Raw genomic sequence first — 59,361 nt, 5'->3', positions numbered from 1 at the left:
TCCTTTCTTGCTGTTGAAGCCCCTTGGCTTTGTTCCGGAAATGTAGGAAACGGTTCCAAAGCCAAGTAAACATCATATGTCTAAAGTTGCAAATGAAAAGCATTAAAGCTAGGCATTAGAAGGCGTGTTTACTGCTTTGGTAAAGCTTACCTTTAAATATTGGATCAGCTGTTTTGCTTGATGCTTCATCATGAAGCATCTTATAGCACCAAGAAATGCTTTCATAGCATCTATTTTTTAGTGAATTAAATACTTTATCAGGGTTAATAAATAGATGTTATTGGAATAATTAAGTTTTATCAGATGTAATCTAAGATTTCAAAGTTCGTACTAATTTCATAATTCCCTATTAGAGAAATGTTTAAGTGTCGAGTAAATTTATATTTTGGAAAGAGTAATGATAGAATCACAAATTCTTGTACAAATTTATTTTGTACAAACTGACGTGGTATTAATTCATTAGTTGAATTAAATATCACTTAGCCCACATGATTTATTTTTATTATTTTATATTTTTATTCAACCAATGAATTAATACCACGTCAGTTTGTACAAGATAAATTTATATAAAAGTTTGTGGTTGTATCATCACTCTTTTAGAAAAGATATCATCCAATTAATTTAATCAATAGTTTAGGCATCCCACACTATTAGTTGGGTGGTATTGGTAAATTTACTTAACTTCACATAGGTAAGAAGAGGTTTGAATTTTCGCATGTTTAATGAGAAATTTTTCTTTTAAATATTTAATAGTAGAACCAACCGGTTTTATTAAACTTATATATTTGAGTTGCGTCATAATAGAATTGATGCATGAGGAAGATTTTTAATTACTGAAATGGGATAAGCCACCACCAACAAATTTAAGAAAACATGTGGAGTTTTCATCATACGCTGAAGCAGAATTTGGAGCGTAAGGATTAGTGCAAAACAGAAAATTTGAACACTTGGTGGCGACGGAATGACAAAGAAAAGAGAAAGTAAATGAAGACTACAACATTTTTGTATTTTCAAATGATTGAGAAGTAAGTGGCTTCAAACGACCACGAATTTATAGATTCTCTAATCTCTATATACGAAAAGGATAGTACAATTCTCTTTCCCCTGTCATTCACACCTTACAAATAAAGGCACATCCATGGCATAGATTATACGACCCATTTTTTCTTGTGGGCCTCACACCACCGTTTCGAATCTATCCAATTGAAATTTTGATATATTGATCAATTTAAACCACTCAATTTGTTTGCTTATCTCCTCTTAACTATTGCGCCACATTTGCGGATTGACATTAGTTTTGTAGTACAGTCTTTTTAAGTTTAATGTAAAGAAATCAATCATGATCATTTGAATATTATATATATAACTTATAATCTTAAGGGCATCTTTTTATTGTTTGTGAAGACTTTTTATCATCGAAAATTGTTTCAATACGTTCGATGCAAATATTTTCAACCCGATTTGATTATATTTTTTCTAAGATGGTCGATATTAAAACTCTTTCTGAATTTATGTATTCTTCTAGATTGACAAATCAAAATAGAATTTAAAATCAAGAACGAAAGAAGAAAAGGGCAGCTCATAGTTGTAGCATTGGATTAGATGTGACATATAAGGATAATGGTGAGGTCTATATCTTATCAAAAGAAACCATTCGGTTAGAGATTCTGGCTTTATTGGAGCTAAACCATTGGTGGATTTGGCTCCCATATAATGTGGTGGAACTGGCCTTCTTCTTCTTCTTCTTTTCCTTTTTCTTTTTTTCAAGATTGCAAGTCAATTCACGGAGATATATCATTACAATGTAGATAGAAAATGACATGATAGTTTTAGGGTGTACAAATAAGCTTTATGATTCATTGTTCACTCAATAACCTTTTCAAATTATTATGCATTGTTATCGTTGGTGATGCAAATTGGAGTGTAAAAATGACTAGGTTTTAAGTGGGTTTTGGAACTCAAATAATGTGTTGACAACTCTTGAAAGTGAGACAAATTATTCAAAAGATTTAATAGTGATGTGATACAGCACTTAAAAAAGCACGTATATAGATGCTTAGGTAATGTTAAGAAGATAATGATTTGCTATCCCTGATAAATTTTAAATTATGTTAAGTAGGAGTTTTCAATTATAATTTAGGGAACTAGCTATCTAGTAGTTGGATAAAAAAATCATTTTTTTTTCCTCATCATCGGTGAGTGAGAGTTTGAGTTTTTCTCATCTGCATAAGTAACGTTGATTTTCTTTTATATATTAAAAATAGATTCGACTAATTTTGGGTTTAGATATCCATACTACGCTACCATAGGATACAAGTTGATGATTGTATTACAACTGAATGAAAGAAATTATTTTGATAAATGACATTATTAAGATGTTCTGGGATTTTATTATTTTAGATTTTTTGATACTTTTTACTTTAATTAGAGTCAATAATGTTATTTGTTTAAGTCTTTTGTTTTCAGAATAATTGTAAATTGGTTTCTCTATTTAGGTTAACTTGGAGAAATTAGTTTACCTTATTATTAAATTGGGCAGTCTTGTCATTATTTTCATTAGCCATTTTTTATTAATAAAATTCCCTTTTATTTTGTTCTCTTATATATTCTTTATCTTTATCCTTAACTTCACAATGTTGAGTGATGTTGTAAAAATCTCACGTTGTTGAATTGTTTGGATTAGAATGATATCTAGTCCATCATGAAATCAAATTCGTTCAATAGAGTGATTCACTATCACCACATCAAATTCTCTCTCTCTCTCTCTCTCTATACACACACACTTATATGTTTGTGGCTAAAGTTTTGATTTTGTTTTCTTTTTGAATATGCAGCTTGGCTAGTCTTGAATGCATTTGGAATCCAAGGTTATTTGAATTCGAATAATAATATTAAGGAATAAATGTTGTTATTTTGTGCGTAGAATTTCCCATTCCATTTGAACCGATTTTATTTTAAATATCTTAATATAATGTATTGATTAAATTAGATCACTGATCAATTTAATTGTATTGCATTAGATTTTCAATTATTTTGAGAAAGAAAGAAAGAAGGAGAGAAAGAAAGAAAAGCTCCAATGCTGAAGTTGTTGTGTTACCTAATGGCAAAAGGGATCCCCACTTGCCTTTTTGTCATTGTAATTAAGACATTAATTTCGCATAACCAGACTGTTGGCTAATCACCATCCAGGGACCCAAATCTCATTATTAAAAAGAAAATGATAAGTGATAACAACTAATAAATAAAATAAATTTGAGCACTCAAAGCTACATACATGCAATCGAATATTGACGGGAATCACTGGAACTTGTTGCGTTGATTGAAGCTTACCTTGCCATTCAAAATGGGCTAAACGAAACTTTTGAAAAAGATGGGAGTTGGAGGCTAAAATGATTAAAAGGAAAGATAGATCCAAGCTTATCTCTTATGGGAAACAATAAGTCTTTAAATAAAATAAAACATACAAAGAAGCAAGATCGTTTTTCCATTCAAGCTTTGAATTCATGTGATTTTGGGTATGATATTTCAACAGCTAGCTTTGATAGAGGGGTCCCCTTTGTCTCCATGATGGGAAGCAATATGTGACTAGCAATGCAATCACCAACACGCACATAGCAATTCCCACCATTATTATCACCACGCAACAAAAAGAAATTAATTGGTCTTCTACCCATCAAAGCAAAGCTATAATTAATTTTTTTTGTCAAAAAGAAAAAAGAAGGGGGAAAAATTACCACAATATCATTCCCTTGTGTGATTCATGCCTAAACCCTAAAGTTGTTTGGCAATCAATAAAGTTGATAAAATGATAAAGGTAAAGGGAGAAGTTTACACAAATGCATATAAGAGAATGAAATCTTACCGTGCTAAGATTCAAAAAACCAAAGGAGGATTTATTTGGGATTGAAACATGTGAATTGAAATCATTATACATTCGTTATAAATTTAGAATTTATTTTTAAGATATATAATTTTTGTCAACCCCTTTATTTATCCTACAATGGTAAGTACAAACAAACAAGAAATTAATGTTTTTTTTTTAATATTTATTTCTTTTTAAAGTAGAGTAATTGATAAAGTGTAAATCAATTTTTAACTCCCACTCTTTTTCAAAATACAAATTCGAGTGTGAAACAAATAAAACTATTTTTAAAATCACTCAACCAAACTTAAGTAGACAATTTTTGTGTCCATTTTTTGTATTGATTGCATGAGTGTCTCGATCATGGGAGTGATTTTCGCCGGAATGTCTACTTAAAATTAGTTTCTTCTCGATCCAATCCTTTAGTCTTTGGATTCAATTAATTGTAGTTTAAATAGTGAAAAAGAAAAGATAATAATCACAACCAACCTGCCAACTTTTGAATTTATTGAAAAATTAAAGTTGCTTTGTACCATTATGGCAACTTAATTCATCTTTATAGATTGGTTTCCAAATGATAAAAATAAATAGTTCTCGTGTACAAGAAGCTTGTTTTGTATCAACGCGATAGAATTCACATATTTCAAATTCACAAATATTTACTCCAAGAAATCACTATTAATTTAATCTAATGGTAGGTCACTTGGGTTCAACTCTTAATGGGCAAATTTTCTAAATCCAAAAGTAGACCCCGCATATCTTAAACTAATTTAAATCCTCAGGTTGTAATATAACCTACTTGATTAAAATGTCCATAGTACAACCAACAAGCGCGTAAATAAGTTGGTATGAATTTTTTTTAACTTAATCAAGATCTTTAGTTCGAGATTTGAGAGCGCAACTCCGTTAAATATTTGTTGAGAGAGTTTTGCCGTCCTAATGGTCCTATCGGCTCGAATCTATATTAGTGAGGGTTCAATATAATTTTTAAATAATAAATAATTTAATATAAAAAAAATGTCCCCAGTTCATGAAAATGTAAAAATGAAGTAGCAATTATGAAAAGCGAAAAACTTGAAGTACGAAAGGGAGTGAATCTTGTTGAATTAATATGGCTTAATTACTTGTTCCGTTGGGATTTGAATTTCGGGGACCAAACGTCTACGAATTTGAAGCCCTTCAATTATGCATGGTGGAAGCACACAAAATAGAAAAAAACAAATATATATACATACATGCATATATATATATATATATATATATATATATATAATACAATGGCATAAAGAGTACACATCACACACACTCATACACCTACCTTATCAATTATTATTCTATCTTGTTTGAGATAACTACATTTAATATATATTATCATGTGATAAACAGGAGAACGGGACATAAGAAATCGTTTTCAATGCATAATTTTAAAATGTGGTACTGTGCATAAAATTGAGATCATTGTCAGGGAAGAAATTAAGAGCACTTGATGTCATTTTCCTGAGCTGTTTACTTTTATCCAATCAAAACGAATGGGGCTTCATTTCTTTTGACAAGTGTACATTTCTGATCATTTCTTCAGCATTAGCACATTATTTTTTTTAAAAAAAAATTTCCCCTTATTTTATAGGAATGATTTCTGTGTTTATGTATATTTATGTTTCCTCAGACTCTCTTTGAGGTTTTTATGTTGTTAGATGTAATAACGTCCTAACCAGAATTGTTAATTAGGTTCTCCGTAATTTATGCATCCGTAATCTACTATTAATCTACAAAATTAATTTTTTTTCATACAATTTGTTTGTCAAATAATTAAGAGATGAAAATTACTTTTAGATCGTATTTGATTTTGATGTGACCTATAATTTAATATTGATCGATTTAAGCCTATTAATGAAATTTACTAACATCTTTTGTATTTTAAATCCTCAATTGGAAGAGTGGAATCCGATGATAAATAGTGTTATGCAAGTATTAAAAGGAGGTATTTTTGGTTTACCTCTAATTTATTTGAGATGCGTACATCATCTAACAACTATTAATCCAAGTATTTTCTATGAATGCAACATTTTTTTTTCTGGATGTTTGTAGGATTGAATGGCATGACCGATTGTTTAACCTAACATATTATCCATACTCCATAGAGAATTAGCTAATTTAGCAACATATATAAATGAATAGGGCAAAACCACGGGATGTCAAATTTTATCAACACATTGCACCAAGTTTCTCTTATAATTTAAGATATGTAATAAAAATAGTTGAGAATAAATTAAACCAATCACTTAAAATATATGATGAAAAACTTGGTGCGATGTATTAATAAAACCGAAGCGTTAGAGTATGCAACTCACATGGATAATTTCGGAAGAATTGATTATCAAGTTAAAAATGGGATGTTTTAAGTTTTATAAAGTGTCAGAACTAAGAAACTTTCGACTTCAATTCAAGTCCTGAGGGGTCTACTTAGAAACTATTTGCAACTCTCTGTAAATGTAACGTAATTGAATCCCCTCCACTCTTCAACATGCAAATGCTATGTAACTGAGTGGACGTTCTTACTCGTCCGGTCCATTTCTCTGGCTGCTGAAACCCCCCCATGATGAAATTTCATTTTTAATAATATCTGCTAAGAGTGGGTTTGAAGGAACCCCAATAGCCATTCTTAGTGTGCCAAGTGGCTAAACGTCAAGCATCCACGTGTACCATTGAGTCTCTTCCAAGATATTGCATCATTGATTGGTTCTGCTATAATAGCATGCAGCTGCTGATGATTTGTTATAATTGCATTCGACTAGCGAGATCAGAAAAGGTCATTCTTGTAAGAGATAACTACGGAGAAAGATCAAAGGGTACAATATGAATTTGACATCAAAATTTAGTTTGGACTTTTATAAAGCTTTAAACTTGCAAGATTGAGATTGGTTTCATTTAAGAGGTGTTCTTCGCATGTACGGGAGAAGGACACTTTTATTCCTAAGATTTAAAGAAATAGTTATGTAAACCTTAAGTTTTAATAAAGTATATTTAAGACTTTTATTTTGTTATAACATTATTATGTTTGACTCTATTAATTCAGAAGAATTTGAATATAATATTTTATAATAAATAGAAAATAATATTAAAATAAATGTCACAATATATATATTTTAAAATAATTTCAATATTTGAAAATATTGTAATACTTTACAATCTTATAGTATATCAAACTAAATTTTATAATAAATAGAAACATAATATTAAAGTTTAAATTATTTTCAATATTATATAAAATAATTTTAATATTATAATACACGATATATATTTTATTAAATGTAAAAATCTATTTAACCCAAAGATTTATTTAAAATTTTTATAACAATTACAAATATATTGTTATAATAAATATAATAGTTTTCATTTTAAAAATTATTAGTTTAATAGACAAATTAAACTATTTAAATTATATTTGTGTCTATTAACAAATGTTATTAAGATCATTTTTTTTATTACTGTATACCAAGGGTATTGAGAGTCATGTGCCTTTCATTTAAAACTTAGGGGTCTCTATATATGTATACATTCTCTCCGTTGGATCATTATAAAATGAATCTCCCAATAAAATCATGTAAAAGTAAATAAGTGTGACCAAAATCTAATGGATAATAAGAGTTCATACTATAAAACCTCAAGATTTTTGTCAATTTAATACACTCTTTATCCCATACTAGATCAATTAATGTCAGTTATTTTGATGGATATTTAGTTAATGTGATCAATGATTTAAACAATCTATTTGAAAGATGAAATTGAAGTACTTGCAACTTTGAGAAAAATGTTGAGGAATCAAAACGCAAAGAGTTTATATGTTATTAAATTTATGTGTGCACCTGTTGGGATGAAAATTGGCAGCTAAAGTACTTCGCATATAAAATTACTAAGCATATAAAAAATGATAGTCAAAAGTCAAAACAAATCTACAGATAAAGGTAAAGTAAAATGGGAAGTACAATAAATGCCTGAACAGAGAAAGTGAAGAAAGACACAGAAACAGAATTGTGTGTGTATAGTGTAATGAAAGCAAGTAAACACCAAAGTTAAAAAAAAAAAAAAAAAAAAGACATATGGGTACAATTGGGAAATCAACAATATTATTATAATGATGTGTGTTTGTGTCTCATTCCTTGCCAAAAACAGTGAAAAACTCATGAAAGTCTAGGACTTTTCAGCCCACCCTTCCTTCTTCAATCAGAGCAAATTAGTACCCACCCACCTTTATCTGAAATTTTTATTTTCTTATTTTTGCTCACTCCCAAAAACCTACCTGTTCATGGATCCCAAGGCCTCAAAGCAACCCTCACAACAAGAAGTAGCCAACTTCTTGAACATACCACAACAACAACAGCAGCAACAGCCACAGCAGCTACAACAAGTGAATATGGGCGAGAACAAGCCAGCGGAGATCAAAGATTTTCAGATTGTGATAGCTGATAAAGAGGAACAAACCAAGAAACAGTTGGCACCCAAAAGAAGCTCAAACAAAGATAGGCACACAAAAGTTGAAGGCAGAGGGAGGAGAATTAGGATGCCTGCTTTATGCGCCGCAAGAATCTTTCAGTTAACAAGGGAATTGGGTCACAAATCTGATGGTGAAACAATTCAATGGTTGCTGCAACAAGCCGAGCCATCTATAATTGCAGCCACTGGGACTGGGACAATACCAGCATCAGCTTTGGCAGCTGCTGGTGGCTCTGTTTCTCAACAAGGTGCCTCTTTGACTGCTGGTTTGCATCAAAAGATTGATGATTTAGGGTCCAGTAGGACCAGCTGGGGGGGTTTAGTTGGTGGCAATTTAGTAGGAAGGTCTCATCAAATGCCAGCAGCAGGGTTATGGCCCCAACCTGTAAGTGGGTTTGGGTTTCAGTCATCATCATCTTCTGGTCCATCAACAGGGAATTTAGGGACCGAAAATTCTAATTATTTGCAAAAGATGGGGTTCCCTGGGTTTGACCTGCCAGGTACAGGAACTGCTACTACTAACATGGGTCCTATGAGTTTTACTTCTATTTTGGGTAGTGCTAGTAATCAGCAGTTACCTGGTTTGGAGCTTGGGTTGTCGCAAGATGGTCATATTGGGGTTTTGAATCCACAAACTTTGACTCAAATTTATCAGCAGATGGGTCATGCTAGGGTGCATCAGCAACAGCAGCAGCAGCAACATCCGCAACAGCAGCAGCAAGCAGCTCCTGTTAATAAGGATGATTCACAAGGGTCAGGGCAGTAGAGTGAAGGAGTAGCATTGTTTGAGAGCCTGAGGTGTTTTCTTTTTTTCATGGTTTAAACTATTGTATAATTGGGATAAAAAGGAAAAAAAAAATGCTACTTGAGAGAGAGAATTCAGTAGGGACTGGATTTGGTTTGCCCCTTCTTCTGATCTTCTCCACTACATGATTGATCAGCCTAAGTCTCCTTATACAGGTGCTGCTTTGGATTTTCCTATTCTTTTTTTTAGTTGTTTTTGGTTGTATAAATTGTAGAGGTGTAAATTGTTATGATGTGGAATGTGCAGGTGGCACTATGCACGGCCTAATATAGTTTGGTTTGGGCTTAACATCTTGTATAATCAGAATTCGGAGGTGTGTTGATTATAGTGTAAGTCATCTTTTGATTATTTTTCTTCTTCTGTAAGTACCAATGCAGTGGCAATCGGTTTGTTTGCTAATTTCAACATCGAATTTTACACTCACTCCTATCAAGTTTCTTCTGGGATCTAGAGGGAGTTATCAATTATGCAAGATAAAAGAATGTCTAATTGATGCATATTTTTCGCTATGTCTCTCTATAGAAGATGAGTTTCCTTGTCATCACTTGTGGAAGACACAGAAAACACTTTGGCTCTATTCCTTCAAGGTAGTCCTCTAGAAAATCATACCTCTTTGTTTTGTTTATCTTTGGATTTTTTAAAATAAATTACATTAAATCAGGAATGAATAGCCACCATTGACTTCATATTGAGGGAAGCACAAAAGTTTTATCATTTTTTTTTTCAGTTAAAAAGCAGTCCAGATTATGGAACCAAAGAAGTCCCATATTTTTTTGTCTGATTTCTTATTTATGTGCCTGTTAAAGCCAGGATGATAAAGAAGATTCCCCCTCAAAAAGAATTCTCACTCCTATAACAATACTATTGTAAAATTCTTTGTTTCTTGGATAATCATAATTTGGTTTTCTCTTTCTCTAGAAAAACTTAAAACTTTGATGAATGGCCTTGTTCTGAGCTTAGTAGCATTAGTCCCTTAACAATGCTATTATGGAAATTCATTATTTCTTGGATAATCATAATTTGGTTTTCTCTTTCTCTAGAAAAACTTAGAACTTTGATGAATGGCCTTGTTCTGAGCCTAGTAGCATTAACTGACAGCCAGTTCAACTGAGAAGAACTAGTAAATATGATTCAAGGTCTTCCAAGTGCATGCTTCTCATTTAGCACCACTTGCTTCCAGTCGACCATCTAATCTGCCAAAGTAAACTATCTCTGTGGTCTACCCGATGCCAGCGGAGTCTACTTTCACAGTAGGGCGCATCTTGGAAATGCATAGTTTGCATTCTAAACTAGATAGTGATCTGGGCATTTAATAGGTCTCTTACTCTATGATGCCATCGTCTCATATAATTTGACTTGGAGTTCTGAATTCTGATTCTTAGAAGCTTTGTTACTGACTACGAATTCAATCGATACTGTCCCAACTAAAATTCCCTGGGTCATTGCCTAGGGGCCAGTGCTCCAACTTATCATACGTGAACTGATGGTGCATCTTGTGTGTGACTCCATGGATGGGAAGTTATCAAGTGATCACCATTGTTTGGATGGTCTCTGCACAGTCCTAGTAGTGTCACAACATGTTGTTCAGATGTCATCAATTGAAATGGAAAATATGTTATATTTAATGTGCCCTTACGTATGAGGAATTCTGTATACGAATTGGTTGGCCTTGCCACTCCCACCTATAGAGTGTTTTTACTAGCTTTATTGGGAGTCAATCTTTAGTATAATGATTGATAGGTCCATTTGTCAAATCAAACACTTTCCTGGCTCATAGGTCATCCTCAGTTGACATAGTTAATGAATTGTTCACTAAGAGTTTTGAATGTGTCAATTATAAATGATAATCAAGTATCAGAGCATGAAGGAAAGGCTATAGGGAAATAAGACAATGACCGCATTTTCAACTCCATCTCAAAAGCAATAAAAAGCTTTTTGTGAAAAATTCCTGTTTTGTGAAAAATTCCTGCCAAAGTGGTATTATTATGGTGCTTAATTGTTGAGTACTTAAGGTCTGCTTGGTTGTTTACAAATTGACATTTAAGGCATGTGGTTGGCCATGAAGTCTCTGTTACCACAGTTCTTCTCAGTGTAGTCTCTTTCTGTTGTGTTTAATCTTCCTCTCTCATTGTCCCTCACTTGTAGTCAGCAACCTTTATAATTGGAGGTTATAAATGTAGACATGCTTAATTTCCATGACACATCACCGTGGCTGTCTCCGTGTATTTAATTGAACCATTTGTTGGTATCACATTTTACTCACTTGGGGATGTTTGTTCTTCCAGTAGAATGTGGCCGGTTTGAACTACCATATCGTAAAAGCTAATTTTGACAGCTTCAATTCCATCAAGTTTATAATTTGCTATTTGCATTCTAAAGGCGTTGTTTATCTCATCACAAGTCGCACCAGACTTTGATGAATCCATCAACTGATTTAAACATAGTAGGGAGTTTAAATTGTTTGTGAATTATCTCTGTTATGACTTCATGCCTTTGATTTATGAAACCACAAAAAATAGTTGGTATTTATATTATCTCTTATTGTTGGTTTTGTATCCATTTGTGTTTGTTCCCTAGCCAGTCTAGCTACTTCTACCAAGGTCATACGGAAGCATCTTATCATGCAATTACTGTAATTAACATTCTGCAGTTTTTGTGTGTGTGTGTGTGTGTGTGTGTGTGTGTGTGTATTATAGATCAATCTGGATTTTGTCGATCTTGATTGTTTTCCTTACCGGGTTGTACGGGACGCCACATTTTGTTTTGAATGTTTGATCAATTCAATCTTAGAACGCTATATTGAAACAAATCATAGTACGTCTTAGCTCAGCAAAAGCAATTTCTTGAGGGCAGAGATTGCACTTTGCAGGTACATGAAAGATGAAAATTCTTGTGCTATAATCAACAGGGCAGTTAATTTCAGGAAAATCTAATTTCTGATGATTCAATTACCTTCATTGGAAATTTGGAATATAATTCACAGAATAAATAAGTGATAAATTGCATGCTTGATTTTCTTGTTTACTGATCTTTTGTGACACACAAGAAAACATGCAGTAAAATAAAAACATTCCTGGGAATCGTAGGAGGAGCCAATTCTCTTTGTTTGTAATCTGATCCCTTTGATGTATTCAATGAAAAGAATCACCCTGTGGAGTTATATTTCGTTGAGGAGGAAATATTTTAAAGGGCATCAAATGAATGAATGCAAACGTGCTGCAAGTTGTGAACAAACTCAGGTAGGTACCATATACAGACGTCAGTCAATGTCTGGTTCGTTCAAGCACATTATTATAATTGTTGTTGTAAAACATTAATAATCATAAAAGAAGACATGAAATCCGACATGTGGTAGTTATTCAAGAATCATGGTGCACGCCAAAAAAAAAAATGTTTAAGTAATAATATCATGAAACATTTTATTGAACACGAATAAATGTACATGCATTTAATTCTCATGAACATGATATCACTCAATTTTATAAAAAAAAAAAAAAAATGAGTTACTTGATTATAGCGTGGGGATGAAGTTCTATTTAGAGCATGTTTGAGATTGCTTTAGATAATAAAATAAGTGATTACAATTCAAAAGTGTTTGGTTAATATTGTAAGAATTAGATTATTTAGAAATCCCCATTCTTAAAAATCTAGTAAACAACCATCAAGTGAAAGTGGCTAGAACCAGCTTTCAAAGATCTGATTATTTAAAATTAAAATGTCTAAAATATCCTCTTAAATTATTTAAATTCTGAAATTATCCCTCTCATTGATTTTGATCCAAAATCAATTATAAATCTCTTTCACTTTAACTAGAAACCCTAAAATTTCTCTCATCACGATCAATTGATGTTGAAGATCAATCGATGTTGAAAAACTAACTCTAGTGACCATCTTGTCTCCAGCAAAATCGGAATTTCTCCCTTTGCGATTAATCGCCGCTAACAAACTAATTCTGATGACTATTTTCCTTCTAACTAAATTGATTCGATGCTGATTAAACTAACATAAAGATAATTTTTAAATTCTTTACCAAACATGTATAGTAGATTATTTAAAAAATGATTGTCGAATAATCTTCATTTATCAAACGCTCTCTAAACTTTTGTAAAGATGATTTTTTGAGAATCAAGTTAGAAATTGATCCCTTGGGAAGCAAATGCAATCCTAAACATACCCGTCACAATAGCTTTTCTCCATTTATTTTTTACTGGAGCTAAATGATTCTGTTTGCAATGGCCAACCATAATAATACGGAAAAGAAAAAAAAAATTGTGGGTTTTGGTGTCTACTCAAGCTATGGTTTCCAGGTGCATAGACTCAACCTGTAAATTTCTTGGATTTGGAAAAAAAAAAAATTGACATTTGAACCCCACATATATATAGGTGGGCAAAAATTTGCTTTCTATTATTGTATGCAATGTTTAAGAAAAAATAATAATTATCATGTATTACTTTCTAAAACAAGGTTATAAAGAATTAGGGGGATAAAAAAGAGCTACACATTTCATTGAAAGTTATCAAAATTGATTTCTGATTGTGGATACAATCCTAAAGCAATTTCTTTTAAATTTTAGAAGAAAGAAAATTCATCATTAAAAGTATTAAAAATTATTTTTTTAAAATTAATAATTTTAGGACATGATTGGGTCTACTTAATTCACAGTTTCAATACCATTAATTAACTATTGTTCATACTTTCCAAAAAAAAAAATGAGTCATAAAATTGCGACATGTGATTTATTGCTATTATATGGTGGATGAAATTGTTCGCTAAATCATTTTTTATCACTACAGAATACATCTAAGCCCATCTTCAAATATTAAATATTATTGAGAAGATTATTTAAAGTTATGACTTAAATATCAATTATTTTTTAAACCATTTCTATATTCCATCACAACCCTATGTAGCTCTATAGTCTGGTATTTAAATCCACAAGCAAATTTGTGGCCTGTAAGTTTCGGAGTAAAAACTAAACAAAATTATAATTTGTTAAACAGATTCTGTTTATAAATTCAGGCCGAAGGGCCTTCTCATTTTAAATTATTGAAGCCCAAGTAGACGCCACTTAGAACAAAGCCAACAAAAATTAGCCCAACCAACTTGAAATTTTTTTCCTATACTTACCAATCAAGGGAGGTGTGAGTAGAGGTGGCCAACGGCCATGCCGTGCCGGCCTAGGCCCATCAAAGAAAGTCCACGCATGCTCGTGCTCATGCCGTGCCATACTCTGTTGTGTTTAATTTTTTTTGCTTAGACTCAGCCCACAACACGTGCCGTGCCCACACGTGTCGTGTTGTGTGCCGTGCCTAAGAAAAAAAAGCCCACTAAATTTTTTTTCTTTTTAAGAGCGCATGCTAAATTGTTGTCTTATTTTTTTCAAACATATGTACTTTTTTAAATCCATGTGCCTTTATTTAAATTTAATAGAATAAAGAATTTAAAACTCCAGTTCATATTCAATAATAATAAATTAATAATAATAAGAGAATATAATATTAATTACTAAGTTTGACTTTATATTAGAATTATTTTTTAGTACTTAACAACAACAGCAATGATAATTTTTTTTAAGGGTTAACTTAATTGTTAACTTAGAATTACGTAGAGTCATCTATCATAGTTTATAATAATATTAATACACATTTATAAAATCATGATATCAATTATTTATTTAATAAATTATAAACATAAATCAAATTTTTTTTAAACTAAGAATTAAAAAAATTGAGCTAATAAAACATATTAAAAGATTTAATTTCAAGTTATTTATAAAATCATAAAATTTTAAGTTTACTTTCATTAAAAATGAAATGTGCTTATTGCGTGCTTTTTCGCGTGCTGTGCTTTGACTCATCTCTAATCATGTCGTGCTTTTAAGGCCCACGTGCCTAAAATCTAAGCCTGGCGCAGCCCACGTGCGTGTCATGCCGTGCTACGTGCTCTACCGAAACGTGCTTGTGCCATATCGGGCCCGTTTCGTGCCTCGTGTCGTCCGACCCATTGGCCATCTCTGGGTGTGAGCCCACAAATTGTGGTAGAAATATTCCCACGTGACAATCAAAATAAGTCTAACAAATGGATCATTTTTTAACAGTTTGATATCATTATATATATATAAGATAAGTTAATGAATTTAAAGTCGCTTTTTTTTTTTTGTAAAAACATAAAAATTACTAAAGTGTTTAATGGGTTTAAGCAGGTGAAACGATTTTTGAAGATCATCAAACTCGCATCTTACATACTATGAAATGTGTTTAGATACTTTTATCAAGCCTAAATCTGAGCTTCCAGATAAATCTAGTTATAATGCTTTTGACTTGTGAACCCTTTTAATCCATTTGTGATATTGGAAGAAAATCCATCCTTATTACCCAAAACCAATTAACCTTCTCCTATATTAAACCCTAACATTTTGAGAGAGATCAGGTGCAAAATAAGACATTTTGTTATAAATTTGAGGGAATAATATGTGAACAATTATTGAAATGAGTATGTGAACAATATGAAATATAAGTGTGCAACCCAAGAGGGGGGAGTGAATTGAGATTCTAAAAATTATTTGATTCTAAAACAAATTATCAAGCAAATCTAAAATGAATTTAATGGAATAACAATTAAATCAATTACAATATAAAAAGATAAGGGAAGAGAGATTCAAACACGGAGATTTTTACGTGGTTCAGCCAACCTCGCCTACGTCCACGCCTCCAAGCTTTCTGGACTTGAGGATTTCACTAAGCAAGCCTCCAAGGCTTCAAATGCTTGCACTTGACTTCCAAGGTGTCAATGAACCTTTACAACAAGAGATTATCCTCAATCTCTTAACCCAAGTGTATCCCAACACTTACAATCACTCAAAGTAAAAGATTAAAAATTATTTTTCTCTCACACAATATTTAAGATTACAAATCAATGCCCAATGTGTGAATAGATGAAGCAAGAATGTGTTTTAAAGCTCTATGAAGATTGTATTCTCGAATATAAGCTCAATGGTCATGTTGTGATCAATATTGTTTGAATTTGAATGAGCTTATTTATAGTTGGAGCTGAAAAACTAGTTGTTATAGACTTTAACTATTTAGGCTGGTCAAAGTTACCGTTGGGCCAATTTTCAAATAAACGGTTTGCCGTTTATGGTTACCCTTTCGCCGTTAATTCACAGAGACCTGCAAGATGAACATCAGTTATCCGTTTACATTAAACAGTTAAGGATTTGCATGAAATGACATCTCTGAAAATTATCGGTTAGCCGTTTGTAATTAACGGTTCACCGTTTGTTTCCAGTAACCTGTAAAACAAGTTAGCCTTATCCGTTTCAGTTAAGCTTTTGCCGTTTGTTTTCAGGTACAATCTTTCATTCTGGATTTTATCGGTTAACCATTTCAATAAACGGTTAAGGGTTTAATTCCAATGGCCTTCCCAGCTTTTTGTATCTTCCGTTTTTCTTAACGGTTAAAGCTTAAGCAATTTGATACTCTCTGGTTTTAATCGGTTAACCGTTTCAATAAACGGTTCACCGTTTATTTCCAGAATCACAGTTTAAGCCATATTTTGCAGAGAATCATTTTCTAATTTGAAATTTAACAGTGATCCATCTTTTATGAATATAATTGGAATGTTTATAAGGCTCTCGTTTATTAAGGAATAGCTCCAACATTTTAATCAAAATCCATTTAAAGTTTGTTATTATCAAAATCAATATTATTAACATATTCATGTTAACACAATTGATACTTAATTCACATATAGAAGAGGACTAAAGTAATAAGAACAAAGATAGTCAAGCCAAAAGTTTTGTTGAGCTTTTGCTTGTGTTTGTATAAAAAGGAATGGGCAGAGAGAAAATGAAACCGAATACGAAGTAAAGACCAAAATGCAATGCCTTATCAATTGCATTATTTTCTCATGTATTTATAGTAAAGAACAAGTGAATCAAGGGGTGTTAAAATATTCTACAAATGAATCCACTCACGAACTAGACTTTCCACTTACGTTAGTGGATTCATTAGTGGTGAATGCAATAATTCACAGCTTTCCCCCTTGGATTCACTATTTATTTACATTTAATGTAAAAGGTATTAGTAGATGTGTTTAATACTGTCTCATTAAAACCTTGCCAGTAAAATTCAATGGGATAAAACCTAGTCAAAGGAAGAAGAGTACAATGCATATTTATTGAACATGGCTACAAAATTCTTCTCTTCAAAATATGCTCCCCTAATAATGTTGTACGTGCTTTTCAATGTGATTCTTCTCTTATAAGATTACACTCCTCTCAGTGCTTTTCCTAACGAGTACTTCTTTTGATGGCAACATGTATTAATTTAATAGTTTGTCAAAGTGACACTAATGCCATATCATTTTCTCAAATGTAGATGTAAGTAGAGCTTTTATAAATATGTTAGCTAAATTATCCATGGAGCATATCTCTCTAATATCAATCTTCTTGTTTTGTTGGAGCTTATGAGTGTAAAAGAATTCCAATGAAATATGTTTTGCTCTGTCCCTTTTAATGTAGCCCTTCTAATTTGAGCTATACATGCAACATTATCTTCATATATCACTCTTAGGATATCTGAACTTGAAGATATTCTATAGGTATTTTGAATATGATGGATTATAGATCACAAACATATGCATTCTCGACTAACTTTATGAAGTGTAAGAATTTCAGAGTGGTTAGAGGATGTTACAACAAGACTCTGTTTTGTAGGCTTCTAATAAATTACTATACCATTAAAAGAAAAAACGTATCTTGTTTGTGAACGAGCTTTATAGGGATAAAACATTTCTTAGTATAATTTAACTAATAGATAAAGATACCATTAGGTCTATGCTCGGTTTGCAGCTTGAGACAATACTTAGTTTTCCCAAAATTTTCATTTCGAATTCATTTTTCAAACAATCACTAGTCTTTTGGAGCTCTTCAGGAGTTCTTATTAAATTCAAATTATCAATATAAACTGCGACAATAGCAATGTCATATTTTAATTGCTTTATAAAATATATGGACAAATAGAATCATTAACACATCCTTCTTTTATCAAATACTCACTGAAATGATTATACCATATGCATCCAGATTGTTTTAATTCATATAAAGATCTTTGTACCTTTATTGAATACAAGCTACGGTATGATGATTGATAAGATTATGACATTTTAAATCTTGTAGGAATTTATATATATATGTCAAGTGACCCATATAGATAAGTTATCATCACAACCATGAGATGCATTTTAAGATTTTCTAATACAATGAAAGTAATTCAAAATCAAAACGTAATTGCACACATAATGAGAGAATATATCTCGTTGTAATCAATATCAAGTCTCAGTGAGAAGCTTTATGCAACAAATCATGTTTTACGTCTTATGACTTTATCAATTTCATTACATTTTCATACAAATACCCATTTGTACCCAACAGGTTTGACACCCTCAGATATTAGGACTACACGTCGAAATACTTCATGTTTGGCTAAAGAAGTCAACTATGCCTGATTGCTTCTTTCCACTTAACCCAGTTGTGCATCAATCTACATTCATCAATAGTTGACAGATTATGGTCATTTACAATGTCGGTAGCTACTGTAAACGCAAACACATCATTAATGATAATTTTTTTTAATTTTCAGCCACTTCAAGGGTTTGTGCCATTTCTTGGACATGTGCCTCTTTAAGGTGTCTTTCATGGTATTTGATCTCATTAAGGGCATTTTTCAAATTATTACCCTGAGTATAGCCAACAAAAATCACACTATTTTTAGATTTAAGTGCCTTTTCAAGGTTTTGTACTTATAAAGAATTTATGTATTGTTAGGGTTTTTAGCTTTTTCATAGACCATTTGGTTTTCTAAAGCAATTTGTTCATTTAGATTTTTAGCGTCATTTGCAGTAGAACCATGTTTAATCATTTTCTTCTCCACAAAATATTATCTTTTGAGCCAATTGGTCATCATACTTCTGGCGTGCCATAGACAATTCCTCAACTATATGTTTTATTAATCGTTCTTTAGGAATAATGAACCAACCAAGTACACTAGTAGTTGGTATATATGATTTGGTTACTTTTGTTGCATCTGTAAAGGCATTTGGTAATTATTGTACAATTTGTTGCAAATGAACTATCATGTCCACTTCATTTTCACTTTGAAATGTGCATGGATTTAAATAAGATAGATGAGTCACTTTCCATTGAGGATCATGTCTAACCTCATAGACCTTTTTTTCTTTTTCCCAATGGGAGAAAATTTGTCTTATCAAAATGATAATCCGTAAATTATGCAGTAATTATATCACTTGTCAATGGTTTGAGATATATGATAATAGATGGTAAGTCAAATCCCACATAAATTCTCAATCAATGTTGGGGTCTCATTTTAGTGGGTTGCGGGGGCGCAATTAACACTTGTACTATGCAACCAAAAATGCATAAATGAGATATATCTAATTAATATCCTAATATCAGTTGCAAAGGTGAATATTTATGATAGGCAATAGGGCTCAAAGTGGATTAATGTTGTAGCATGTAAAATAATATGTTCATATATCAAAATAGGTAATTGACTTCGTAATAATAAAATTTTGGCAATTACCTTGAAACGTTTTATAAGAGATTTTGTTAATCAATTCTGAGTATGTACATGTGGTATTGAGTGTTCTACTTCAATCCCAACTATCATGCAATAATCATCAAATGTTTTAGAAGTAAATTCACTAGCATTATCTAGACGTATGCTCTTGATTGGATAATACGAAAATTATGCACTTAAGCTGATTATCTGCACAAGCAATCTTGCAAATGCAACATTACATATAGACAATAAACAAACCATCATGTAAATGCATCAATCAAACCATAAAATAAAAAAATGAACCACTTGGTGGGTGAATAGCTCTACAGATATCTCTTTAAATCCTTTATAAAAATGCTAGAGATGCAGAACTAATTTTATTAGGTGATGGTCTAATTACCAATTCTCCATGTGAACATGCAATGTAACTATTTTCATTTGACAATAAAATTTTCAAATTTTTCAATGAGTGTCCATGAGAGCTCTCAGTAATTTTACACATCATTATTAATCTAGGGTGACCAAGGCGGTCATGCTAAAGTATAAAAGATTTTACATCATATAACTTATCTTTTTATGATTGTGTAACTCTTCATTACTTTTATCATTGTATAATATAAGTCAGATAAGAAAGCTGTAAGTTTTTCTAATATTTGTATCTTTCCAAACATGCTAGAAGTAATCTATAGATATTCTACATTATTCTCATTCATTGCCTCTATATGAAAATTATTACAACTAATGTCTTTAAAACCAAGTAAATTTCTTTTTGATTAAGTGAATTCTTTTTATTGATATGATTATTGCTTTTCCAGTGTCTTCAATTAGATTTACTGGACCTAACATTGGTATCACATTTGCTTTAATTAAATTTAAATTTGAAAAATACCTCTTATTTTGAAGAATCGTATTTGCAGTTGCACTATCAGGCAAGCCTATTTCTCTATCAAACATTTTATTGAAATCCATATCCTTAAACAAAAGTAAAAAGGAAATCCATATTAGATAACATAAAAAACAAAAATTACATGAACAAACATAAAACATAAGTTGAATTTTAAATATGATGAACATTTTCATCACCGATCAAGTAATCAATTTTTCCATCTGTATCTTCAAAGAAATCTGAAACATCAAAATATGTAACATTCATTGAATCCGAGTCATCAACATAGTTTATTTTAACATTCTTTCCTTTTGGTTTAGGGATGCCTAAAACATACCCACACGATGTCTGAAAGTACGAAATTGTCTCAAAAAAGACCAAACGTTCCACATCTATCACAAGTGTTTTCTTGAATATTTTGTTGGGCAAAGTTCCCCTCCTCATTTTTCCTTTTTCTATGGTTCTTGTAACCACTATGAGGTCGATAATAATAATTTTTGTTATGACCCTGGCCTCGATAATAGTCATGACCACGGCCACAACTATGTGTACGACCACGGTTATGCCCACAACCACGCTCATTTTTGTAATTGTCATCACAATTATGTGAGATAGCATTTACTTTAAATACTAATTTTGTACTAGTAAGATGAGCATGATGATTTTTTTGTTAATAATTCATTATTCTTTTCTACCACAAGAAGGCATGCACTCAAGTGAGAATATTTTGTATACTGATAGGCCCTATATTGTTGTCATGTTAAAAGCATGAAACGTTGTAATATTTTTTTTCCAATAGATTCCTATCATTAATATTTTCTCCACACAGTTTTCACTATAAAGTAATTTGATATAGTGCAGAATTATATTCATATATTGACTTAAAGCCTTGTAGTCTGAGGGCATTCCATTCACTACGAGCATTTGGAAGAATTACTAACCTTAAATGACCATATCTTTCGTAAAAATTACTTCAAATGACATATGGATCCTTTATAGTAAGATATTCTGTTTTAAGTGCTTAGTGAAGATGATGATGTAGAAAAATCATGGCCTTGGTTCAATCCTAAAAGGATGAGTCATTATTTTTTTCAATTGTGTCACTAAGGCCCAACATTAAGATGAATTTCAGCATCCATGATTTAGGATAAATAATTTTGACCAGATATATTCAAGGCATTAAAATCCCGTTTTGTCAAGTGAGACATTATCATAAACAAATAAGTAAAGATTAGTATAATGAATACAAAAAAAAATGTAAATAACTACCCTTACTTGTAAAGGTAACTTTAAATAAATATGTAGAAAATGAAAATGTTCCTATACTAGAGCGAAGCCGTGCTAATAACGTGTTATAAATTTGAGGGAATAATATGTGAGCAATTATTGAAATGAATATGTAAAAAATTGGTGCTTAATTCACAGATAGAAAAGGACTGAAGTAATAAGAACAAAAATGGCCAAGCCAAGAGTTCTGCTTGTGTTTGTATAAAATGGAATGGCAGAGAGAAAATGAAATTGAATATGCAGTAAAAGCCAAAATGCAATGCCCTATCAATTGCATTATTTTCTCTTGTAATTATAGTGAAGAACAAGTGCATCAAGAGGAGTTAAAATATTCTACAAATGAATCCACTCACAAAGTGGAATATCCACTTACGTTATTGGATTCATTAATGATGAATACAATAGTTTGTAATAGATTTTATCTTTATAAGATTTTGGTCCAGATTGTTATGGCTTATAAAAGAATTTAGTTCCACTTTGTAGGAGACATAACAAGTTGCACAAAAAGGAGCTATACGTTCGATAAATTATACTATTGATTTTTCTTGAAGATTTTATATTCTCTAAATTTTCAAAAGTAAAGTGTATACATTTATTAGATCTGATTATTAAAGTTGTCTCATACTGTAATGGCAACAATAGACATAATATTAAATTATTTGCACTTTTTTTTCTCTTTCATTGGGAAAGAATGTATTTATTAGGGATGGCAAAATCCGAATTTGAATCCGGATGTAATTGCTTTCAGATTCAGAGCCACATTAATATTTTCATATTCGGATTTGCATCCAGATCGGCAAAAAAAAAAAAAAACGGATTCGGATGTGGGTAATATTCGCACGGATTGCGAGCGGATATCCCAGATATCCAGATATGCATAAATTAAAATGTAACAATTTAAAATTTAATAACTCACATAATAATATTAAATAAAATCAATTCAACAATTAACAATTCAATACCAAGAGTAACATACAATACCATAAATTCACAAATAAAAGTCCCATAACATAAATTAAACATAAAAAAATAACATAAATTAAAGTCTAGCACAACCAAAAATCCACAAATAAAATTATAAACACACCACAAATCCACATAAAATGATGTGGATCCTTATATATTTTATAATTTAATTTAACTTATATTTTTTTAATTAATCCTATTATATTTTTTCATTTAACTTATATTATTTAATTTTTTAATAAATTATTTAATAAAAAATAATATAGATCCAAATATCTGGTTTTCTGGATGCATTTGCATCCGGATTTGAATCCGCACGGATCTTAACTTTTAACATTCGAATCTGCATTTTTTAATGTGTGGATCTGAATTTTTCTAAATATGAATCTTTGCGGATCTTAACCGGACCCAAATATTTTTACCATCTCTAATATCTACCTTTTAAAAGTAATACTAATAATTAGTTTATAACAAGACAATGACCTTGCCACTCCCACCTAATAGTGGGTGCATATGTTGTAGTAGAACCTCTTAGATAGTAAAAGAAATTTGAGATTTGAGCTTCACATACAGAGGTGGTGCCAAAGTTTGCTTTCTATTATTATATTCAATGTTTAATACACACACATACACATATATATATATCTAATTACTTTCTAATACAAGGTTATAAAATTAGTAATTGTCCACAATTTTGATACTATCCTAAAAATTTTAAATTGTTTTAGGATTGTCTCCACTCTCATAAATCAATTTTCAAAACATTTAATAAAAATAGAGAAAATAAGTCCAAAAATAATGACAGGTGTCTTGCTGCTCATCATACGGTGTCAAGTTGCTCGCTAAATCGCTTTCAGTTACTACAAAATACATCTAACTCATCTTCAAATATTAAGTATCATCAAGAATATTATTTAAAGTGATGTCTTATGTTTCACTTTCTGGAACCATTTCTATAATCCATCACAACCCCTTGTAGCTGTAAAATCTTGTATTTAATTACACAAGCAAATTTGTGGCTTGCAAGTTTCGGGTTAAAAACTGAACAAAACTATAATTTGTATAAACAGAGTCTGTTTATAAATTCTAGCCGAAGGGTCTTTTCATTGTAAATTAGTAAAGCTCAAATAGACCACCACTAGAACAAAGCCCAAAATTAGCCCGGCCGAGTTGAAATTTTTCTCTGAACTGAACAATCAAGGGAGGAGTGATTACACAAATTGTGGGAGAACTATTCCCACTCGATAATTAAATTAGGTCTAGCAATGGATTGTGTTTTAACTGTTTGTATCATTGTATATATGAGATTGTTAGTGAATTTCAAGTCATTTCTTTTCTTTGAAAACATAAAAATTACTCAAAGTGTTTATTGGGTTTAATGGGTAAAACGATTTTTGAAGATCATTGAACTCAAATGTCACACATTATAAAATGGGTTTTAATACTTGTATCAAGCCTAAATCCAAGCTTCTAGACTAATCTAGTTATTGAGCTAGTTTGATAATACTGTAACTTTAAAATAATAGTTGATACCAAACACAAACGATTGTTTTTAAAATTCAGTATTTTTAAAACTAAATTTTATAAAAAACTTAATTGATTATTTTCATAGTTAATTACCATCGAACCTCTCTAAAATTGTTTGTGTTTAATATAAGGGAAAGTTAATTGATCCCCTTTGTGGGAGGTGGATTCTTCTAAAATTAAGAGTAGACACAAACACATAAAAAGATGCACCCACATATTTAGTAAACTATACAATTGATTTTTCTTGAAGATTTTATGTCATCTCCTAATTTTCAAAAGTAAAGTGTATGCATTTATTAAATTTTATTATTAAAGTTTTCTCATAGTATGATGGCAACAATAGATATAACATTAAATTATCCACACCTTTTGTTTTTTGGTTGAGAAAGAAATATGATATAGTTACCTTTTAAAAATAATAAAAATCAGTTTATAATATTAGCGTAATTAATTATCCTATTGGATTATTTTATAAAAACTACTCTTGTTTGCTTATTAGACTTTTTTTTTGTTTGCTTATTAGACTTGCTATCAAATTAAATAGAAAAAAAATTATGAAATAAACATTTAAATACATATACCAAAAATAATTGTTTTTTTGTCAAAAAATGTCATGAGTGTAAGAGACATTTCCATTTTGTTGTACACCAAAAATATGTTTAAATTTAGGGAAACGTTATTACTAATTATCTGATGATATAATTAATTAATGAAGCCCAGTGTGAAACGTTAGACTACAAAATCCAACAGTTCAATTTAAAATTTGAATTAAAAAAATCAATGAAAATGAGGTAGCCGTCGTTTAACGTAGCATCCAATTAATTAATTGCCGACAGACAATTAATGGCACACCATGCACATTTGCGCCGTCTTGACTTTTTTCATTTTTATTTATTTGGCCTTTTTTTTTAGTTATTCTTTTTGCTAATACTTTCGTTTGGAATTCATTAAATTTAATTAGGCAACAACTTAATTTGTAGTCTAAATAGATTAAGGGTCAGTTTGGTACAATTATAATTTTTAAAATAATTATTATCAGTTGTGTTATAAAAATAATTAGTTATGGTAAGAATTATTGAATTAGTTAAATATTTGGTAAAATTTATTTTTAAAGGTACTGTGAATTTTAAAAGTATTCATATGTGTTTAATAAATTTTACTGTTAAATTATTGTAAGAATGTAAAAAATTAAATTAGACATAATGTTAAATAAAATTTATTTACACATTTATAACAATGTATATAAAATATTTTTTATTATGTATATTTTTTATTATTTATATATAATAATTGATAATTAAAATAAATATTTTATTATTAATTTTATTTTTTATTTTGCTATCTCAATATAACTGGTAATAATATCATCTCTTTAAAGTTATTAATTTTATTTTCTAATTAATAAAGATAATTTTAAATTTTTATAATATATACGAGGATATATAAAATTGTATTAAGTATAAAATTGATTCTTAAAATTAGATTTTGAAAAGTTATTTCTTCTATTTTTTTTAAATCTTAAGATGGGATGATTTTATTAAAAGTAATTTATTAAAAAAAACTATTAAATACTAAAATTAACCTTTAACTTTTTAAAATTACTTGTAATTCTCTAAAAAATAATCTTAAAGGGGCCCTATAAATTAAAAATTATTTTTAATAACATTATCTTAATCATACGTACAACAAAGAAAGCGATCCAAATTAAAAAAGAAAAAAAGATTATCCTACTAATACTTTTGGTCGGTTAGCATTAATTAACAAAACATTAAATGGGATTATTTCCTCCCCACGAGGATTTGTGCTCATCCAATTGATGGAACTTAAAAAGGGTAAACTTTAATTTATCCTCTATTTAAAATGATAATTTTTAATTTATTTTTTAAAAATATTAAAATATTAATTTATTTTCATTTATTGTTAAGAAGATAAAAAAAACTCATCATACGTCTTCTATTTATTTTATTATTTGAAATAAAAATAAAAATAAATTAAAATTTTTATATTTTTAATAGATAAATTAAGACTATCATTGCATGAGAGAATAAAATGATTAAAGTTTACCGTTATAGAAAATGAATTGGAGGGGCCGCATATATGATTAAACAATCTCAACACTAATCTGTTGGCTCCTCCACTCATCAAACTTTTTGAACGTACAGCTGGTAGCCAGCACACTGATCAACTTGATTCATCAAGTTTCGGATTGGAAATCTTTTATATTCTTGATTGCTTTGATGTTCTTCCAAATTGGTTTTATTGAAAAGAAAATCAAATTATGCCGACCTAAATGCACCACGCGTGCAAATTGCTTTGACTTTTTTATTTTTCCCTTTTCCCCAAAAAAGAATAGAATCATATATTGACACAATATACAAATTACACACAAAGAGAATGAGAACAAAATAAACAAGGATGACCAAAAAAAAATTCTCGAACTGATTTGTCTGAATCGAAGGTACAGTTTGAGAATTAGTTCAGGATCAATTCAGGATATTTTATTAATTGATATTGATTTTTTTGTTCAAGTCTTTAGAAAATGAATCAAAATCGAGATAAAAAGAATCAAAATTGGTTCGATTTCCCTATATTGGTCCGGGTGATAATCATTTCAAAAAATTTAAAAATAATTGAAATGATATTTTCCCACATCTATAAATAAATATTAAACAATTGTGTGTGTGTGTGTGTGCAATTATTTTCAGGTGTAGGTGCACTCATATTTTTTGTGCAGATACTTAATTAAATCATGTTATTTAATAGTTAATTACTGCACTAGAAAAGAATTATTAACAAAAACTTATGCATCCTTTTTAAAAAGTTTCTAGAAAATTTAACCGGAATTTTTTTTTTTTTTCAAAAAATCTCCTTCTTTCAAATTAGAATACCCTTTGAGAGCCTCAAGTAATTATGTCGTAAAGTTATAAATATTCACTATTTAGCCTCCAATTGATATAATTTTTCAAGTATAGCTTATTTAAGTAACATTTTTGTTAGTAGAGCTTTTATGTAAAAAATTTTAGTTGTTTGATTGTCAAAGAGAGCATTTATTATGGGAGCCCCTATGTTACAATTAATGTAACATACACACTCAACAACAACCACACAAATTGTGTGGGCCCATTATTTGTGTGGTTGTTGTTGAGTGTGTATGTTACATTAATTGTAACATAGCATTTGCCTTTATTAAAAATTATAAACTTACTTTAATAGGTAAGTTTTTTAAAGTTTTGTTATGAAAATAATAAAATAAGATTGTTAAATAAGTAGAAGATTTTTTAGATATTTTAAATTTAAAAAAAATTTAATCTCTACTCTCAAAGAGTTAAATTTTAAATTTTTGTTAGTAGAGACAACATATCTTATTTAATCTTCAAAAACTCTAAAAATAAAAACAACAACTAAAAAAAATTTTAAAAAAAATTTATGAGATTAAATAGAAATTTATGACTAATAGATAGGGCCTATCAAATAGGCATATAGGCTTATGGGGAAGAAATATGATAGAGTGATTGTTAGTAAGGTAGACTTAGTGAATTTTTCAGTCAATGCCCATTTAGTCACGCAATCCAATTTTATATGGTTTTCAATTTTTTAGGGTCTCAACCACCAGATTTGATGGGGGGTGATTCTATTTCTATCCGACCTAAACTCAAAAGAAGTAATGATATATATATAATATTATTATAGGATTTCGTCATCATCCCCCTCTTCTTCATTATTTTAAAAGAATCTTGATAATGAGCATAGATTTGGTCATCAAAAATTTAATAATACGGGATTCATCTATTAGATCATTAACGTAAAATTATTTATTATTTTATTTTATTATACAATAAAAAATGTCACATATAACGTAATAGTATTATGAAATTCATCAAAATTTATTTTAATTATCAGGTAATTTTCGGAGACTGATTTTCTTTTCTTTCTTTTTTTTACAAAATCATATTTCTCACTTTTTTTTAAAAAATAATAATTTATACCTAACTTAGTATCTAAATTCTACGTAACTCCTTAAGCCGATTGCATATAAGAGGTCTCCATGATCGAAAAAATCGATGAGATGATTTTAACCTAACCACTATTTTGTCGTTCTTTTTCTTTTCTTCATCAAAACCCTAGCTCGCCCTTTTCGTGGGGTAATAAAACTACCATTAAGAGAAGTAATTAAATTAATACTTTTGGAAGTCCCAATCATAATATGAAACGTGTGAATTCATCCCAAGTCCTCGATACCAAAAATATTGATGAATAATAGAATCTATGAATGCTCCATTAATTTGACGTGGGCTTAACAAGTCACAAGGCCTACCACCTACCACTACCACTACCACTACCACTACCACATGAGCAATAGGGGACTACAAAGGTGCGTTTGATTCTTCAAGTAATTCACAAAACCACAACAGTCAACATCGTCGTCGGTATCGAAAGTTCTTGGGCTATGCTTCTCAAGTCAAACAAATCTTTCCGCAATTTGACACTTAATGGGATAATCATGCACACCCGCCAAGCCAAGTGTGCGATCTTTTAAGAAGAGTCCGTTGATATATTTTCTTTTTATACAATCTTCTACGATCAAAAACATTTTTAATATGTGGTTTTGGGATACACGTTAAAATAATCTTCAAACGAGGTATTACAAACTAATTTTTTGATCTCACGATTTATTTGTGATTATAGTTAAGCTCGAAAATTCGAGAAATATAAAGAGAAATGAATCATGGAGAATACGTATGAGAATGATTGCATATGACTTTTTCCACCATATGTGGATTACTTCAAATTTTTAATTATATCTCTCAAACTTTTTCATTGACGATAGCCTAAATTTCTAAATTTTCACAAATTATACATTATATAAAAATTGAGGATAATCGAGAACGAAAATTAGGTGATTGGTAACGGAAAAAATTGAGAGGCATAAGAAGAATTTTGAGATTTATTAACATAAGAGTAGTTGTATTGTACACGTGTCTAGAATCTTTAGGACTACGTACACCCCAAAAAAAAAAAAAACTCTAAACAAATTGCATATAATTCTTATCTTGCGCATTAAATCATTCACACTTGGCTTCCCTTGTAAAATTGGACCTCTGGCTAAATTATTCTCCTACATTAAAATTTTTTGGGACCCAAAATTTGATTCTTCCCTCTGATTGTAACAAGTGTATGATATCCATTAATTTTCTTTTCGAGAGGGGCGGCTCCTCTTTTGTTGGCTTTCATTAATTCTTCATCCCTCCAAGTATCCCAAGAGGCAAAAGCTTGCTGCCTTTATATTCCCACCAGACCACGCCAATATCAAACACTTTGCGGAGCGCGGATTCAGTCATTCAGATATTTTTCATGCAACTGACAACATTACACGTTACGAAGCACAAATGGGTGATCCGGTGATGTTCTTTTGTCTTTTCTTGATGATTATGGACACTTTTGTCCGTTTAATTTGCTTCTTCACTTCGCAAAGCCAGCGATTATGACCCTTTTGTTTTGCTATAAATAATCAAGCACGTGTTATCATTATCATTACTATTACTATTTTTGAGGAAACTAAAACTTAGGCTCCTATTGGCTATTGCCACTTAATAAGGGTCCGTGTTTTACGGAAGATTTTATCAGACTTACAAGCTTTGATGCCCTGTCTGTGTGCTGTCGTTTTCGAGCTTTGGTCATCTTTCAATAATTCCCATACTTCGCCTCTACTTGCCTTAAATTTTCGAACCAATTCGCTATTGCATCACATCAAAGAATAGTTAATTGAATAAAAATATTATAATACTATATGGTATCATTATAAATTTATATTAAATTTTATTTAGTCATTTACATTTGAGAATCTCTCTATATGTCTCTATTTAGTATGACTTATTTAATAAATATAAGTATTTATTTAATTTTATAAACTCTTATCATAATTTTTATTGTTGTTTAATTTTTTTTAGTAGAGCTCTTAGAGCTTAAATAAGCTATTTTACCTCTGCTAGAAAAATCTTAAATTTTGGGCTTTTGAGAGTATTGGTTAAAAAATTTTTTTTAATATTAAAATATCCAAAATATCATCTACTTATTTGACAATCTTATTTTATTTTTTTCATAACATGACTTAAAAAAACTTATTTATTAAAGTAATTTCATAGATTTTTAATAAAAACTCTTATTGACAATCAAACGACTTATTTTTTTTAAGTAAAAGTTCTATTTAAATAAGTTCTATTTAAATAAGTTCTACTTGAAAAACTGTACTAAATGGAGCCAATTATAGAGGTTAAATCATAAAAAATCTATTTCATGTGTTAAATCTATTACTATATTATATATAGGAAAATTATCAGTCATATACCTTTAAATGACACCAGTATCAAACACGCTATAACACTTTTTAAGTATATCACTCGTATACCCTAAGTTGATAAAACACTTGTGTCGTCCACCAATCTGTTAACTGCCGTTTGCAAGCATTGATATCACAAGGGTAATTTAATCTTTTTAAAAAAACGACATGTCATCCCATTTACCTAGTACAAAATGACATGTCATATGATATATATTGATAAAAATGACATGTCATCTCATTTATCAGATAATTGTTAATAATTACTAAAAAAAGCTATTTTACAACTGAATCTACTCCTCCAAAATTTAACCTAAATTTTTGAAGATCTACTCCTCCAAGCTCCAATTGGAATTTTTTATGGTATAATATGTATAATTGTAAATAATATGTTGCTAATAACTTTTTATGGTATAATATGGATATTTTTTAGGATAATTGTTAATAATATGTACCATTAATAATTCATATTTTTTTAATAAAAAATGTATTGTTAATAAAAAAAATTTTATTGAAAATTTACGTTAATTTTTGGGATAAATTTATCTTTTTACCTCATTTTGAGTTTCAAGGGTGAAATAGTCAATTTGCCACAATTCTGTTAACTTTCTAATTGAAGTTAACGGATTGGTGGACGGCATACGTGTTTTGTCAACTTAGGGTATACAAATGATACACTTAAAAAGTGTTGTAACATATTTGATACGGGTGTCATTTAAGGGTATATGGTTGATAATTTTCCTTATATATATAATATATTTACCTTTATAGTCCTTTTTATAGGCACTAATTCTTTTTTTCATTTAATCGGCGATTCATCCCTCCTCACTCATATGAGCAGGGTCAAATTCTAAACACATATTAATACAAAAAATTTTTAACTCAATTAGTTGCGCTCACAAACTCAACTTTGGTTTCAAGTTTGATTATGATTTGTTAAAGAAATCGTTTCATAAATAAAATTCTCAATGAGACTCAACAGAGTGATTCTACTTTGAATATTTAAAGAGGTAATAAATATAAAAATTACTATTTTGCTTACTCCCACATTTTTTTTTTTCATATAAATATAAATCTCAACGAGCAGTATCATTTCACAATCTTGAACCATGATTTAAAAAAGAAAAAAAGAAATTTAGAGATAGACCTCAACTTCAATATTGTACTCTTCTCATCATTAATTTTTATTGTAAATAACTTTTAGGGTAATTATTTACTAAGTACCCAAATTTACCCGATGTTCAAGGAGATATAATATTGGAATGTAAAAGTGTCAAGTCGATTTCTAAACTCCATAGGCTACTTTGAGTGCACCCATTTTAATTCCACAATTAACCCTATCATTTTTTTATCTGTCAACAAATTCTCAGAATCTCTTATTGGAGTTTGCAGAATTTTCACTAGCTTGATTTCCTCTAAATAATGATTAACTAGAAATGATAAAGTGCTAATAGTACTTCTCTTTTTAAATAGAAAAGATAAAGTGCTTATGGTACCTCTCTTTCACGATTAGTTCTATTTAAATATCTTACTCCTTTCTATTAAATCCCATTCTCTTTATTCTTCGTTTGTAGCCCCAACAATTTGGTTTTGAATAAAGAATAATAATTAAAGATGACAAGAAAATTTGAAGAAGAATCACGCAAAAGTTCTTTTAAAAAAAAAATCTTATTAGGTTCTTACTCTTTTGAGAGTTTTTTTAAGTCCGGGGCACCTTGCAATTTGATACAGAGGTTTAATTATTATTATTATTTTAATCCAACTTTAAACCTTTTCAATCAAGGTAAAGTTATAACTTTATAGAAGATTAATCTTACACGAATCTTATAAGGGTGCCACTAGCTCTAGTACTCAATGATTAATTCGATGAATCACAGTGGTAAAATCTCCAATTTCCTCTTCCGTACATGTTATAGATGACCAAAGTTCAATTAACGACTCTTAAAAAATAATTGAATCCACCAATTATATATTGCCAAGCTTTTTGGTTAGCTAGGCTATAGGCATGCACTTGGATTTCACACATGCTTTTCAACTTGACCTAATGGCTGCGGCTACTAATCTATTAACATTTCCGCTGGCAGATCACCAGCCAACTAATTAATTGGTTGGGCCTAACTCAACATTAATTAATCACTATTCACTAACCGACTAAAGTTATTGAAACTATTTAAGGGAACGTGAAAGCATCGTTACCTTCTAATTAAATGCAAACGACAATAGTGATGACCGGCTGCTTTCAAATTGTTAACTACATGACCAATTCAAAGCCATTTGCTGCACTACACTTTCAAAATAATTGATATGGGGTGTATATATTTATATAGAGCTAGCCAATGTAAGCAAATAAAGTGACACTAATGAAAATGAAATTTGAGTTTGTGTGTCGCTCCACGTTTATGGACTTTGTATCACTCTTACGTTTTCTCTTTGAATATTTTGGATAAGCTGTGGAAATTAAACTGCCTTAACAAAATGTATTGATATGATTAGAAACTAATTAATCATTTGATTAAATAGTCTTTACATTGATTTGGATGTCGGTTGTTTATTATTATAATATTAAAACTCAAAGCAGCCGATTTTTGCAAAAAAAAATATCTCTTCCCGGAATTTCGTGTTAGATATGATTTTAGAGATTGATGTTGAATTCTTTTCCCCTAATTTTTCACGGTCATTTTTAATTACATTTCTGTCTATCAAAATATCTTAAATTAGTTTTGTAATGACGGACTCAAAATATTAGGGACTAGAATACGTTGTATTTACTTCAACACAAGATGAATCGAATCCTCAAATCAATAAAGAGCAAGGAGTGGCTGCAACTCGACCAATGAATGTCTTGCCTAATTGTTCAAGATTTTGAATCAAGTGATTAGTAAATCTAATATTTAGAATTTTATATTCAAATTACCTCAATGATTAAATTCATGTACTATAGGTATTCGATTTTGTGAAACCACTGAATAATTAAAGTAATAGGCAAACCACATTCACATAGGTCCGGATTTGAGTCATTGTGTATTTGTAGGATTGATTTTCTCAATATATATATATATATATATATATTTTATTGATAATCTTTTTTTTTCAACTCATGTGAGTGGATTTGAGCCCCAAACCTCTTTTTACATATTTTACCTACTCCACTAATTCGCAACAACATAATATTGATTAGTGTTGTTTTAAGACAAAATATTAAAAATGTGTCATCACTTAGGGGCTTTTTTTTTTTGACTTAATGACTTAATTAACTTAATTTTAACCAGTTAAGTCATTAAGTCTGTTTGTTTTATCAACTTAATCAGAATTTTCAGCCATTAAATTATTAAGTTATTAAGCTAATTTTTTTTACCTTTTGTTTAATCTAAAAAGTTTGAATGATATTATTAAAAGATATTCTCCAAAATATCCCTATCCCATTAATTAATTTTCATCCTTATATGAATAAAATTTAATAATTAATATTATTATCCATCTCTATATAATTTGCGGTAATATACAGTGTTAGACTATTATTATTTTTATCTTTTTATTTTCATCAAATTAGCATTATTTATCTTCATAATTTTTATGAATATTTTTCATATAAAAACATCATAAACTATAATATAATTTATTAACATATATAATATAGAATATTAAAGAGGTGTATTCAATTGAATATGATTTATGTTATGATAATATATTATCTTATTCATATTCTTTGAGATGTTTATTATTTGTTTAATATTTATAATTTGTAAGGGTATAAATGTAAAAATATTAGTTTTCAAATTTTTTTAAGTTAAAAAAATAATTTAATATTTATTTTTGTCGATTTAGACAAAAAAATAAGCATATCATTCAAATTCAAACATTCAGTTCTATTTATAATTCAGACTAATTCAGATCTTTTCAGATTTCAGACAAAAAACAAATGACACCTTAATCAATTTAGAAAATTCCACAAAAAAAAAGGATAACCACCATTTTCTAATGGTTTAATAATTTTTCAGATCCAGGCGCCATAAAAGTATTTGTTTTCTTTTAACTATGCAAATCATTTCCCATTTTCCTTTCCGTCAAAGACAAATATTAATTCTTCTTTGTTTGAATATTAGAATTTTAATCATGGTAGGGCTATCTTAACAGAAAATTTGGACATAATCTTTAACCATTGATTTCAAACAATTAAATGATGGATAATAAAAGTTAAAGTAACATTTAATGATAATTGTTATTTATTATTCATTTACCATTAGATTTCTTAAAATTAGTAACTTAATATTTGTGTCGAAATTTTAAATTAAAAAAAAATGTTAGAATAGGCTAATAATCAATTAAATTACGTTTCAGGATGTTTTTAATCAAAATTAATAATATTTACTAAACTTTATTGGCTACAGTTCTTGTAATATTTTTTTACTGGCCAATTTTTAAGAAAAATATTTCTAAAACTAAGAGAAAATATATAAAATATTTTAAATTAAAATCACAATTAAGGAGAAGAGTGAGCGGTTAAATAAATATAATCACCGAAATATTGTGGGCAAAGAACCAGTTTCGCTCACGCTGGAATTGCCGCCAAAAATACCGGCAACCCAATAACCCCGACCATTCTGGAACCGCCACGTGCATTCTCACCCTTTCACGCGCCGACCAGCCCAACTCCACAGACCCAAAATCGTCAAAACATCCCACGCTTTAGATTAACCGTCCCCATCATCCCAGTGACAGCTCGCCACGTCACACACTCAGAAACAAAATCCCCCCCAAACGCAAAACTCAAAACTAAATCAACGTTTTGTTCCGATAATCGCGTTAAGAGTTGTGCAAAGTGTCCCCCTAAACGTTTCTTATAACCCCAATTTTTTTTTAATTTCTCTCTCTCTCTCTCTCTCTCTCTCTACGCGGTAATTCCTTGAATATTGGAAAGACGCATCATTGTGAAATTTGTACAGTAAATCCACGACCCGGAATAAAGTTTCTTCTTTTACTTTTTGGTTTTTTGTTTTCGTTTTTGGGTTCATTTTGATTCTGGGTTTGTATTTAAAAGTAGTGACTTGTCGAAAGTTTTCAGAATTTGGGTTTGTTTCATTCCATATTGAACAGCTAATTTGGAGAAAATGGATGATGAGTATGCTAAGCTGATCAGGAGAATGAATCCACCCAGGTTCAGATTTCTATCTTCTTGCTCTATGTTCTGAAGTTCATGATATTTGCAAAGTTTCATTTTTTCTTTTTATATTTGCAAATTTTGTTCAGAAAGCAGAGGAGATTATAAAAGGAAAAAAAAAAAAAGAGAAGTTTTTCTTTGTACTTTCACTAACTTTTCTAAGCAAAGAAATGGAAACCCCTACTCGAAATTAAACGAGCAAAATTTGAAGAAATTTCCAAAATTTTGCCTTCTTTTTTTTTTTCCCCTTCTCTGTCCTTCCCTTGCTTTATTGCTGTATTTGGTGATTTTATTAGTGGCCTTTTATTGTAGAGTGGTAATTGACAACAATACATGTGCGGATGCCACCGTTATAAAGGTAATTTTGTGGTTTGATTTGGTCGTGGATTTAGCAAAATTAGGTTAAAAATATCATCTGTGTCTATGATTTCCTTAAGATATGTTGATTGTAATAATTGGATTTGTTGTTCAGGTAGACAGTGTCAACAAGCATGGAATTCTCCTGCAAGTTATTCAAGTGCTTAACGATGTGAACCTTGTAATTAAAAAAGCCTACATATCATCTGATGGGGGATGGTTTATGGATGGTAAGGTTTATTCTTCTTCAGCCGCTTCAGTTGTCAGCAGTTGCGCTTCTTTCTCTGTTCCTCATCTTATTCTCTTTTTGCATTACTTGATTTCAGTGTTTAATGTGATTGATTGTGATGGAAAAAAAATCAGAGATAAGGAAGTCATCGATTATATTCAACAGGTAAGAAATTGTCCTTGATCGCTATCTTTCTGTTTGATTATCCATTTGATTGCTGATAAAAATCAGAGAAAACAAAGAGAGAGAAATTTTGCCCCACTTTAGTCGTTTCCATTCTCAGGAAATGATCACCTGAAACCATCTCAGGTGTATAAGTTTATTTTGCTTTATATGATAATACATTAATGCCTTAAGAGGAATTTGGTCATCCTTTTCTTTTGTCATTCATTGTTAATAATTGACTCACTAAAATGTTGACTAAGCTCATCGGGTGACTTATTTCTTTACAGAGGCTTGAAACTGATGCCAGCTTTGCACCCTCATTAAGAAGCTCTGTTGGGGTGATGCCTACTGAAGAGCATACCTCAATTGAATTCACCGGCACTGACAGACCTGGTTTATTTTCAGAAGTATGTGCAGTTCTTGCAGATCTTCACTGTAACGTGGTAAATGCTGAGATATGGACACACAATGATAGAGCTGCTGCTGTAGTTCATGTCACAGACCATTCCACTGGGTGTGCAATCAAAGACCCAAAACGTCTCTCAACAATAAAGGAATTGCTATTTAATGTCCTCAGAGGATATGATGACTTCAGAAAAGCGAAGACATCACTTTCACCTCCTGGTATTATGAATAGGGAGAGAAGGTTGCATCAGATTATGTTTGATGATAGGGACTATGAAAGGGTTGAGAAAGCAGTCGGGAGAGTTGAGGATAAAAGTTCAAGACCCCAAGTTACTGTCTTAAATATTGAGAAAGATTACACTGTCATTACTATGAGATCAAAAGATAGGCCAAAACTGTTGTTTGACATTGTTTGCACTCTAACAGACATGCAGTATGTTGTGTTTCATGGAATGGTCAACACAGGAAGGACGGAAGCTTATCAGGTAAGATAGTGAAAACACTTTTATTAACCATAGAGGAAATTTTTTTATTATCTAGCAGTCATATCCTGGAGATTGCTAATGATCTCTGGTAGGTTGTCTTTGATGTCGGTTAGTGCTTTAAACGTATCCTGACTTTGTGTTCCATCTTGGGATGGAATCTCAACTTGGATACATTTCAGTTCTCTAAATTTGTGTGTAGGGTCAGTGACAATAATAATTTTCTCTTTTCTTAACAGATGCTCTTCTGTTTGTTTGTAGGAATTTTATATTCGACATGTTGATGGGCTCCCCATAAGCTCAGAAGCAGAGCGAGAGCGTGTTATACAGTGTCTTGAAGCAGCCATTGAGCGGCGAGCTTCTGAGGTATAGGAATATTTATGTCAAAATTTTATCATGAAGGGCATTCTCAAGAGTTGTATACTAAAGAATGTTGCATGGACATGCAGGGATTAGAGCTAGAATTGTGCACCGAAGACCGTGTTGGACTCCTTTCAGACATTACCAGGATATTCCGTGAAAACAGCTTGAGTATTAAAAGAGCTGAAATTTCGACAATTGGTGGAAAGGTCAAAGACACTTTCTATGTCACAGATGTGACGGGAAACCCTGTTGATCCCAAGATTATTGATTCCATACGCCGGCAAATTGGACATACCAAACTGCAGGTAAAACACAACACAATTCTTGCACCAAAGCCGCCTAAAGAGACAACAACAGGATTTTTCCTGGGGAACTTCTTTAAGGCTCGAACTTTCCAGACTTTCAAGTTGATTAGATCTTATTCGTAAGTTCTTGTATGTTCATAAAAGTAAATGCTGTACATAAAAATCAGAAGAACACTCAAAAACAGAAACACTTGGGGAGTTAGAGACCGTACATGACTATGACATCTCCCTTGTTGCTGCCCTCTAGTATACACATCTCCCGTGCTGCTGCTCTCTAGTATACATATCGGTTTAGGTGCTGCTGTACAAAGAAATCACTTGGTATATATTTGTGTATACTGTGTACAGTGTATATATAGTTAGATGGGTTGTACAAAAACTTAGATGAGTTTGTATATAGATTCAGCTTATGGATCTGTGGTTAAACTTTTTTTATCATTTATGGATCAGCATCATTTATATTCATTGGTTAAGTGTGCAGATAAATTGAAATTCGATATCTTCAATTTATATTGTGAAACCAGCCATTAAGGTTTACTAACTATTGGAAAATAGATTAGGCCAATAGTCCTGGTCTGGCCCAAATCTAGACTCTGCTGCGAGTAGCAGTGAGGCTTACGTGGCTTACGTCTGTCAACTCAAACATTCTTTGGGTTGGTGTCGTGACAAATTTGAATTGTCTTTCTAAATTTTTTTGTTTATTAATTAAGTCGTGGGGCTAAACCATAACATAAACCCTTCTTTTGTCTTTGTCTATTTAATTACATTGCAAATCCTGTTCTTTGTTATAAAATTAAAAAAAAAATCTTTAAATTTTGACAAACAAGTTATTTGTTTTAATTTTACCAATTAGGTTTTTATAATAAGTAGAGTGCTCAAACCCCATATATTATGGGTTCGTTTGGGATTAAGGTTGGAGAGTTGTAACTTATAAGGTACAGTACTAAAGTATTTAGTAAACACTAACTGTTGTATTTTGAAAGTTATGTTAATATAATTTTTTACTTGTATGATGAAAAATTTATTATATCTTTAATAATTTTGTTAAAATTATTATTTAAAATTTATATTTATTACATACTATTAACTTTTGTTTCATAGTTACAACTTTTTTCTACGACAACTGTACCTTAAAAGTTAAAACACCCCAATCCCAAACATGACTTATGTCTTCAAACCCCTTTTAACTTTTTTTTTTCACTTATTATTTTTCACTCGAATGAGATTACTACTATATTGGTGGTAGTGTTGTTAGGGTGCACCAAATTTAAAACTTTACTACTAGTATAAATAATTAGTACAGAGCGAGTAAGGATCGATCACACAGAGATTATGCTAGCTGTATTTATTATCAACTCTAAAACATGGCTTAAAATAAAATAATAATAGAAATAATTAATATAAATTAGTCTAACTATAGAAAATGTCAATTATAAATAAAAGGGGGGTTTTTGAATTTTTAATTAGATTGCAAGAAATAAAGAAATTAAACTATGAAAATAAAAATTTAATAAAAACTCTAATTAATAAAGAAATAACAATGAGAAAAACTTTGGTTAAATGATCATTCGCCACCACCAAACATGCGCATAATATATCAATTCTATCATAAATTTATATTGAAACTATCAACCGTAGATAACAATAAACTCTGTTAGTCTCAATCTTTCTTTAGTGTGTCGTTAGGCAAAACAAACTCTTCACATAATCTCTAACCATTAAATAATTTAAAACAAGCTCTTTAAATTTAAGATAATAGAAGCATTAAACAGAAAAAGATATTAAGTTGATTTAGGCAATAAACACACAAGCTCAGATTATTTAACCTAGATTATGTTCTCCAATCGAAATCACTAATTCCAACCTGCTACTAATGATTAAAATATCAAGACAATTACGGATCAAGAATTTGAATCTAGCAGTAGAATTTATTCAAATCCTATCTAATTGGCCATTCAAAAAAGACGAGAATAAAATCATAAATATTAATTATAGAAGAACATAAACAATCTCAATTAAATAAATTGAATGATAGAATTTAAATTTAATTGCATAGCATGTTTAGAGTTTTAAATTCACCCTTAACCAAATAGAAAATCTAACCTAACATAATTAAATTGAGAATAAAAGAATTAATAAAACCAGACATAGAGATTAATTCAAACGGCTGCCTCCTCTCTTTTTTTTCTTCTCCTTTGCGGCTGCAATTTCTTTTGTATGTGTGGCAGCCGAATAAAAATATCCCCCCCCTCTCGTGTTGCTTCTGCTTGACCCTTATATAATGCTTCAATTGTGGCTTTTTAAATCCTTGCATGGAAAGAATTAAATCCAAGCCAAAACCGCCACTTCCATAACGTGCTTGCCATTTGTAGCCATGCAAAATATTTGCTTCCTTTTTCATCCTCATGCACAAGCTCTTGTGATGGGCCATACTTAAAGCCGAAAGGCTTTATTTCTCTTCCTCTCATGTGCTGGCTTGATTAAGATAGCAATCTCTTTTTTTTTTTTTTTTTTTTTTTCATTTTTGCTTTCATGTGATGGCTTAGCTTGTTAATTGGCTTGGCTTCCTTTTTCCGTGCACATGCCGCCCACTTTGCCAATTTCCTTTTTCTTCAATTTGCTTTCCATAATTTAATCCAATGCACGCAATCTTTTTAAATTGGTCAAGTAAATCCATGCACATTAAACAATTTTCTAAATGTGCATCAATTAATTAATTGGCTTCCAAAAAAAATCTTCAGTTATTTCCTTTCCCAATTCCTTCAAGCATATTTCTTCCTAAATGCTCCGATTTAATTCTTCTTTAATCCCAGAATATACCTAAAATAACAAAATAAAATAAACTAAGATAAAAATTAACACAATAAAAAACATAATTTACTAAATTAAAAATTAACTAAAATAATTAGAATATTTAAGACCAAAACAAGAAAAAGATGGAGAAATTAATAGCAAAATATATGAAAAGTATGCACTTATCAATTGGGCAGGGGAAAGATAAGAAAAGAGAACTTTAATTCTTATCATGTGTTCTTTATATTAGCACTTACATCAAAATTTATTTCGAAATACTTGCGGAGAAATATCTGAATTAACCATGACCTTTCACTTATACAAAATGTGTTAGATTTTTTTAATTTGAAATAAATGAGATCATTCATTAACAACTTTCATAAAGAACGAAAACATGAGATAAATTTACTTGATTTGTGGATGTAAATTTAAAAGGTTTCCATGAATCTCAGCACGTGTAAAATAATAGCAACATCAATTTAAGCTCATAAGATGTTCTATAAAATGTTGAAAATGATTGAATCTGTAATATTGAGTGTTTGGAAGGCGAGAAAATAAAGGAAAAAGGAGAAGGAAGTAAAGAGAAGAAGAAAGAAGATTATGGAATTATATATTTGAATCAATATTATTTAACAGAGTACAATTACAATATTTATACTAGTTGTACCAGCTTTCTCATTTTTTTACAAGCTCAATATATGTGTATAACAGATAACAACATTCTTTAATCAAGTGTGAGTCACCCCATTGTAACCTTGCATGCTCCGTAAGCACATTTAATCACACATATTATCATCCCCTCTCAAGCTAAACGGTTCTGGAAGAATATTAACTTGCTTCCCAAATAATGAAACTAACCAAAAGTTAGTGCCTTAGTCAGAACATCTGCTGTCTGGTTTTCACTTGGAACAAAATATACTACAATCTTTTTAGCATCAACTTTTTCTCAGATAAAATGAATATATAATTCAACAAGCTTGGTTTAGCATGACACACATGATTAGATTGTCACACCACTTGAGACAAAGTGATAAGTCTGAAATGCAGCTCATCAAGTAGAGATTGAATCCACATAACTTCAGAAGTAGGATGAGCTAAAGCCTTATACCTAGCCTTTGTACTAGACCTGGAAAAGATTGACTGTTTCTTAGAAGACCAGGAAACAAGATTTGGTCCTAGATAAACAGCATAACCTGCTACTGACTTCCTATCATCTCTATCATAAGCCTAATTTGAATCACTAAAATAATTTATCTGCAAACTACTGGTGTGATAGAACTTCAGCCCAAAATAAATTGTTCCTTTTAAGTATCTTACTAGCCTTTTACAAGCTTCTCAATGATCTACTGTTGGTGAAGCTAAAAACTGACTTAGTTTGTTAATTGAGAATGCTATTTCAGGTCTAGTAAGAGTCACATACTGCAAAGCACCAACAATGCTCCTATATTGTGAAGCATTAGAAATGACAGCTTTAGAGTTCTTGGTAAGAGAATGACCAGTAGACATTGGTGTAGATACAAGACTGCTATAAGCCATTTTATGTTTAACCAAAATATCTGCAATGTACTTAGCTTGAGAAATGTGTAAGCCATTTGATGTCTTATTAACATCTATCCCAAGAAAATAATTCAGCTCTCCCAAATCTTTCAAGGCAAAAGTATGATGCATATTACTGATCAGTTGTTAAACTGATCCAGTAATGATTATGTCATCTACACAAACCAAGACTAAGAGTACATGACCAATCTTCCATGTATAAAACAAAGAATTATTTGATTTGGAATTATGGAAACTCTATTGTGAAACTAGGGTGGCCTTCAGCTAATCAAACCATGCTCTTAGAGCTTGTTTCGAGCCACAGAGAGCCTTCTTGAGTTTACAAATATGATGGGGTTTTGATTGATCAACAAAACCTTCAGGTTGTGCTATATATACATCTTCAACTAAGACACCATTGAGAAAAGTATTATTAACATCTACTTGATGAATAGCCTATTTATGCATGACTGCAACACTGAGAACAACTTTGACAGTGGAAGCCTTAACAACTGGATTAAATGTTTTTGTATAATCTATCCCATGAGTTTGATAGACCTATCAGGCTTGTATTTAACTCTGAAAACCCATTTGTTGTTTACTATTTTGACTGGTTGTGTAGGCAAGACCAATTCCTAAGTATTATTGGCTTGAAGAGCTTGAAATTCTTTTTGCATTGCCTTATACCATTTTAGATCAGTTAAAGCTTGCGAAATTGAAGTAGGTTTTGATTGTGTGGTAAGAAGTGTTGCAATGTAGGATTTAGGCTTATAGATACCGGCCTTGGATCTAAGGATCATATGATGACCTATTGTGTGTCATAGAGGATTGAGAGGAAAGATAAGTTGCAGAGAAAGCTCTTAAGGAAGCATGTATCAATAGGGTTGGAACTGTATGTAGGGAGCTAAAAAGTTTGGCTAAGAAGATGACTCTGAAGATGATTTTAAAGAACTGCAAGATTGTACAACAGAGGAAGAATTTGTACTAATTACATGAGGAAAAGAGTTTTCATCAAACACAATATAGTTAGACACATAGACTCTACCACAGGGGTGCAAGCAGTTGTAGCCTTTATAAAAAGAACTATAACTAATGAAGATATATTTTTCATTCCTGAAAGCAAGTTTATGTTTATTATATGGCCTAAGATTAGGTTAACAAGCACAACTAAACACTCTCAAAATGGAATAATTAGGTTTTTGAAGAATCGGTTTTTGGTAAGGTGAAATTTTATTAAGTGTGGGAGCTGGAAGTCTGTTGATAAGAAAAAAAAAATGTATGAAAAGCATTCCATTAGAAATTTAATAGTAGATTAGCTTGGGCCAACAAGGTAAGACCAACATCAATAATATAACGATGCTTCATTTTTTTTTCTACCATTGTGATGATGTATAAAAGGATAAAGATGTCTAAAATGAATCCTAGAAATTAGCAAGTAAAGAAGTTAAGCTTCTGAATTCACCCCTCAATATGTTTGAATTGTTTTGATGTGTTTATGAAGATGTTTTTCAATGAAAGTTTTGAACTTAGTAAATACTTAGAGTGCATCTGACTTGGTAGCTAATGGAAAGATCCAAGTAAAACAACTAAAATAAAATAGAATAGAAAGATAATAAGAATATCCTTGTGTAGAATTAATATGAGAGGGATCCCAAAGATCAGCATACACTAGTTGTAAAGGTTCTGTAGTTTTGGTTGCTACAAAGTTGAAATGTAGCCTATGAGTCTTGCCTTGTTGACAAGCATTGCAAAATAACAGATTTTTATTTTTATTCAAACCAGTAAAGTCATTACAAGCCTTTATTACATTTTGAAGGGTTTAGGCTGTAGGGTGACCTAATCTCTTTTGTAGGAGATTGATATCAAGAGATGCTGCAGTTATAGAAAGAACAAATGGTTGACATGACTTTTGTGAAGACTCTGATACTTAGCAGCTATTGTAATAAGAACCAGGATAGTAAGTAAACAAAGACACAAATTCAGTTGAAGGAGATTGACAGAGCGAGGTTAAGTAAACTTTAGAGAATATATTAGGACTTTGAACTTGTTATAGGCCACCTTTTGCAACTCTTTAAGTAAGATGATCCCTATGCTCCTGGCCTTGGCAAAATAGAAATTTTCAAGAAACTAAATAGTAACATTATTATCAGTTATGAGCTTTGAAACACTAAGTAGATTTTTAGTGATGTGAGGAATATGTAAGACATGATTTAGAACTAATGATTCATATGAAATGGTGGCAAGTAATGCAGATATAATATGTTGAATATTTAGAGCAGTGCCATTTCTAACAAGTATTGTCTCATAATCAACATATATGGTAGACTTAAGAAGCTTACCAGAGTCATTAGTAAGAGTATTGGTTGCTCCACTATTAATGTACTAAGAAGGATCCTTAGCTATTTCTTGAAAATGAGCAACTGAAAAAGGAGCTTGAAGAGTATATGATGCTGTTGGAGAAGCATTGCTTGGACCAAAAAAGCTATGAGAACCAAAAGAATTACAACTAGCCATAGGATAAACACTAGTTGGAAACACATGATTGTAGGTAAAGAAGGTAGCAGGATCTAAATAAGCCATTTGCCTTAATAAACTGACCCTTTTGGCAAAGGAAAACCACCAGCAAATTATGGACCAAAACTTCTGCCATAACCATTAAATGGTCCAATTCCATCATTGTGAACAAAAGAACAAAAAATACCTCTATTATATTAACCCTGAACAGGTCTGAAGCCCCTATAAGAGCCTCCTATAATATGATTCCTTTGTGGTGTGAAAGCATGATTATATCTATTTTTGCATTTATTAGCTCAATGTCCTAGTGCAAAGTAAATTTGACAGATGATATCGAATACACTACCATTAGCATTTTGTCCTTGGCCACCTCCAATATTAAAATTTCCATAACCAAAATTACTGCCATTATACCCAAAATTCTTTTGATAACCACCAGTATTCCTTCTAGATTTTGATTTTTTTAAGCAACATTTGCTAACATGTTATGCATAACATTACCAGTAACTTTGCCTTTCTTCTGTTCAACTCGATTCACATGACTCAACATTAAAGAGTAAAATTCATCAAGACTAATTTTATCTCCTCTGGCTAATACAATAGTTACCAAGGATTTATAATCTGATGAATCTGATCTAGTTAATACATGTTGCACAAAATCATTTAATTCAATAGTTTTTCCAGATAAGGTTAAATTATTAGCAAGTCTTTTCATTTTAGCAAAGTAATCAACCATTGATAGAGCACCTTTCCTAAGAGTTTGAAGTTGCATTTTCAAAGTCATAATTGGAGCTTGAGATTGTGAAACAAACATACTCATGATAGAATCCTACAGCTCTTTAGATTTATTGCAGTGAATTACTGTGGAGAGCAAATTTTATTGAATTGAAGACATCATCTAGCTCAAAAGAAGTTGATCAATCTTGATCCAAGAAGTAAGGCTTGGATTTACCTCTTTTGGAGCAGATCCAGAAGATGAATTAACGCCAGTAGTAGCATGAGGAAGAAATTGATCCGGACACACATTATTGCCATTGATAAAGCTCTCCAAACCATTGCCTTCGAAGAAGTTAGAACTTGTGTGCGTCATATAATGAAATTGTTTTGATCAAGTTTCATTCGTGTTACAAAACTATAAAATCAAGCATTTGTGGTTTTGATACTATGGTTGAATATGGAATATTGAGTGTTTAGAAGGCAAGAAAATAAAGGAAAAAGGAAAATAAAATAGAGAGAAGAAGAAAAAAGATTATGAAATTGTATATTCGATTCAATATTATTCAATAGAGTACAATTACAATATTTATACTAGCTGTACTGGCTTTCACATTTTGTTACAAGCTTAATATATGTGTATAGTAGAATCTAACAACTTAACAGAATATAACGTATCAGCAACATTCTTTAATCAAGTGTGAGTCACCCCACTGTAACCTTGCTTGCTCTGTAATAATATTTAATCACATACAATATCAAAAAAGGAGTTTCCGTTACAATAAAACTATGTTTGTTCACCTTTAACACGGGTATTATTTGGAGGAACAATGGAACTTGTGGTGATACAGTGAACAATAATGTTAACCCCTTAACAATGTTCATGTCCTTCAAAAATTCATGTTGTTATTTTTCTCATAATCTTTCATTCTTTGCAAAAATCACCGTATCAGCTATTTGTCTAGAGAGTTTAATCATCGTTGGATACAACTTGATGCAAACCCCACAATGCTTGTCCCCAGATTAAGAACAATCCGCTTATGGTTAAGCTTATGATTATCAATCAACTTTTAATATCCTCTCTGCAAAGAAGCTACACCATAGCGGAATCATAATCACTGTAATATATCTTATCCCGCATGAGTTGATCGTGGTTTATGCCTTCTTCTTCTCTTGTTTTTTTAGACTTATCACTCTCCATAAGAATGAACACGGGGAAATCAAATTAGCACAAGGAAAACTATTTAAGTAAAAGACTACTACAAGATGAATCCTTAGAATGCTTTTTTTGTTAGTTCGTTGATAACAAGATAAATATAAAAAAATAAAAGAAATTCAGGCCCATGTTTCAAAATGTTCACGTCCTTAAACTTTTCTTATTTTTTAGGAACTATCAAGGACTGCTATGTCAATAACCAAGTAAATATATCTCTACCATTAGAAAACTTTTTAAAACTCTTAGGTTAGGTCTAATGGTTGGATCATAAAAAGACAAATGTATAGATACATTACTCGTTGAGCAAAGTTATATATTTGTTGATAATCTGTTTTACATATTTTATTTTTATTTTTAAATTTCACCAATTTAAATGTTATGAATTTATTAAAATAAATGTGGAAGTTCATAATATACATCTCTTAGTCTCTCCACTACTAACTCTTTGCTTCCCCATTATTTCCACTATCTCACAGGAGTTATGATCTATAATGTTTCTATTAATTTTATTTAGTACTTTTGTAATTATAAAAGGAGAATTCATCTCTTTGTTTTGTACACACTTAAAATGAATAAAGTCATTATATAATATTTCGCTCTCTCATTTTTCTTACTTCTCCATCACTAAAAAAATGTTGTACTTCCGAAATCTTGTTATAACTGGATGCACTTACGATTACAAGATTTTAAATCTATTAGTCAACATAATTATGCATAATTGTAAATTGTTTCTCAATTAAAATTGTGTGGAGTAGAAGTTATTGAAGTAGATTTGTTGGAAAAGACATTCTCTGCTTTCAATGTTTCAAATTTACTCCTGTAGCAGCAATATCGAGAGCAGAGATTTAGAAAGTATTTTAAATTACTCTCATGTCTTTTAGTGACTAAAAAAATAATAAACTGTTGTTGAAAAATTATCAGTCTCATTCGACTAGAGTACCTCTTCCTAAAGCGAATGGTACTTTAGCCAATAATCAAGGCCGAGATGGTAAAAATAAGAAATATTGACCAACCCACTTGAAGTGGAATAACAATAATCAGAAGCAGGAAATAAATCCACAAAAGAAATCTTTAAAGGATTATGAAAATGTTTGCTTTAGATGTGGTATGAAAGAACACTGGTCTCGTGTTTGTCGTACACCAAAATATTTAGCTGATCTTTATCAAGCATATAAAGATGCAAAAGGAAAAGAAATTGAGACAAATTTCATTGGTCATGAAAGTCCAATTAATATAACTCATTTGGATGTTTCTGATTTTTTTGAAGATCCAAATGGTAAAATTGATCATTTAATTGGTGATGGACATGTGAAGACTGAATAAGAATGCTATAGTTTGAGGTGTGTTTTTAAAGTTTGGTGTGCTTAAAATTTAAAATAGTACTAGTGTGTTTAAAGCTTGGTGTGTTTAAATTTATGTTGCAAGAGTGTTAATTTTCTTTTTTCTTTGAGTATTTTGTGAGAGTTTAGTGTGTAAACAAATTTTGAAATGTTTTCTTTATACTATTTAAATATTCTTTATATTCAATTAATTTATTTTTTATCCATATGTGAAGATAAAAATGAATTTGAACAATTACTTAGTGAATAATGAAGATGGATGTTTGGTGGATAGTGCAACAACGCACACAATTTTATGGAATAAAAAATATTTCCTTAATTTAATATTAGGTAAGGCTAATGTGAATATGATAATTGGTTATGTCAATCTAATTGAAGGCTCCAGAAGAGCCAATACTATCTTACCAAATGGTAAAAAATTACAAATAAATGATGCATCAACTAGATGGTCACATGTCTCTTCATTTTCTAATTGTGGTGTTGTATTTGTTAGATTTCTTGCTCAAATCATTAAATTAATAGCATAATTTCATAATTTTCCTATTAAGAAAATTATACTTGATAACACTGGTGAATTTACATCTAAATTTTTTTAATGATTATTGCATATTTATTCGAGTTGATGTTGACTTACATACAAAATGATTTAGCTGAATCTTTGATTAAGCATTTACAATTAATTGCAAGACCATTAATCCTTAGATAAAATTTACCTTTTTCATGTTGGAGGCATGCAATACTACATGCTACATCATTAATTCGCATTCACCCAAGTTCTTATTCACCTTTCACAACTTGTTTTTGGCCAACAACCAAATATTTTTCATTTGAAAATTTTTAGACGTGCTATTTATGTCCCAATTGCTCCCCCACAGAAATAAAATGTGTTTGCAACAAAGACTTGGAATTTATGTTGGCTTTGAATCTTTATCACTAATAAGGTATCTTGAACCTTTAATTGGAAACGTTTTTACTGCATGATTCATGGATTGCCATTTTGATGAGTAAGTTTTCTTGTCGTTATGGGGAGAAAAGACAAAAATAAATGAATGATGTGAAATTACATGGCATGCATCATCATTATCTCATCTTGATCCTTGTACAAATCAATGTGAACTTGAAGTTCAAAAGATCATTCATTTGTAAAACATTGCAAATCAAATTTCTATTCGTTTATTGATTCAAGAAAAATATTAAAATCACGCATTGCATCTAAAAATGCTCTAACATGTGTTAAGATCCCCAAAGGACAACATGATAAAACTAATGAAAGTAAAGCACTTATGAAATGTGGAAGATCAATTGGCTCAAAAGATAAAATTCCCTTAAGAGGAAAACATAAGAAAAGTTAAAAAATGAAATTAGCAATCCAAAAGAGTCATTGCCTACTAACAATATAACAAAAATTGGCCTAGAAGAAGAAAATTTGTGAATAACTGAAAAGAATTAGTTTTTATTAAAGAAACACAAAATAATGAAATTACAATTAGTTTTGTTGGTACAAAAAATCTTGGGATTGAAATGAAATTATTATTGACGATATTTTTTTCATTTCATATTACCCTTAAATATCATGACTGATGATAAGGATCTGTTAGAGTGCAATTTATGCACTAGTTTTGCATTGTTTACTTCCCTTAATATCGATGTTTTGCATTTAATAATAGTGATTCACTTATGTTTTATTTTTGTAGGTGCAATTCTATTGATTGGTGCTAAAATTGAGCTACAAGATGATGTTTGAGGATGATTATTTTCTTGGAGAAATTATGAGCGTCAGAAGAATTTTGTTGATAAGGCGTGGACGCGTGCTGTCAACTACGGACCTGTAGTTTTTAGTTTAACGTGTTTTGTATTTTTAGTTATTTTTGTAATTACAAATTTAATATTTCAGATATTAGTATTTTATTTTAAAAAGAAATCTAGAGGAGAAGAGAGAGGGAGTATTTAAGGGAGGAATCTATTGTGAAAAATGAGACTTTTTAGAAAGGAAGGAAACCCTACTTCTAAAATTTTCTCTTCTCTCTTTGAAGAACTAAATCTATTATTCTGGTTGAAGGTTAATGAAGCTTTGATTCATCACTACTGTGAGATCTTTTTTATGCTTTAATTCTTTTATTACTTTTTGGGTATTTGTTTATTCTCTGAATTATTTTCATGATTATGTTTGTTAATTAGATAACTGGCCACTATTTAATTATCAATTTAATCTATTGTCAATTAAAGGATTCATCGTATGAAGATTTTAATGTTTGTGACAAATAACATAGCAGTGAGTTGTGTTATGAGAATAAACAATCTAATTTAAATGAACCATCGTATGCGTTTGTTGATTAGGATTTGGGTCTCTCTGGTTTTTCAGGTTGTCAATTGATTAAATCCTATGATCGTATCTAGGGTTGTCTATTGATTAGGGAAATAACCAACAGTCGTACCTTGGTTATCGACTAGTTAAAGAGAGATTGGCTATTAGAGGGTCTCAGTAGCTATAACCGGTCTATTCATAAGTAGTAATAATTTATATTTGAATCAATGATCAGTAGTCGAATCAAGCTGAGTTAATTCCTTCAACCAGAGCTTTCTCCAATTTGAATTACAATTTTAATTTTCGTTCTTGTTATTTTAATTTGATTTTTATTATTGTCAACAATTCCCCCATTTTGCATTTTATATTTTAAAAGGATTTAAATAATTACCGATCTTTGTGGACACGACCCTGCTCAATCACTATACGCAATTTATTTAGAGTAGGAATTTATTTTTGGTGGCTTCGATAACCATCAAATTTTGGGATCCATACCTAAAAACTATGGAAGAATGTCAACATAGAAATGATTGGTTAAAGTGGAGCTATTCAAGCAAAGCTAAATTCACTTGCAAAACTTAAAGTATTTGGACCAATAGTCCTAACACCTAAAGACGTCAAAAAAAAAAGTATTAGATATAAATGGGTATTTGTTAGAAAAGAAATGAGAAAAAATGAGATTGTGAGATATAAGGTGAGATTAGTAGCACAAAGTTTTTCTTAAAGGCCTGACATTGATTATGAGGAAACATATTCTCCTAATATGGATGCAATTACATGTCGATTTCAAATTAGTCTGGCAACCTCTGAAGGACTTGATATGCACTTGATAGACGTTGTGACTGCTATCTATATAGTTATACCGATATCGATATTTATGAGAAAATCCCCGAAGGATTTAAAATGCCATAAACAAACAAATGTAAACCTTGTAATTTATACTCTTTGAAGTTACAATAATCCTTGTACGAATTACAACAATTCGGCATATGTGGTATAATCGCCTAAACAATTATTTAATTGAAAGAATGATATGTAAATAATCTAATTTATCCTTGTGTTTTTATTAAAAAAAATTTGAAATTGGATTTTCAATAGTTGCAGTTTATGTTGATGATTTAATGTTGAAATTTTTACAATTTCCATAAAACAAATAAACTCTAATTTGCATAAACTTTAATACCTAAAATCATAGAATATCATGATTTTCACATCATCATAATTGAGAGAAAATATACCTTGATCTATAGCAAATTTTCTTAATCAAATCTCATTGCAAAGAATTAACGATTAGCAAAATTGAGTTCTCTCTCTTAACCTCTTTAGAGTAGCTCACTTTTTGAGAGAGAAAAAATTAACGTGATATCCCTTTTTTATATTGGGTGGAGAGAGGACCAATTTTAATAAAATCATAATTCCCACTTTCCATCAAAGTGGGCAGTTAGTTTGTTCTCAATTAACTAATAGGATTTCAGCTCCTAACTTATTTTATTATTTAAATTCTAAATTATTACTAATTTAATAATTTGGCACGTGGGCCACTATAAAATATTCAAACATTCTCCCATTTGGCCCATGTGGCACATTTAAATTAATGGTTTAATAATAATAAACGTTATGAGCATAATAAGAGATAAATCCTTACTCGCATTGGTCAAACATAAAATCATCATTAAACAAAAATTTATATGGATCATAGCAATTCCACATCATTATTTCGACATAATTCTTTCTATGTATCACAATATCAATTTTATACTTAACATGACTTGTAATGGGAATGAAAATAATAACGGTCCAACAATAATATCTTAGTCAGAGACAAGACTTGTTAACAATCATATCATCATTCATGTATATACCATTAAATCAAATAGTATGTAAAAGAATCAGAAACAATATTTAAATGAGCTCAGAGTATCAAATACATAAAAAGCATAAATGTTTAAACATAATGTCAATAAAGACATCCATTAATACCTATCATTTCAACATGTTCGCTAAAAACCTTTGGATTTAATCTTTTTGTTAAAGGATCTACAATCATAAAGTTAGTGCTAATGTGCTCGATTGACACTATTTGTTTATGAACTTCTTCTTTAATAACAAGGTACTTCAATTATATGTGTTTAGCACCCTTCAAATACTTGTCGTTTTTAGAGAAGAAGATTGATGTGACATTATCACAATAAATCTTTAGCGACTTGGCAATACTATTGACAATTCTAAGCCCTGAAATAAAGTTCCACAGCCATAATTCATGAACAGTGGCCTCAAAGCAAGCCACAAACTCAAATTCTATAGTGCAAGTAGCAATGACGAACTATTTTGCACTTTTCCATGAGATGGCTCCTCCAGCCATCATGAACAAATAGCCAAATATGGATTTTCTGGTATCCACATAGCCAGCATGATCTAAATCTGAATACCTTATTACTTCGAGATGATCAAATCTCTTATAATTGAGCACGTGATCTATTGTTCCTTGCAAGTATCTCAATACTTTCTTTGCAGCTTTACAGTGATCCAATCTAGGATTACTTTGATATCTGCCCAGCATTTCGACAACAAAATTGATGTCTGGCATGGTACATGTCTAGGTATACATTAAGCTTCCAATAATGGATGCATAAAGAATCATTTCCATATGTTTATGCTCCAATTCATTTTTAGGGCATTGCATAAGGTTGAACTTAGCATTGCATAAGGTTGAACTTATCTCCTTTCTAAATTGGAACAACACTTGGAGAGCATTTTTCCATTCCGAATCTCTCTAAAACTTTATTCATATATGCTTACTGAGACAACCTTAACAATCTTTGTCTTCTATCATGGAATATCTCATTCCAATCACATAGGATGCCTCACTTATATATTTCATTTCGAAGTTCTTAGAGAGAAACTCCTTGGTCTCATGAAGTAGACCAAAATCATTAGCAGCAAGTAAAATGTCATCAACATACATAATCAGACAAATAATCTTACTTCCACTGATCTTGAGATATATGCATTGATTAATGATATTTTTCTTAAATCCAAATGAAGTGATAGTATCATTGAACTTAAGATACCATTGTTGGAAGGCTTATTTAAGTTCGTATATTGATTTTTTTAATTTACACGCGATGTGTTCCTTTTCTTTTGCTAAAAAACATTTAGGTTGGGCCATATAAACATTTTCCTCTAAATTTCCATTTAGAAAGGCAGTTTTCACATCCATTTGGTGTAACTCTAAATTATAATGAGCCACCAATGCCAAAATAATTCTAAAAGTCTCATTCCTAGAGAATGGTGAAAAGGTCTCTTTATAGTCAACGCCGTCCTTTTGAGTAAAACCTTTGGCAACAAGTCTAGCCTTGTATCATTCCTCGTTGCCATTTGAATCACGCTTGGTCTTATAGACCCATTTACACCCGAATCGTTTACAACCATCAGGTAATTCAACAAGGTCCCAAACATCATTGTGATCTATTGATTTCAACCCTTCTTTTATGACGTCTAACCATTTGTTAAAATTAGCACTGTTTATGGCGTGAAAACAAATTTGGATCTTCATTAATTCTCAAGTCAAATTCTGACTCTTGTAAATAAACTGCATAATCATTAGAAATAGCATATCTTCTTTGTCTTTGAGATATTCGTAATGCAATTTCTTGTGGTTCAGTTGCCATAGGTTCATTATTGACGACTTCGTTATGGGTTACTAGATTTATTATTTCTTTTTCTTGAAAGTCATTGGTATGTTCAACAACTGCATGAACAACACCTTTAAAAGAAGTAATAGGCAAGGGAGTTTGCACTCTAATTTCTTGGATCTCTAACTTTCGTGGTTTCATACCCTCACTAATTTCGCCATTTTCAATGAACCTAGTATTTCCAGATTCAACAATTCTTGTACTATAGTTAGGACAATAAAATCAGTACTCTTTAGACTTCTTTGGATAACCAATGAAATATCAACTAGTTGTTCTTGAATCCAATTTCCTTTCATGCAGATTATAAATCTTTACTTCTGCTTGACAACCTTAAACATGTAGGCGTCTTAAATTGGGTTTTCTTCATGCATAGTATTCTTCATGTGTCTTAAATTGGATTTTATAGTTAGGGCAATAAAATATATACCATTTAGACTTATTTGGATAACCAATGAAATATCCATTGGTTGTTCTTGAATCTAATTTCCTTTCATGCGGATTATAAATCTTTACTTCTGCCTAACAGCCCTAAACATGCAGGTGTCTTAAATTGGATTTTCTTCATGTAGATTATTCTTCATGTGTTTTAAATTGAATTTTATAGTTAGGGCAATAAAATCTGTACATTTCAGACTTCTTTGGATAACCAATGAAATATTCACTGGTTGTTCTTGAGTTCAATTTCCTTTCATGCGATTATAAATCTTTACTTCCGCCTGACAACCCTAAACATGCAGGTGTCTTAAACTGGGTGTTTTTCCTGTCCACAGTTCAAAAGGAGTATTTGAAACTGCCTTGCTAGGAACCCTGTTTAACAAATAAGTCGTAGTCTTTAATGCTTCCATCCACAGTGATAAGGGTAAAGACGAGTAACTTAACATACTCCTAAATATATCCATTAAGGTACGGTTATGCCTTTCTACTACACAATTATATTCTGGTGTACCTGGCATTGTGTATTGAGTACATATGCCGTGTTTTTCAAGGAACTTACCAAATAGACTAGGGCATTGTCCACTCTCAGTATATCTTCCATAATATTTACCACTTTTATCAGACCTGAAAATTTTCACATTTTTATTTAGTTGCCTTTTAACCTCATTAATAAATACGTTTAGAGCATCCACTGATTAAGATTTTTCATACAACAAATAGATATAACCATAATGTGAAAAATCATCAATAAATGTGATGAAGTACTTTTCTCCACTAAAATATGAAACATCATAAGGCCTATATATGTCATGTGTATAATCTCAAGAAGTTGTGTACTTCTTGTGGCTCTTTTTTTACTTGTGTATTTTGTTTGTTTTCTCTTAATACAATCCACACAAATATCAAGATAAGTAAAATCCAAATTTGGAAGGATTTTATTCTTTATTCATCTCTCTATTCTTGCTTTGGATATGTGACCCAAACGCTTATGCCACAAGTAAGCTGAACTTTCATTTATTATACCACATTTAGTGCCAACATTATGATACAAGGTCAACAGAGACTCAGCAAAATATTATCAAGTTTTAATTTGTATAGACCATCAGAAAGAATTCCAGAACCAATAATATTATTGTGTTTAAACAAAATGAAACATCTATTCCAAATGTAAAAAAATATCCAACAAAATCAAGTTTGGACAAGAAATTAAATTATGAGAAACATAAGGAACATAAAGAGTCTGAAAAAGCTCTAAATGATGTCCAGTAGCTAAAACTAAACGATAAGTTCCATTGCCTTCAATTGGAGTTTTAACCCGGTTCCCCATGAAAATAAACTTCTCATTTGGGTTTATAGTTTGAATCGTAAGAAATCCCCGTATTGTGTTTAAAACATAAGTAGTGCATCCAGAATCAATCCACCATGTGTTATAAGGAAGTTCAGCTAAGTTTGATTAGAAACATATTAAGGAACTAGACTTACCTTTCTTTTCGAACCAAGCTTTATGCTTTAGGTAATCTTTAGAGAAATGTCTATGTTTCTTGCAAAAATTTCACTTCTCATTCTTGATGTCCTTCTTGTGGACTTAGATGGGTTGCACTTTCAGCTTTGATGCTTCTTTCTTGCCCTTATGATAATTTTTTCTTTCAGGCTTCTTTTCAGCTCCTTTATGACCCATGAGGTTAACTGAGTGAATTCTGAAATACAAGTGTGCAACCCAAGAGGGGGGGGGTGAATTGATATTTTAAAAAAAATCCTAACAATACCACACAATAATCCAATCTAACGCCTTAATGAATTCGAAAGCAATAAGTTCAATAAAAACACAATCACAAATAAGTAAGAGAGAAGAGGAATAAACACACGAATTTTTATGTGGTTCGGCAATCCCCGCCTACGTCCATGCCTCCAAGCGATCCACGCTTGAGGATTTCACTATCCAAGCCTTTTAAGGCTTCAAATGTTTAGAATTGACTTCAAGGTGTCAATGAACCTTTACAACAAATAGATTATCTCCCAATCTCTTCACTCAAGTGTCTCACACACTCAAACACTCACAACTTTATGAGGAAATAAAAAATTAAAACAAAACTCTCTCAAAGAGTAGATATTCAAAATGAAGAACAAGAGATGATTCAATGTTTTATGATTTACGAATTGAGAGCTCAAGATATCTCATGTGCTTTTTGTTTATGCTTACTAGAGGGCTTGAAAATGAATTGGATTTGAGTTTATATAGTTTGAGCTCAAAAACTAGCCATTATGTGTTTTCTGATGATAACCGGATCGCCGCTTTCAGAATCCGGTTAGCCGCTTTTTTGTTACTGTTACAATAAAAATTTAAATTTCAGAACATCCGGCATCCGCTTACGATATCCGGATAGCCGTTTATGCTCCAGAAGTTTACTGCCCAAAATTCAGATTACCGCTTACCATATCTGGTTAGCCGCTTGCTACAGTAACTGCTACAGTGAAATATTTTTTAAAATTATAGTTTGACCCCAAAACTTTATAAAACTATATTATGGCCCAAAATGTTATGAAAGCTTCCAAACATGTCCAATTTCAGAATTTTTAAATAATGCTTTGTCAATCTCAAAACTTTCTGAAATTTTGATTTCACCCAAACTATGTGAAATTATAGAATGACCTAAAATATTTAAATATTTTCAAATAGGTCCAAAAGTGAAATTTTAAAACAATATCAAAGGTTTTAAAATACTTTCATTTTAGTACAAAACACTTTAATTCTATAACATCATTTTCTTATTATAAAAGCACAATTCATAAATATTTGTTTAATCAACACATGTAGTTTGTTATCATCAAAATCAATATTTATAGTCATATAGGCTAACAATCTCCCCCTTTTTGATGATGAAAAAACACATTATAAAAATTTAAGCTAGTTATGAAAAGCTCCCCCTTAATTAATGCAAGGTTAAAAAACTGATTTGAAAATTATTTAAAAGACTCCCCCTGCATACATGCATACTCCCCCTGCATACATGCATATTTTTATAACACTTTTTATAACACATATTAGATTGTTCTCCCATTCATCATAAAAAAGAATAAAAGTTCCCCCTATCATTCATCAAAGTCGCAATACAAGCACATTAGTTCAAAAATATCCATAAGCATAAGGAAATCCATATAATCCAAAACAAATACATAATCCAAAAGCATAATAACCATCCATATAGTCGAAAATAAAAGGACATAAAGCAGTAAATGATATGTAGGCGTGTCCAAATACAAGCATAAGAGACTACTGAGGTGGTGAGGATGGTGGTGATGGAGGAGGATACGGATATGGAATGCCAAAGTGCTAAAAAAGGAGGCGCTGTCCATGAATGAGCTCTTGCTGCTGCTGCTGAAACTCAGTCTGCTGCACAGAGAGTGTCCGCACCTCATCCATAAGCTACTGAAGAGTAACCTCTTCAGAGGTAGGAGGCTGTGGAGCTGATGAAGCGAATACAGAGGCACCAAGAACTGAAGCAATCACAGGAGGATCTCGGCGTCTACGCTGCCCCCGAAATGAGAGTGAGAAAACGGGTAGCTGATCGGCTGGAACCACAACATTAAGTGGCCGATTATCACTTGGAGTAAGAAAGGTAAACTTGTTTTTAGTGAATTTGACCGAAGTGCCATTTTTCACTTAAAGCCTAAGCCAAATATAGCGTCATCCCCGATACCCTTAGACGATCTACACGACGGTTCTTGAATTGGTACATCAAAATATTTAAGGATTCGTGTAATGAAGTGACCATATGGAAGGGAGCGGGTAATTAAGGCAAGTATGGTCAATATGGTTCGGATGATGGTATAGCCCAAGTTAACCAGATGACGTCTAAGAATACAATCAATCAAAGCAACGTCCATATGGGAAACCTCATCCAAATGTCCTGATCTAGGAAGAACAATGGACTGAATAAAACTAAGCAAAATACGAGTTTGAAGACAAAGACACTGGGTTCGAAAATGAATGGTACAATCTTCAACAGAAAGATCATTACGTCAACAAATATTACAAACGACGTCAACATGAACATAACTATCAAGTTTAGGAGATTTCCTAGGCGAATAAATTTCTAGGCCAAAATTGGATGATCTTATGATAGAGTTTAACATGGAAACATCAAAATCAATCATAACTCCTCTAACATTGGTGATTACTCGAGTCTTGTTCTCCGCGGAAACGTCCATATTCGAGTAAAACACTTTCACCAAGTCGGGATAAAGATTCTCCTCAATTATAAGTGCATCAATCCAACCAACATCTCCTAACAATTGAAATAAGTTTCTATGGCTAATATTGATAGTATTAATCCAATCTGGTAAAACATAAAACGTATTGAGTACCTCACGAGTCCTGAAGCTTTGTTGAAACCGTTTGACTAAATGTTTCTTGTTCTGAAAGTGTGTGGATTCAAAATTGGATTGATTGGAGGTGCCCCCTGCTTGCCGTGACCGGTTGGTTTGTTGAATAGGTTCTTTGCGTTTTCTTCGAACCGGCTGTGAGCTTGACATTGCGATTTTGATTGATTTGAAGAGAAAATGAGCAAAGAGAAGGAAGATGATGAGGATTGAAAGAGATTTTG

The 59,361-nt window shown here is 30.9% G+C and overlaps 2 protein-coding genes across 3 annotated transcripts; both read left to right on the top strand.

Annotated features, from left to right (window-relative positions):
- The first annotated feature begins 8,000 nt into the window (after positions 1-8,000).
- Positions 8,001-9,847, top strand: LOC102618103 (transcription factor TCP20). 2 transcript variants are annotated; one of them, XM_006470034.4, is made up of 3 exons: positions 8,001-9,316; positions 9,408-9,490; positions 9,684-9,847. In XM_006470034.4, exon 1 carries the CDS (start codon positions 8,169-8,171, stop codon positions 9,120-9,122), a length of 954 nt encoding a protein of 317 aa, XP_006470097.1. In that variant the 5' UTR covers positions 8,001-8,168; the 3' UTR covers positions 9,123-9,316; positions 9,408-9,490; positions 9,684-9,847. The 2 variants fall into 2 exon arrangements, with proteins under 2 accessions (XP_006470097.1, XP_015383140.1); XM_015527654.3 differs by lacking the exon at positions 9,684-9,847 and having other exon boundaries at positions 9,408-9,670.
- A 25,699-nt stretch (positions 9,848-35,546) lies between these two features.
- LOC102618393 (ACT domain-containing protein ACR6) lies at positions 35,547-38,674 on the top strand. Its single transcript, XM_006470036.4, has 7 exons — positions 35,547-35,900; positions 36,216-36,261; positions 36,376-36,490; positions 36,587-36,654; positions 36,942-37,544; positions 37,803-37,907; positions 37,991-38,674. Exons 1-7 carry the CDS (start codon positions 35,854-35,856, stop codon positions 38,330-38,332), a joined length of 1,326 nt encoding a protein of 441 aa, XP_006470099.1. The 5' UTR covers positions 35,547-35,853; the 3' UTR covers positions 38,333-38,674.
- Positions 38,675-59,361: the final 20,687 nt, after the last annotated feature.

The sequence above is a fragment of the Citrus sinensis genome, chromosome 2 (assembly GCF_022201045.2).
Source record: "Citrus sinensis cultivar Valencia sweet orange chromosome 2, DVS_A1.0, whole genome shotgun sequence".
In the NCBI taxonomy this organism is placed as follows: domain Eukaryota; kingdom Viridiplantae; phylum Streptophyta; class Magnoliopsida; order Sapindales; family Rutaceae; genus Citrus; species Citrus sinensis.
The sequence above is the reverse complement of the archived record's forward strand: the minus strand, read 5'-3'. Positions and strand labels throughout refer to the sequence as shown.

Coding starts and splice junctions, on each gene's coding strand:
- LOC102618103 (XM_006470034.4), top strand. CDS start 8,169: ATGGATCCCAAGGCCTCAAAGCAACCCTCACAACAAGAAGTAGCCAAC.
- LOC102618393 (XM_006470036.4), top strand. CDS start 35,854: ATGGATGATGAGTATGCTAAGCTGATCAGGAGAATGAATCCACCCAG. Junction 36,655..36,941: donor TCATCGATTATATTCAACAG/GTAAGAAATTGT, acceptor ATTTCTTTACAG/AGGCTTGAAACTGATGCCAG. Junction 37,908..37,990: donor TTGAGCGGCGAGCTTCTGAG/GTATAGGAATAT, acceptor ATGGACATGCAG/GGATTAGAGCTAGAATTGTG.